This window comes from Macrobrachium nipponense, chromosome 6 (genome assembly GCF_015104395.2).
Source record: "Macrobrachium nipponense isolate FS-2020 chromosome 6, ASM1510439v2, whole genome shotgun sequence".
Lineage (NCBI taxonomy): Eukaryota > Metazoa > Arthropoda > Malacostraca > Decapoda > Palaemonidae > Macrobrachium > Macrobrachium nipponense.
In genome coordinates this window covers 59,955,384-60,008,869 of record NC_061108.1, presented here as the reverse complement: position 1 = coordinate 60,008,869, position 53,486 = coordinate 59,955,384, and the positions used below count along the sequence as shown (strand labels likewise).

At 43.9% G+C, this 53,486-nt stretch overlaps 1 protein-coding gene across 1 annotated transcript; it reads right to left on the bottom strand.

Moving 5' to 3' along the window:
• Window positions 1-13,613: 13,613 nt before the first annotated feature.
• LOC135216534 (kinesin-like protein KIF3A) lies at window positions 13,614-51,557 on the bottom strand (the record flags this gene model as incomplete). The annotated part of the gene is made up of 2 exons (XM_064251909.1): window positions 13,614-13,823; window positions 51,330-51,557. Coding segments are annotated over 2 exons (438 nt in total), but the record flags the coding sequence as incomplete, so codon positions are not given.
• Window positions 51,558-53,486: the final 1,929 nt, after the last annotated feature.

Here is a 53,486-nt window from a genome sequence, read left to right as displayed (position 1 = left end):
CATAAGCGTTCATTGACGTAGTCTAACAAGTCTATTTCTTGTACGAGTCTGCGAATGACGAAGAGAGCTCTTCCGAATCTTGTCAATAAGAGCTTATTCGCTTACGCAATATCAAGTTAATAGATGTTTGTCAATGAGAACTAACCCATTTACGGGACAAGAGATATTTTGTCAATGAGGGGATACCCACTTACTTGACAAAACGAAAGTATATTGTCAATGGGGGAAAGTCACTGAATTGACAAAACGTAATCCAGGAAGTCGAGCATTTAATTTTTCCGATTCCCGTCTCAAACGAGGAAGGGGCAAGAATCCTGTTAAGAGACTGGGCTTACGGCAGGTAGAACGACGATGTTCAAATCGGCAGCGTAGTCCCGACTAGAAACTAACAAAATCTATCATCTGAAAAACCCTTTCAGATGGGCTAAAAAGCTTGCAAAATTATCCTGGGAAGAGGAAGAAACTCTCCAACCAGCTTCCTCTCCCGTATCACAACTAATGCCTGCTAAAGCTTAAAATTTATTGGCAGTATGGCAAAGGAAGTCCTGTCTTGCGCTTTCCTGAAGAGCGTCCTTTTGATGAGTGCCTTTTGCAAGAATCCTACTGAACGTTGCCGAGAGTCCTGACATGCAAGACATCGAGCCTTACATAACCCGTAACTGCCTTATCGCAAAGTCTTGACTGCAAGGGTAGTGGCAACTTAAATTTATTGGCAGAATGGCCAAAGGTTGCGGTAGAGCAAACGAGATCTTCCCTTGAGCTTCCTTAACTCCATCCACCCTATGCGAAAAGCAATATTAATTGACAGAGACCTCTTGAATTCACGAAACCCGACGTCTTTGCTGGGGTTTCGAGAAGAAGTTGTCTGTTCACTTTCAGCTTCCTCCGAAGCACTGCCTACTTCACATTCTTTGCAGGTGAGGTAGAAGGTATCACCGAAGGTAGAGGTAAAAATTTCTTTAGGCCCAAATCTGAAACAAGAGCTTGAAGAGTTCAACAGAAACGTTCAGCCAGGCGACACACCTTGGCGTGCGCTGTTGCACGCTCGGCGTCCACTGGTGCGCACTCGGCGTCACTGGCGCGCGCACTCGGTGTCCACTGGCGCGCGCGCTCGGCGTCCACTGGCGCGCAGCGCTCGGCGTCCACTGGCGCGCGCTTTGGCGTGCACCCGCGCGCGCCTGGAGTCCATCCGAGCGTTCCTCCCGGGCGTCCGCTCTCAAAAGCTTCCTGCTACTATGACTTCTTTTACGTATTTCTCGGTGGAAAGACGGACACGAGTTCAGGCGACGTTCGCCTTCTTACTTCTCACTGAAACGCATAACGAGAGAGAGAGAGAGAGGACGTGAAGCGTCCTCTTCTATAAAGCTTCTATTTAGAGGGCGAGCACCTCTCATAGACATATTCATAGCCCGTAGGCCATACTACAGGGTTAGGCAAAATAAAGTCTACAGGAAGGTTAGCAGGTTCACTACCCTGACTTTTGTTTACTGATTAATTGCGTACATATGGAATCATACGTCTTCCTTACAGAATTAGACATGTTTACTGATTAATTGCGTACATACGAATCATACGTCTTCCTTACGGAATAGACAAAGTCTCACACTCCTTACATGACAAATCTCAACAAAGAAGCAAGACCCATACCCCTCGTACATACCAAGTGCGGATCTACCGAAGCTTTCGGTAGCCACACCCTATCTTTGCAGACAACCCCGTCTGAAACTAGCCTAACTAGATTCAGATATTTTATGCAAAAATGAATCAAATTCAAATCAATTTAAGATAGCGTATGCCTAGCCACAAATCCCACAAATCCAAGTAAATAAATCAAAAGACAATTAGGATACTTAGCGGCAATGAAGTTTCCAAAATCCTAAGACGGAGGTACTGAAAACAGGTGTTTTCAGCACCGGCGACAGAAAAATTATGAATAGAAAATGGGAATGGTTCCTGATACCGCCTCCCAGCGGCGGAATGAGGGTACTAACCACCTGGCCGACCACTGCGTGTGTCGGAAGTTTTTAAAATTCTGTCGGACTTCAGAAAATACAGCTATATATATATCTGACAGGTAAGTTTCATGAACAAACAATTTAATATCATTAAAAACCAAAATACACCCCCAAAACTATCATCCCAAACCATCCTAGAACATCTTAGATTAGTACCATATTACAACTGTTACTCTTAAGTATAGTATACACCCCCCAAAAAGGCTTATATAACAATGATTTACTCATTTTAAAATATCAATACTACCGTAAACAGCATAATACCTACAAAATGCTTAATAGAAATTAAATAAATTTCTCCTACAGAACATTTAATAACTACTAATTAAGTTACCCCTAAACTGTATACATAAACTGTTTTCTCTCATAGTACTGAAATATTAGTCTTTAAAATTCTCTCTCTCTCTCAGGGTAATGTAAGATGTATTTGAAATGATATTACTGTAAAGTTTTTTATGATAAACATGTTTTACAATATTTAAAACATTTGCTAATCATTTTCATTTTCACTTCAAATCTGCTTTTACTGCAATATCAAATGAAAAATAATTAGTGAATAGTTTAAATGTTATACAATATCCTTATCATTAAAAATCTTTACAGCAATATCATTTGAAATATATCTTACATTACCCTTACAGAGAGAGAGAGAGAGAGAGAGAGAGAGAGAGAGAGAGAGAGAGAGAGAGAGAGAGAGAGAGAGAGAGAGCTATTATGCTCAGTATGGGGCCCAACCCGTAATGAGCTTGATAGATGCATAACAACATTTTTATTACATATACTACAAATCATTTTTATCATGAAAATCAGTATTTAGCCACATACATAACATGAAAAAATACATTATTTAGTGAATAAATAATGTTGCTCTACAAAAGAAAAGGAGATTAGTAATAATTTTAGAGATATGGTCACTAGAAAAAATCCGCAAATTAGTGAAAGTTCCCGTGGAAAAGTGAATAATATGTTCCACAAACATCTGCGAGAAAGTAGACCGTTTACTTTAAGATGCTATTGTGAACTGAGAAATCCTCAATAATTATTGAGTAACGTATATATAGTAATGCATAAAAGTTCCCTGTTGGACGAGTGGGTTATGTATTTGCCTACCAATTCGGTATTCGCGGGTCGATTCTCCGCTCTGCCAATGTGGAATCAGAGGAATTTGTTCCTGGTGATTAGAAATTAATTTCTCGACATGATGTGGTTTGGATCCCACAATAAGCTGTAGGTCCCGTTGCTAGGTGACCAATTGGTTCCTAGTCATGTAAAAATGTCTGATCCTTTGGGCCAGCCCTAGGAGAGCTGTTAACCGGCTCAGTGATCTGGTTAAACTAATACAGTATACTTAACTTAGCAATGCATAATGCCATATGTGTTGCATTGATGGCTGCAAATAGCGGTAACGGGAAATTAAGAAGGAAAAAGGTGTAATTTTAAATTTTTCCCAAGAAATGGAGAATTACAAAATGTGCAGGCAAGATTATGTAAAGGTAAATAATCAAAAGATGTGGTAAGTACATCTAAGTCTTGTAGCACTCATAAACGACCGTCTCATTTCTAATACATACAAGTAAAATCCTACATTGGAACCTACTTCAAAAATAGGTATGCATATGAAAATAGTGCATCACTTTACATTAATGATAAGCTACATAGTTCAAGATGCATGAAACTCTCCTCATTCACTAAACTCAACACAGTGCAATTGAATTACATCTTTATTACTGCCGTTATATTATTAGAAATTGTAGTGTGATATGAGTATAGAAACACTGATATTATGATAGTGATAGTAGTTTCCCAAAAATTATACCCCCTTTTTTTTTTTACTTGGTGACCAATAAGGAGGAAGACAAAGCTCCGCCTACATTGGGGATTCGGGGGGAAGTGAGCAGAGCTCTTTCTCTTGGCCTTTGTTCACCCTGTATAATGTACTTACAATCACAATCTCTTGAATCCTTTCCCTCTTATATCGAGAAGTTGACTACGAGCAGGTGCGATAAGGTAACCAAAATTAAATCACAGTTTAATCTACAACCCAGTATACAATTAACGCTATTATTAACAGAAAACATTGAAAAAAAATTAATCATTATTACGGTCATTACATCAAACCTCGCTATCCTTTTCATTATTAACTCTCCAATTATTTGTTGCATTTTGTAAATGACAGAGAGGTATTGGGGGGAGAGATGAGAAAAACAGCCATAAAGAAAGAGTGAGAGAGAGGGAGAGGAAAGGGATGGGTGATATTGGGGGTTTGATTCTGTGAGCCCTGCTGACTCATGCAACTTTGCCTTTAAAAGTCAAGAGTAAATGCCTCAACTAACACCATTTGACAATGCACTATATTACCAAAGTTTAGCGGGAGGTGTCTTGTACATTGCGTCAAAGTCCCATCTTGATCAAATATGTAATTAGTTTGAAAGATACTTGAGAAAAACGATGACTCGCAGTCCCTGAAATGCATAGTAGGAATGCTTCCTCTTAGATACTGACTGACTTGTACAGAATGAAGTTCAATATGCTTTCATTGAATAATTACTCCATACCTTACATCATTGTACAATATAGACTATGTAATCATTCATTTAAAAGTATAAGGAAACTTCTTTCAATACTAGTCAGTCAGCAACTATGTGGAGTCACTCCTAGGCATGGAGATTATCACACAGTTTTACTTCTCATTCTCATTACTGTATATTCAATAATTTTGCACATTACTTAATGCAATTTATTGATTACTACTTCGCTCACATTCCTTACTATGCTACTGTACATTAGTACGTGTATTCTTAACAAATTTATTCTTATTACTGCAATTATAGGTATTGGTGCTTCGACCCAAAAACTGAGTCATACTAATATACTAAATTAGTTCTCCTAATAAGTATGACCTGAAGAAGTTATTCTCAAATGAGCAAAATTTGAAGCATGATTGAAAGGAATGAGATGGGTACAGTATGTGGAAAAACCAAAGAAAAGATGTCAAAGAAAGCAAGCTGAAGGCAATAGAATGCTGCAAAGATCTTTGAGCACTGACTTCAGTAGAACGACATACAAGCCACCTTGTAAACACTGCCCCTTATGAGATTAATTCCTCTAAGTACCATGTGCTGAGTCCTATGTTTGACAGTCTTTTCAATTTCAATACCATGTTATTTAATAAACTGTGCATACATACAATGAATGTAACAATGTTTCATTTTTATTATCAAATTTTTATATATACTTACCAAGTAATTACATAGCCATTAGTTCCTAAGTTTCTCAGCAGCTGTAGTTTAAAAATTTGAGGTAGCATTCCATTGCTTTGGTGTAGGTTACTGACCTTGCCTACTTTCAAGGATGAAGAGGTACAACATGGCTCAGGAGTTCAATTCACTCATGCTCTATGTCTATGAAAGGGGAGGAGGGAGGGCTCCCATCATGTAACTCCTTGGTAAGTATATATAAAACCTTATTATTAAAATGTAATTTCTATATAAGTAACATACCAAGTAATTACACTGCTGAATCCCACAATACAGGAGCTGGGATACATGGACACAAACTACTCAAACCATACTCAGTAACAAATGAATTTGACATAGTAAAATTAGCCAGTATTGGTACAATGCTTGTTGTAACCCTACCAGGTGAGAGAGCTACAGCAGGTGGATATTGTCTCTGGTCAGTAGTCATTTTCCATCTGTAGTGGCACAGCAGTTAAGCTGAGGGTCGCCTCTACTCAGTGCTTTACAACTGAGAAGTGCTCCGTGGATTGCCAAAATATAATAAACAGACTTGTTTGTCCAAAGCTGCAATTCACTAATTCTTTCAGCTGTGGCCATAGCAACTAAAAAGAGGATTTTCCTTGTTAAGTCCCTTAGAGATGAGGCATGAAGAGGTTCAAAAGGAGGACCTGAAAGTCATCAAAGTATGACATCTAAACTTCAAAACAAAATAAGGATTATCTTGTTTTGTAGTGTCAAAAGATTTAATCAAGTCGCTAATATCCTGACTTGTTGCAAGGTCAAGGCCTTTATGCCTAAACACTGAATTGAGCATGGCTCTATAACCCTTCATTGTTGAAGTTGCCAGTCCTTAGGAAGAATTCAGATTGTTGCCTACAGTTGGAAATAGCCTTTGCAACTGCTATTGAAAATCCTTTCGCTCTGATAACTTTCCCGACAGTCTGAAGCCTATCAGAGTGAAGAGTGAACAAACCTTGATGAAAACGGTGGAAATGAGGTTGCCCGAGATGATTCCGACACTGGTAAGAGACTTGGAAAGTCCACCAACATTCAGAGAAGATTTGGGAACCACTCCCTCTGCAGCCAAAATGGGGTTATGAGTGTCATCAAGGAGTTGTTAGACTGAAACTTGTTCATGACTTCCCCCATCATACTGAAAGATGGGAAAGCATACACGTCCAGGTTGGACCAGTCCTGGAGCATTGCATCCATTGCCCACGCTGGAGGGTCCAGAACTGGAGAGCAATACAAAGGAAGAAGGTGATTTCTCGACGTCACAAACAGGTCTATCCCCCACTGCTTCCACAGGTCAGTGCATACCTCCAAATTCAGTGTCCATTCCATCGGTTGCACCTGTCTGTGGTGACTTAACTCATCCACAAGGACGTTCAATTTCCAGAATAAAGTGGGTGACTAACTGTGTGGTTGTTCTGGGCCCAAAAAAGCAGCTTTTCAGCCTCTTGACAGAGAGGAAGAGTGCATACCTCCCTGAATTTTTATGTTTTGTCTAAATGAATTGCAAGCGTCTTCCTGCCCAACACCAAGGCAAAGTGTAAAAGGACCAGATGCACAGCTTTTAGTTCCCTCACACTGATGTGGATCTTTTCTTGTTGCAACCATGTCCCTGCAACTTCCAAGTCCTGCAGGTGAGGACCCCATCCTAATTTTGAAGCATCTGAAAATAAGGTTAGGTCTGGGTTCAATGGATGTAATGAGTTCCCAACTGAGAATCTACCTTCTTCGGGCCACCACTGCAAGTCCTTGATCTCGGGAGTGATGGGAAAGACAAAAGAGTCTGGGCAGGCCTTCCTTTGCCAGCTGGTCTTCAGGAAAATATGCAATGGTCTTGTGTGAAGTCTTCATAAAGGCACAAACTTTTCCATGGGAGAGAGTGCCCAAGAGGCCCATCCACTTGTTGGCTGAGTTTTGCCAACGGCCATACCACATTGAAAGCACCACTGTGCCAGTAATAAACTGGCTTACTCAAACAACGTTGGCTGAGCGAGAAAGACGAGTGATGAACTTCTGAACAGTCTGAATTCTTCTCTCTGACAGAAAAACACGAAAACTCCTAGCATCAATCATCATCCTTAAATAGATGATCGACTGAGTTGTGACTATTTGAGAATTGGTTAAGTTGATTAATAGGCCCAGATCCTGGGCATGGAGACGAGCCTTCTGTACATGCGTGCAACAAGTTCTTGATGATGACCATAAGACCCAATAGTCAAGAAAAAAGCATACATTGATGCCCATCAAATGGAGCCACAAAGTCAATGGGGCTGTGGAGAGATTGAAACACAGAGTCCGAAATTGGAAGACCCTGTCCTGGAACACGAACCTTAGGTACTTTCTGGATTCCTAATGAACTGGAATATGAAAGTACATAAGTGTCCTCAAAAGCAATTATCACCATCCAATCCCCTTGTTGGATGGAGGATAGAACTGATTGATTTGTTTCCATCCTGGATTTCATTGTTTTCACACACAAAAATTCAGGGTGCTTACATCCTGGACAGGTCTCAAATCCCCCGATGACTTGGGAATGATAAATAGTCAGTTGTAAAATTCCTCTGAATTTAAATCTTCTGCAACTTCTATGGCCTCTTTCTTGAGTAAAGTCACTGCCTTTGACAAGGCTGAAAACCTCTGAGAGCTTAGCGAGTATGCAGTCAAGCTGATGGACTCTGATACTAAAGGGGGTTTTATGCTTAATGGAATGGAATATCCATCTCGAAGTACTTCTTCTGCAACTCAGAAGCTCTAAAGTGGCACTAGGGAAGAGACTACCAGAATCCATTGGAGCGAAAAGAGGAGAAGACCTGACAGGGAATGGACTCCTTTGGTGGTAAAGGAGCATCATAACTTTTTCTTGGGGATCCATAATGAAAATAGAGCAGCCTATTATTGAGGGCTATCATGAACTGCTTTGTCTATGCAAGACAATACTCCTAACCAGTCTGCGGCCGAGTTATCCTGGAGAGTGGTACAGTCCTCGATTTTCTTCATCAGAGCTCCCACCGTCCATTGAGAAAGCTTAGTCCTTTACCAAATGATACAATTCCAAGGATGAAAAGATCTTAGCAGAAGTAAACGCCGATCTTTGTGTCAGTCAATCAAGCCGGAGAAGTCCTCTTGGGAGGAGGCAGAGACTTCCAAAGAAGGAACTTCCCCTGTGGCATAGGAAAGATACCTCCTCATCGTCAGATGAGAAGAAGGGGCACAAAAGGTGGCCTTCCAGAGATCCCTCATGTCAGCCAGCCAGCCTTCAATACTTGAAAGAGGCTTTTTCGAAGAATAGGAGAGAACCATTTTCAGTCGTCTAGAGCAGTGATTCTCAAACTGGGTGCCGTGGCACCCTGGGGTGCCATAGACAGCACCTAGGGGTGCCGCAAAATTGTCATGAGTTTTGTCTTGGCTAAATCGTCTTAATGAACATTTGAAAAAAAAATTTTGCTAAAGACTTTATATAATTATCAGTGTAGGTAGGAAGTTACATGCTCAAACATTTTTCTCAAATAGAGGTTGATATTTCCTTTTCTATAGGTGTACAAATACAATACAACTACTACTAATACTACTACTACTACTACTACTACTACTACTATTGCTAATAATAATAATAATAATTATAATAATAATTATTAATAATAATAATAATAATAATAATAATAATAATAATAATAATAATAATAATAATAACAATAATAATAATAAAGTGTAACAGTCGTCTATTCATTCTCACATTTTCTTTGTTTATACTTGTTGCCCGTCCGATACGTGGTCGGTTCTCGTCGGCTTTGTATAACCCCAGTTTTCCACTCCCGAGTCAGTAAGGCATAATACGTCAAGCCATAAGTTCTTTGCTGTTTCTGGGGTTATATTACAGTTGTATCGAACAGTATCGTGCTTCTAACATACCGTACAATGGATAAGTTTGTCTTAAGAAGAGAAGACACGAACTTAGTGGTGAGGGTGAAGAAAGGGACAAAAGTGGATGTGTGAGTGAAAAAGATTTGGCCATTCCTTCTAACATACCGTACAATGGATAAGTTTGTCTTAAGAAGAGAAGACACGAACTTAGTGGTGAGGGTGAAGAAAGGGACGAAAGTGGATGTGTGAGTGAGAACGATTTGGCCATTCCAACAGCATGTAAATCAACTTCAAAAAACAAAAAAGGCAAGAAAAGTCGCTCCTACTCGGATAATTATTTAAGTTTCGGATTCTTCTGGTGTGGTGATGAAGTTACTCCTATGCCATTGTGCGTTATTTGTGGTGATAAATTAGATAATGAAGCAATGGTACCCAGCAAATTAAAGAGGCATTTAACTCTGAAACATAATCATCTTTGCTAACAAGCCTCGGTCCTACTTTGAAGGACCTTTAAGTGAACAAAAATAAAGTGTGTGATGCTTTCTAAGAAAGTCAAAGTTTCTGATAAAGCACAAGAGGCCAGTTACTTAATTGCAGAGTTAGTTGTTAAAAGCATGAAACCTCATACAATAGCAGACACTCTGATTCTCCCTGCATGTAGTGCCATAGTAAAAACAAAGTTTGGAAGTGAAGCAGAAAAAGAAGAGAGGAAAATTCCCGTTTTGGATAGTACCATTAGCAGACTGATTCATGATATGTCAGCAGACATATAGGAAACTGTATGTACCTCTGTGAAGGAAAGTGAAATGTTTGCAATTCAGGTAGATGAGTCCACAGACATTGGAGGTATGGCTCAATTACTGGTATTTGTTCCGTACATTCATGATGTTAAAATAGTGAACCAGTTCTTTTCTTGTAAAGAACTTAAGGAAACTACAACAGGCAATGATATTTTCTCTACATTAAGTGAGTACCTAAAATCAGTTGGTTTGTCCTGGCAATCGTGTGTGGGGATTTGTACAGATGGGGCACCTGCCATGATTGGCTCAATTAAAGGATTTGTGTCATTAGTGAAGAAAGAAAACAGCAGTGTGATAACAACACATTGCTTTCTTCACCGTGAAGTGCTGGTTGCAAAGACAATTAGCAACGATTTAAAATCTGTACTGGAAAAAGTTGTAAAAATGGTGAACTTTATAAAAAGTCGACTGAAGTCTCGTCTGTTTGCTAAGCTATGTGAAGAGCTTGAGGCAAAACATTTGAATCTTTTCTACATACGGAAGTAAGATGGCTGTCCAGAGGGAAGGTATTGTCACGAGTATGCAAACTGAAGGAAGAGATGCTTACTTTTTTCAAACTTGAACAACAAGAGGAATTCTGTGATTTACTGGCAGATGACACTTGGTGTGCAAAATTTTCTTATTTAGCTGACATCTTTGACCTTTTAAACAAGGTAAATGTCAGCATGCAAGGAAAATCACAAAATATTTTATCTTCCACTGATAAAATTAAAATTCTGAAAGAAAAACTGCAACTGTGGGGTATCAAAGTAAAAGAAGGCAATATGGACATGTTCTCACATGTTGCAGTAGCAGCAAACAGTGGTGAGATAATGCCCATTATTTCTGAGCATCTTGCAGTACTGGAAAAACAACTTTTGCACTATTTCCCAGACATATGCACTGAAAACTATGACTGTATAAGAAACCCATTTGTTGCATCTGTATCAACCCAATCTCAGCTTACCCTCATGGAAGAAGAGCAGTTAGTGGAAATGTGTAATGATCGTGTTCTAAAGTTATTGCACATGCAGCTGCCTCTTGACGAATTCTGGGTTCAGATTAAGACTAAGTATCCTCATGTTGCCAAAAAAGCTCTGGTAATGTTAATCCAGTTCTCTACTTCTTACCTATGTGAGTTGGGGTTTTCTGCTCTATCAAACATTAAAACTAACAAAAGGGAAAGGCTGAAAACTCTTAAGGAAGAAATGAGAGTATGTTTGTCTACCATTCAACCCAACTTGAAATGGATCTGTCAGTCACATCAAGCACACACATCTCACTAAATTAGTTGAGTTTTTTTTCTTTGCTTAAAGGTGATTACCATTTTTTTTTTTTATTTAGTCTGCATTCATAAGTCTTTACTTCAAACCTTCTACTATGCTCTTTGTATATACTATCTATTTCTGCATGTACGGTGGTGCTGAATTTGGTTTGATTACGGATAATACAGTAATTATATTCATCAAATAAGTTAATTTATGCGATATGGTGGGAGGGTGAAGAAGGGGTGCCACGTTAATGCTTACATCAGTTTAGGGTGCCATAAATTAAAAAAGATTGCGAACCACTGGTCTAGAGGTACCTGCAGGTTGCCTACTCATAAAAGAAGAGCCTGGTGATGACATAGCTGAAAGAGAGAAGAAAGTCGGATAGCAGAATAAGAAATACGTACTTCACATAAGCCGACGTCGGCTGATTCTGCTCTATATCTTCCTCCAAGGATGGATCAGATCTAAGGCAGAGTCCTGCACTGCAGGGAGATTCAACCTCAACAAATCTGACTGGACACGGGTGCTCCATGGCGAGCAATATTTGACAGAAAAAATTGCAGACAGTGGTGCCAAAAAAGCAGGAGAATGAGCCGTTGCAGGAGGTATGAGAACACAGATAAAGTCATTGGGAATGAAGAACCTTCTGACCAGAAAAGAACATTCAGATAAATTGCTGATCTAACACAGATCATTTCTTAGAAAAGGAGAGCTTAGTATACCAAGCGAATGATCGGAAATAGAATGCTTTGGTGTCAATGCAAGCTCGGAGCTCTCGACTCACACTGTACACTTGGCTCCCCTTTTGCACTTGGGATCTACCATACATACAGAACTGACTGGGCACTTGACTATCACTGACAACTTGTCTCCTGTTACTGACTGCCGAGCAGTCAGTCATAGGAGACAAGTAGTCAGGTGATGTAAGGGTATTAGGAGACAAGTAGTCAGAGATGTAGGGGTGCTTTTCTGTTTGTTTGTTTGTACGGTGTTTCTATGTTGCATGGAACCAGTGGTTATTCAGCAACAGGACCAACGGCTTTAAGTGACTTCCAAACCACATCGAGAGTGAACTTCTATCACCAGAAATACATATCTCTCACACCTTATGGAATGCCCAAGAATTGAACTCGTGTCCACCAAGGTGGCAGGCCAAGACCATACCAATCACGCCACTGAGGTGCTTGGGGTACTTTTCTGATCCTAGAAACTACAAGAAGGTTAAGAACTACAGTCCAGATCTCTGGCGTTCTTACAAGAAAGAGGGGAAGTGTGAAATGGCCTGAAAAACTTGGGAAATATCAAATTCATCTTCTGCTCAAGTTGGAATCTGAGCCACTGGATGATAATGCATGCACCTCCACCTCAACACCTTTCCAGTAGCTGACCACAGAGTCCTGGGAGTGTACAGGCTTGGTTGAGGGAGCAACTACACGTGGACAAACCCCAACGACCTCCCTAGGATCTTTGTTTTGCCTCCTCCCAGGGTTGAGGTGGTCTGGCAGGGACCTAAGTCTAGTATTGTCAGAAGAATAATCACCTCCTCCACTGACACAACACTTGCACCAATATTACCTGCACTTAACTGATCCATTTTGATCTTAACAGATGCACCACGCTGGGTTACGATATCCACTAGGAAGCCAAATTTCTTGTCTACTCTGGCTTCAAGACTAGCAATGGCATTGAGCTCAGGAGTTAGGGAGCCAGGTAATGGAGCTGATGGAAGAGTAGGACTTTTGATAGCAGAAAAGGCAGTCACAAGAATTGACGGGACATGTACATCAGGAGAATGAGATATCCTAACCTTGGCTTTAGCAGCCACCTTCCTCTCTCTTTTTTCAGTTTTGCTAAATGAGAATGCAAAGTTTTCCACCTCCCCTGATCCCAGTCCTCTGCAAGAGCTACACACTGTATGCTTGTCATACTTAGCAGAATCAGAAAGGTCTTGCAGAAAAGTACAAGAACTGGAGTCTGACATATCAAGTCACAATTGGGACAAGTAAAAAAAAAAGCTAGCTAAGATAAGAAAATTAGTGCTACCAAAAAAAAAAAGAAAAAAAAAGAAAAAAAAAAGAAAAAAAAAATTAAAAGGAATACTTTACCAAAGGTCAGCAAATTCTGCAACCAACCGGTGAAACCAACATAAAAGCTACCCAACAACAGACGTTCATTCAATGAGTGGCAGGAACGAATTGAGCTCCTGAGCTGTGCTGTATTCTTCCCTGATAGTGGACAGGGTCAGTTACCTACACCAAAACAATGAAGGGCTCATGCGAATTTTTAAATTTAAGCTGCGGTTAAAGTTAGGAACTAATGGTATCGCAATTACATACTTGGTAAGTTACTTATATAAAAATAATGATTTGAATTCATAAGGAATTACTAGGATTACCATTTTACTATACTTGACACAATGCATGCAGCTTAGGCAACTTACTTTTTATCTTCTTCTGCTTTGGCAATATGTCCAAATATATGAGCAAAAGAATTAGGAATGATGCCCTTAAGTTCTGGCACTGATCTTACTCCCTCCATTGTGAACGTTTTTCCAGTACCAGTCTGTCCATAGGCAAAAATGGTGCCATTGTATCCTTCCAGTACATTCTCAACAATGGGTCGAGCAGCCAAGTTATATACATCTACCTGAAATCAGAAACAAAGGAAATAGTCATATACTAATATTAAGTGTACTTAAAATAAAAACTAAATGCGGAATATCCTTCAGTACAAGCTGAAGCTGTCACTGAACTTGGTAACAAGGTTATTTATTAACTGGTGAGTATGGAGGTGAAGGGGGAATACCCTGACTTGCCTTATATCACCACTTACTTTTCCTTTTGCTAAAGGGATAAAGTGTGGCAGCTGAAGTAGGTTTAATCTATAAAAAGCTTTGGTTTGTATACATAGAAAAAATAGATTACCTTAAAAAAATTTTAGTTGTTCCTGTAGAATGGCAAACCACTGCCATTTAAAAAGGAGACTTACTCCTTAGGTGCAAGGTCATCTCTGCAACTGACTACAGTTGAATCCACCCAGATAAGACATGTTCCCAGCTTCACATGCAAGCAGAGTATATAATTGGGAACATGCAAGCAGAGTATATAATGACTCCTGTACCCTTCTACTGTGTGGGTCTGGTAAATGGGGTTAAAAAGAGTAGCAGGGCCTCAGGCTAAAGTAACCCTGCAAAACAGGAGGGTACTAGAATACAGAAAATTTTCAAGAAACTATGACATCCCCCTACGATGACCTGAATCAAAAAGCAGCTAACTACTAGTTATTATCAAGCAATGGGTTAAGAATGACTTATGGTATCTTCCCCCTCCCCCCTTCATTATAAGAGAGAGGGCAGAGGAGCTAAACTAAGATTAGATGCTTGGCATATAGTTACTTTTATTTTGTCCAAATCCAGCAGGAAAGTTGGTCAAACCACTGCTCTTGAAAAGAAACAGAGGGAAGATTGCCAGCCCAGACACTGCATTCATACTTCCAGACTCACACTTGGGATAAGTACTCAAAGAGATACTTTTCTGTTCAGTGGTTGCTTGGGCACCTACACAACTTGAGTAGACATCACAAACCGCTTAGAGAAGAAGGTTATGTATATAAATAATTGTGGGTGAGATCCCTCCGCTAGAATAAGGTTAAGGTAGTTTTTCTAAGGAAGAAACCTGCACTAATTACATGAAACACCGAGTTCTTCCTAAAAGTCAGGGATGGCCCCATGCCCCTGACCTTTAGTGCTCTCAAGAGAGTAGGGAGGGCATCTCTCTCCTCAGAGGATTCATACACACAACTGATCACCTTACAAAGCCAGAAAGAAAGTGTGTTCCTGGACACCTCCTTCTTGCACTTTCTTTCCTGTGGTATTAAGTTAGCTACATTCCAGCCTCTAATCCAGGTAACCACCAACGACAAGCTGATCAATGCAGCTTCAGTTGCTACTAAATCGAGCCAAGGTGGCTTTGACCTTGAGCCACTAGCTCCTCCAAGGATGATGGATAATTATTGACATGCCAAAGCCAAATTGGTTGTTCCTGTAGGGTCATGAACTGCACTGTATCTCTTTTGAACTTCCTCACTTGGGGGGCCGATATCAAGGTTCTCATCACTTCTCAATCTATGAACAGGCCATGATCATACTTTGCCTGCTGCTTGGGTATGAGATATGACCTCCCCCAGTTAACTGTGATCCCTAACTTGTGGGAAAAAGTGAGAGGGTGATTATTTATCCTGAAGCAACTGCAGGATGCTGGTAAAACCCAAATATCTAGATATCAGAGCGAACAAATATCTCTCAAATGAGCACAAGCTGATACAAAGGTGAACATCTACATGAACACCAGAAGGGCCATCAACAGTCCAAAGCACAGTCGGAAATGGAACACAGCCCCTTTGCAGACAAGGCGTAGGATCCTCTGAGTCTGGGTACATGGGTACTTGAAAGAATGACCATCCTTCAGGTTTATCAAAAGCATGTGATCAACCTCCATTATAAATACCTGCACCAAACATGCTGTTTCTATCTCAAAAAAAAAAAAAAAAAAATAAAAAAAAAAAAAAAAAAAATGCAAACCATCCAGTCACAGTGGGGAGAGCTCAATCACCCTTTCTGCTTCAAAGCTTCTAATTCTGCTGACAGTGCAAGAAGAGAGGATAACAGTCCTTGAGCAAATCCTGTATCCATCCTATTAGACTGATAATTCCTAGGGTTCCCCTTCATTCCTATCACTTTGCCAAATGGTGTGACAGGCAACCCCCTACTCATTGCAGAGAAGAAAGAGGATCTCCATGTTCAGCAACCAGCTCCCTTCTTCCCCTTTCCTCAGTTCCTAGCCACAACTTGGCATGGAGGACAAAAGGACTAAGAAAGCTCCCACCTTTTGTCATGAAGAAGATGGTGCTTTGTAATCTGACAAGAAGGCTACCTTAACCTAAGAGGTGCTAGGGGGTTGCTACCAAAGGACGACGGCAATATTATGCATTAGCAACATCAGTAATAAAACCAATATTTTCTTGCTCATTTTTTAACTTATCACCTAATGTTATACATGATTGTATTCTCCTTGTTTAGCAGATTAATAAAAAAATATGAAATACAAGATATTTATAAAAGGGATTTTGACGTAAGGAAAAATCTATTTCTGGGCGATTGGCTCGTGTCGCCAGCGAAATATCCTTTAATCTATTATTTCTAGGGTAAATGTACTAACACATACCAGAGAATAAATAAATAAAGAAAAAGGTCAGTATAACTGACTCGCTCACCCTCCCAGAGAGTGTCGGTATGAACACTATGGCGAGTGAGACCACTACCACGACCAAATGCCATGAATTCTCACTACAAAAATCCCCCAAGAGGGGTAGCCGACCCACAGAGTGGGCAGCACCTCTACTACTACTCCATCCCATGCTGCCGACTGCTGCGCCTCTGGTGGCCATCCTGAAGTTAGCAGACAATCTTGGCGATGGGATGGGTGGGAGGGGGCGGGATTTCGCTGGCGACACGATTGCAATCGCCCAGAAATAGATTTTTCCTTACGTCAAAATCCCTTTTCTGGGCTCAGCTCGTGTCGCTGCGCGAAATCGTACCAGAGAAATAGCACAAGATTGTAAAGAAAATCAACAAAATATAAAGGGTCTCAAATAAAAGATAAAATAAAAATAAATCAATATAATTGCTAATAAAGATACATATACACAGTGATACAAATAGAAATATTACTTAATTATACTTAATGCTAATAATATTTCTTAACTTAAGGTAATATACATATATACAGGAGAAATAACATATATGTACAACAATGGTATCTGTGTAAAGCTTATGTATCAAAACAATCCAAAGCAATTAATATAAAAGTTGAACAAAACAAACTCAACAATAATAAAATATAAGAGAATGTATATGACTTAATATACAAAACCCGTAACCATTATAATAAGATGTATCTCCTAGCATAAAAATAAGGAGATAACATCCATGAGATCAGTAATCATCACAACTGTGAGTGTCCCTAGCAAAAAAAATAAGGGACACCCACTATAACATCATCAAAGCAGCTAAGACACAAGGTGATCGTAAATGAACAAGGCAGGAATAGACGAACTGTTGGGTGAGGCAGGTAGAAAGGAGGACTGAATCTTCTACTAAGGATTAGTCAGAGTCAGGGGAAACTATGTTACCCGCTGCAACTGCTGAAAATTTCAGGGCTTCCAAGGACTTTAAGTAATGACGTTTGAACACTGTCGGTGATTTCCATCCAGTATACTTTTTCAACTCATCGAAGTTCATATGTTGGAAATAGTTAATTGAGGTGGCTACTGCCCTGACATCATGTGCTTTTGGAAAAGAGTCAGGATTGGCTTGTTTAATGAAGTACAGGATTTGTTGCCTGATGCCTTTAATAGATAAAATACCACCTTTTTCTCTCCTAAAGAGAGGACCCGATGAGGATGAGGAGGTCCTAGATAGAAAGGCTCGTAAAGTTGAAACTGGGCAAAGAGATATATCTTGTGGAAGGGGTAGTACCTTCCATGGTTCCCACCTCATCAAAGGATCTTCATTCTTAGCTAAAAAGCTACGTTCCGGTGAAAGTAGCACTTCCCCTGTGGGAAGGAACTGAATATGATCCGGATCTCTGGATAAAGCCGACAGTTCTGAAATTCTAGCTCCTGAGGCCAAACTTAATAAAAATAGGGTTTTTCTTAAAAGCATTATAAATGAGCATGTGTCATTATTGGTTTCTGAAGCCAGTTTTAGAACATCGTTTAAGAACCAAGATACTGACGTAGGCCTTACAGAAGGTCTAAGTCTAGCACAGGCCTTGGGAATAGACGAGAAGTAGGAATCTGTCAAGTCTATGTTCAACCCAAATTGAAAAATCTTTTTCAAGGCTGACTTGTTTGTCGTAATTGTGCTAGCTGCTAAGCCTTTTTCAATAAGGATCTGAAAAAGGATATAGCTGAATTGATTGTCATGATCTTAATATCTGATTCTTTCAGGAAGGTTGCTAACTTTTTGACAGCAGCATCATACTGTCTCAAAGTTGAATCTCTCTTATCTGATTCCAAGAAGAGAATATTCTGAGGGTCAATATTCGCATCCCTTTTCGCTGCAAACTTCATGAAATCCATAAAGTTAGGGTTTTGAGAATCCCTGAGGAAGCGAACACAGTCTTCGTTTGTACTGACTGGGAGAGCTTGGGATTGGGGATCCGAAGAGGGCGGAGACCCAGTTCCAGGATGAGAGGGTACCAATTGCTCTTCGGCCAGTCTGGGGCTACTAGAGCCACTTGACCCTTGAATGTCCTGAGTTTGTTTAACACTTTCATGAGAAGATTCACCGGAGGAAAGACATAAATCTTCTCCCAGTTGTTCCAATCTAGAGCCAGGGCGTCCGTGGCATAGGCCAGAGGGTCCAGGTTGGGGGCCACATAACACGGAAGTTTGTGGTTCGCTTGGGATGCGAAGAGATCCACCTGTAGACCTGGAACCCTCTGAAGAATCCATTGGAACGAACTGTTGTCCAGTGACCATTCCGACTCTAGAGGTACTGATCGGGATAGAGCATCTGCTATGACGTTTCTCACTCCAGCTATATGGGTGGAGGAGAGATGCCAACTGAACTTGTCCGCCAGGGAGAATATGGCTACCATGACATGATTTAGATGACGTGACTTGGAGCCTCCTCTGTTTATACAATGTACTAACCACTGCGCTGTCCAGGACTAGTTTTTTATGTGGGAGTACCTTGGCGGACGTAACCTTTTTAGAGTCAAGAACAGTGCCATTGCCTCCAGTACGTTTATATGAACTGACGGAACTGAGGTGACCACGTTCCCTGAACCTTTTTGAACTGGGAATATCCTCCCCAACCGCTTAATGAAGCGTCTGTGTGGATAGTGATCCCTGGAGGAGGAAACTGAAGGGGCACTGACACCGATAGGTTCTTGACTTTCGCCCACGGCCGAAGTCGATTCTTTAGAATCAGAGGGACTGAGGACAATCTGTCCCTGGACCTGATATTTGCTCGTGAGCGCCAAATTCTGGTTAGGTCTTTCAGTTTGGCTTTCATTAGGATGTTCGTCACTGATGCAAACTGGAGAGAACCCAGGATCCTTTCCTGAGATCTTCTTGAAGCCAGTTTGTGACTCAGAAATTGTTTGACTGACTTTGCTATTTCCTTCCTCTTGGACGATGGAATCGACAGAGTATGGGAGGATAGATTCCATTGAATGCCTAGCCACTGAAAGTTTGACTCTGGAGTGAGTCTTGATTTGGTCCTGTTTATCTTGAAGCCTAGATATTCCAGGAACTGAATCACTTTCAGTGTTGCTTTGTTGCATTCCTCGACTGTTGAAGCCCAGATCAACCAATCGTCGAGATACGCTACTACCATAACCCCTTGCGATCTGAGTTGTTGAACAACTACTTCCGCCAGCTTCGTAAACTCTGGTGCTACGTTGAGCCCAAAAGGAACTACCTTGAAGGAGAATGTCTGGTCTCCTATCTTGAAGCCTAGATAAGGACGGAAGTGTCTTGCAATAGGGGGGGGGGGATATGATAGTAAGCGTCTGTAAGATCGATAGAGGTGGTGACGGCCCCACGGGGAAGTAAGGTCCGCACCTGCGAGATCGTGAGCATCTTGAACTTGTCGCAGCGAATGGCTAAGTTTAAGCGGACAAGTCTAAAGATTACTCTTCTTTTTTGTGAGCCTTTCTTTGGCACGCTGAACAAGCGACCTTGAAACTTTAACCTTTTGACTCTCGCTATAGCTCCTTTCTGAAGGAGATCCTCCGCATACTCCGTCAGTTCTTTTGGAAGGAAGTTGACGGAAAGGCCTGGATGGAGGTGGGTTCGTTAAACCAGCTCCAACCCAGGCCTTTTGAGACAATGCTCTGAGCCACTTGCTGAAGTTCCACCGGTGGCGAAAGTGAAACAGCCTCCCTCCTACCTGAAGTTCTTCATTGGATCTGGTAACCTCCTCGGGCCTCCTCTGAAGTGTTTTTTTTTCCCCTATTAAAGGGACCTCCCGATCCTCTCCCACGAAAGGAACGCTTACCTCTGCCTCCCTTACCCGAGCGGTCATACTTCTGTGAAGATTGACTCTCAAAGGCTTGATTGTAAGCTGGAGAGATGGCATAAGAGGTGGAGGGCTGAGGCTGAGGGGAGATCACGTAAATTGGCTGTGATTGAGCCTTTGAAGTGGAAGGCTGGGCTGTTTGCACTAAGGGAACCGCCGGAACTTGCTGAGAAAAGCGTGGCTGCTTTTTCTGGTAGGGCTGGAAACGCCTGGGTTTCCTTTGCCCTTTACCTCTAGCTGCAGGATCTTGTCTCCTCTTAGCCGTAAGGCCCCAACGGTCCTTAAGGCTCTGGTTCAACCTCGTAGCCTCTGACTGGACTTCCTTCACCATCGCTTCTGGGAAGAGATCTGCTCCCCAGATGCTCGACGAGAGTAACCTATTCGGCTCGTGCCGGATAGTTGCTTCTTGTAGGACATGCTTCCTGCAATTCGTCCTAGCAGTGGCAAACTCAAACATATCCGACTGTACCGTTTGAGTCAGGGATTTGGTCATCAGTTTGAAAAGCGGCTCTGAACCATAGGCTATGGTGGCCACCTCGGTCATAGCCATAGAATTAATCGATCTGGCTAATCGCGATTTAGCGTCAAATTCAGCCTGAATAAGGCTATCTGGAAGCCTGGGTAGCTTTTCACCAAACTGCTCCATAGCACAGTCCGGTTTGAGTTTGCCAGCTGAGAAGGTGTTCGGTAAGTCTTCCCATAATTCTCCGGCTGAAGGAAGTAACGGAGATGTAGGATCTGCTTCCTTCAGTTGAGGCATGGGGTCCCCCTTCTGGGCCGCTGGAATGGTCGACGTCGCGATCTTTGTCAGGAAAGGGAGCGGGGTACTCTCATCCATCGTGAAGATCGTAAAGGGACTCTTGAAAGGTTGGATTTTCGTATTAGAACAATCCATGTCCTCTAAACACCTGAGCCATTCTCTCTGAGCCTGGTCACGTGAATAGAGGACTGTCTCCTTTGGTACCCTATCATCTCGAATCATGCTGAGGCGGTGAGCCTTGCGTAGCCGATGAACGGAGGCTGAAGGTCTTCCGGGTAGAACTCGAAGTCCTCTATCCTTCGAGTTCCAAATTCCGGTATAGAAATGAGTCCGTCTTGGAAGGGGGCGTATGACGCTACTCTCCACGGGTTGTTCATCGAGAACGGAGGTAGAGAGTCATACGGGGGAAGCTGGGCTCCACCTGCATTGAAAGGTGGAGGAGAGGCTAGAGGAGCTTGGCTCAGTCCGGCTATAATGGAGTCTTGAGAAGTAATCCTATCCGACAACCGAGAGATCATTTGTTCCATGCTACTCTTTAGAGACCCAACCAGGTCGCCCACCTGTTGTAACAGGCCAGCATTGGAGTCCAAAGCCGGAGCTGCTGCGGAGGTGGAGGGGTGGCTCTGAATTGGAACGCCAAGGGTAGCGGAACTGACGACTCTGCCGGAGTGTGAGATCTCTCTCTGGAGGATTTACTCCTCGAGGACTTAGAGCCGGACCCAGAAGCTTTAGACCTGTCTGCTCCGGGATTCCTAGCCGGAGACTTACGAGAGGAGATGACGCCGAAGCCGTCTTCTTAGACGACGACGACGTCTTTGTCAAGGATTTTCACTGCTTGACCCTTGACCTTGGGCCTAACCGAAGCGTCAGGAGGAGTATACAATTCATCACCCGTAAAGCCTTGGAAGGATGGAGGGTGGTTGCAGGAGTAGAAGAAACAGTTAACACCCAAGGGTATCCCTTGGGTGTCCACCTTACCTACCTCGACCAACAGGTCGTCTACACCTACCATAGGTTCTACATTAATATCCAACGTCGCGACTTCCGAGGAGATATCCTGGCCTTGGTCAGTCAATGAGGCAGCCAGCTGCTGCTGGATGAAGGCGATAGTCGGGGCAGCCTCTGCTGGGTCGACGTATCCTGTCGCCTTGCCTCCGGGGAAGATTAGTACCGAGCCAACCTTTTCTCCAGGATGTAGGGCATACCCTTGGCGGCGTTCTTCCCCGAAACCGCCGACCCAGGCCCGCATGGCCAGTGCGGTATCCCTCACTGCCGCGCCTGGAAGAGAGGGTATCGATTAGATTTAAGAATAACTTAAAACTAAAGATAACTTAAGTATAACTTAAACTTATAGGGGCTATAAGACCCCTTGAATTCCTTAAGTTAGAATGATCGATGCAAACTTAAGCACTAAAACAGATGCGGACCAGCTACCGGAGATGGAATACTCACCCCGTCTAAAAGCTGGCTCACCAGATCGTAACATATGGTACACGTCTCATGGTACCAGACTGGATGTCCCCGTGCGGAGTCGCGCATGGAGCATGGGACGGCAAACTTCGTGTCCACACGGGTCCCTGAAGTGTGGCGGCGCATCCCGGATGCTCACAGTTGGTGGTCTGTAAGTGGAAAGACACATGAGTATCTTAAAGAATATCACTTACAGGCTAAAGGACAGAAGAACTCCGTTGCATGCCGGAGCTCGGAAAAAATTCTGGCATAGCCCCTCCCTTACTAGCCTGAATAGGCTATAACCCCGGAGGTATCCGGTGAAAAAGAAGGGAGGGGGAATGGTTTAAGGTACTTAAAATAAACTAAACATTTTAAACCTAAAAGCTCGAAACGTACCGGACTAGTCCAGTGCGTGGCGGAGTGATAACTCAGTGAAACGGAGAGGTTAGAAGGGACCGACTTTAGTATTCCGGTTCCACCACCCCCCGTGGGGTAGACTTAGCACCTTTCCGCTAGATGCCAGGCCTCCGGTGGTAAAGGAGCCCTAGTAAGGTGGAAAGGGAAAGAGCGGGGCATACAGACTCGGGCTAGTAACGGAGCGACGAAGTAGTAAACGGAGAGGGGGAAAGGCCAGTCCCCCCACCTTACCATCCGACCGGACCGAGAGCCGGAGAGGTCGAGTCCAGTCTGGGTCTGTCCCGTCCCTCTACCCCCTCCGCCTGGGGGGAGAGAGGGAGGCAGGCTCGGGTATGCGGAGCCAAGAGCATGGGCAGGCCTAGCCACCCCCCCCGACTCTATGGAAGAGCGGGAGGGGGGAAAGGTGACTGGACAGGCGTCTGGCTGCCTCGTGATCACCGAGTGACCACGGGGCGATAAGAACAACAACTAAGCCTAAAACATAACCAACCAATCAGCGAGATGCTATCGGGAAGCAACCGAGCTGACCAGCGGTAACATAAAGGCCCAATAGGCCGTGATCTAGGCTAAGCGAGCCAGACGCCTAACTAACCTAACAACATCACATAGATAATAAAATGAACAATAAAATGAAAGAAAGAAAACAAAATAGTAGGAGAAAAAATCCAGGAGTGTACGACTAACCCGAAGGCAAGGCTACCACTCAAAGCTAGCCGAGGCCGATACTAAGAGCCGTGGCTAGGGTCTGGATAGAAGAGCCTACATAAGGTAAAAGACATGCATGCATGACAAAACCGTGTAGACCTTACTAAACAAAGCGGATAATAAAATAGAGCGTACAAAGACAGGGGATGCTCTGGGTATGGGCGACCCAGAACGGACCCATCACGAGGCAGAACCATGCTGCCATGCTTCCGACCTAGAGATCGTATTTATACCTAAAAAACGGCAAATACGTGCTCAGGGCCGGAAAAAACCAAATAGCAATAAACACTGAGTACTTAACTTAGCTGCTGCGATGGCTGCACGCTCCATTGTAATAAAATCCAAAAGAAAGGGCACAAAAACACAGAGAAGAAAATGGCACGTGTGTATCGTGTGCGCTAACTGAAAAGGATGACCACCAGAGGCGCAGCAGTCGGCAGCATGGGATGGAGTAGTAGTAGTAGGTGCTGCCCACTCTGTGGGTCGGCTCCCCTCTTGGGGGATTTTGTAGTGGGAGAATTCTATTGGCATTTGGCTCGTGGTAGTGGTCTCACTCGCCATAGTGTTCATACCGACACTCTCTGGTGGGAGGGTGACCGAGTCAGTATACTGACCTTTTTCTTTATTTATTTATTCTCTGGTATGTGTTAGTACATTTACCCTAGAAATAATAGATTAAAGGATATTTCGCGCAGCGACACGAGCTGAGCCCAGAAAATTAATATTTAAAAAGAATGTATTTTGGAAAGAAAACGTTCTTTTAAAAAAATCCATTTTAGTTTTGGAATGCTTTATGCCATATTTTCTGAGATAATTTCACATTTTCTTCATGACAATATTACTCCTTAGCTATTCTATTCAAGAAACACCAATAAAATTGCAAAATATATACAGCAGTTATTAATTGGCTGAATTGGTGTACATGTGTGTGTATGTAAACGGACATATGCAAACTAACTTTTAAACCAATATTTCTATCGTCACTGTCGCTATAATTATATGTCTCTATATCAGTATTTGATGGAAAAGAATAAGCATAATCATCAAAAGCCATTATCACCAAAATTTACAATATAAACAAAGATTTATTTAAATTTTTGAATGTTGTAAATTCAAGATATGAAAGCCTCCCTGGTCCCAGCCCCCGGGGCTGACGAAAGGTTTACAATTATGCTATTTTGATACCTATGATTAAGAGAAATCTGGCATCTTTTATGTCCAAGAGTGAGCTGAATGGCTGGTGAGACGCGCCTTGAGGGATGCTGGGAGTTCAGGGATCAACATGTTATTGTCATGATACAATAAAGTTTGTTCATACTTACCTGGCAGATATATATATAGCTGTATTCTCCAACGTCCGACAGAATTTCAAAACTCCCGGCACACGCAGTGGGCGGCCAGGTGGTTAGTACCCATTCCCGCCGCTGGGAGGCGGATATCAGGAACCATTCCCATTTTCTATTCAGATTTTTCATACCACTGTCCCCTGAGGGGAGGTGGGTGGGTACTTAATTATATATATCTGCCAGGTAAGTATGAACAAACTTTATTGTATCATGACAATAACATTTCGTTCATGAAACTTACCTGTCAGATATATATATAGCTGAATCCCACCATTGGAGGTGGGAAGGGACAGAATAGAAGGATTTTAGGAAACAAATTACATGCAGATGATTGACATCTTGGTTCCTTACCTGTTAGCATAGCTGACTTCGTGATTACTGTCACTCAAGTCTGCTTCTGCTTTACTAGTCTCTCCAGCAAGGTAGTGACCTATATAGCTGGGAATTCTAGGTTATCCTGTCAACGGGAGCGTGACCACAATGTGACTAGACCATATTGACCATACTGTGAGGGCAACGAAGCTAAAAACCACCACCTGACCTAACCTATCGAAGTTAGTCCCATAACTTCTAGGCTAAAGAAAGGGAAAGCGCCTCAAGCGACCAACCCTTCAACCATAAACCAACACCATAAATCAAAAGCACACCTAACAGCGAGCCCTCGCTACTTCGCGGTTCGACCATCGCGGATTCACGACTTCGCAGACTTTTTTCATTACGTATGGATATATTATAAAAGAAATATATCGCGGATTTTCCGGAAATTTCGAAAATAGCCGCGGATATGAAGACCCCAAATATTTCGTTAATTCCATTAATAATTAGTAATATCTGCTCTTACTGATGGTTCAATGCATTACATATGACATATAATTCAGTACAGAAAGAAATAAAACACGAAAAGAGAATGTGATCTTACGATAATTCAGTATACGTAGTAAAATTAAATCGAACAATGAAACGCAAGCTAGTATTCATTCGCATCGGAACTAGTTTCCGCATATGAGGCGTCACTAAAAAAATTAGAAAAATATCGACATAAAAAGTGTCGAAAATCATCATAACCTCAACGGATTTTCATCATAGTAGGCGTTTTTTTAAAAGTCATTAACTCGGAGCGTCGGAAGAAGCCTCTCTCTCTCTCTCTCTCTGATCAAATTACTTAATACGTAATGTCCTCTCTTTGATACTTGGAATTTGCGTTGTAATCTAACCAGAAATTTAGTTTTGTTATCATTATTAGAAACAAGCAATGATCTTTTCATTATTTGCGCTTTTGGATTGTTATAAACTTTGCGCATCCAAGCTAGTATTCATTCGCTCGGAAACTAGTTCTGAATATGAGGCGTCACTAAAAAACATAGAAAAATACGACATAAAAAGTGTCGAAAATCATCATAACCTCAAAATTTTTGTTGTAATCTAACCAGAAACTTATTTTTATTAATATACTGTGCTAAACTATAAGGATTTTTTATCATCGTATGCGTTTTTTAAAGCATCGTTAACATCGGAGCGTCGGAAGCGTCAGCGTCGTAACTATCATTGGCTGCACAGTGAAGACATCATCAGCTTCATCATCATCATTTCTACTGTCAGCAAATTCATCGCCATCATCATTCAAGTTTTTCTTCAACTTCTTTCGTGGTGAGTACAGTAACAACTCTTTATTTATTTATACTTTAATATTCTAACATTTTAATATTTGTGCCTGTTTTAGTTTAGGTACTGTAGTACATGCATTAAGTGTTCTGTACATTAAAGGGTGGTTTGTTAACAGTACTACGTAAAGGTGAGGTTATAAAAGTCTGAATATACATGTTAAATAAATACGTAAATATGGTGTCCCTACTTCGCGGATTTTCAGCTATCGCGGCCGGGTTTGGAACCTATCTACCGCGATAAACGAGGGTTCACTGTTTCCCTTTTCTATAGGATAGGATTCGTGCTGCTTCCTGCCCCCAATAACATTTCTGCGGATATGTATGGTCCTAGCGAATCGCAGTTCTCATATGCCGTCTTCACATCCCGCAGGTAATGTGAAGCGAACACAGAGTTGCTTCGCCAAAAAGTAGCACTAATGATATCGCTGAGTGCCATATTCTTTGAAATGCCATTGAGGTTGCGACAGCTCTCACCTCATGGGCTTTTATTTTCAAAAGTTTCAATCACCATCTGGGCAGGACGCATGGGCCTCCCTTATGGTGCTTCGTCAAAGAATGCCGGTGCATTCTTCGACATAGGAAAGCCGGGTCTCTTAACAGAGCACCATAGATTTTCAGAAAGGACCCCGACAGTCTTTAGTCTTTTGCAAATAAAATTTGAGAGCCCTGACAGGGCACAGGACTCTCTCTGGCTCTTGACCGATGAACTCTGCTAACCCCTTGATTTCAAAAGGTTTTCGGCCAGGGTTAGATGGGTTTTCATTCTAGCTAAGAAAATTAGGATTCAGGGAGCACACTGCACTGTGTCCTCTGAAACCCACATCTTTACTCATTGCTTGAATTTCACTAACCCTTTTTGCCGTGGCAAGAGCAGTTAGGAAAATAGCCTTCCTTGTAGTGTCTTTCAAACGAGGCAGCATGTAGAGGTTCAAACGGAGCCGACATCAAGAACCTTAGAACTACGTCAAGGTTCCATGATGGGACCTTCGGTTGCGGTACTTTAATTGTTTCAAACGATCTCAAAAGATCGTGAAGGTCTTTATCATTTGTCAGGTCTAACCCTCTGTGACGGAAGACAGCTGACAGCATACTTTTATATCCTTTATTGTCGGCACTGCAAGTCTGTCCACATTTCTCAAATGCGGAGAAAAATCAGCGATTTGGTTCACAGAGGTCGTGGAGGAGGAAATACCTTTCTTCCTACACCACCTCCTGAAGACAGCCCACTTCGATTGATAAACCGCTCGATAGGAAGCTCTCCTCGCATTGGCAATAGCCTCCGCCACTGGTCTTGAAAAACCTCTCGCTCTGGCCAACTTCTTGATAGTCTGAATGCAGTCAGACTCAGAGTGGAGAGGTTTCCGTGGTACCTCTTGAAGTGGGGCTGTTTGAGAAGATCTACTCTCTCTGGGTTCTTGGGAAGTCTACCAGAAGAGACATGACCTCTGTGAACCAATCGCTTGAGGGCCAAAAGGGGGCGATCAGAGTCATTCTCGCTCCTGGCGACGCCGCAAACTTCCTTATTACCTCTCCTAAGAGTTTGAACGGGGAAAAGGCGTTAACGTCCATCCCCGTCCAGTCCCATAGGATGGCATCTATCGCTATTGCTTCCGGGACGAGAACTGGAGAGCAATAAATCGGAAGCCTCTTCGTTTTTGAGGTTGCGAAGAGGTCGACTAGCGGTCGTCCCCACAACTTCCATAGTTCTTGGCAAACCTCTAGATGTAGGGTCCATTCCGTGGGAAGCATCTGATGTTGACGGCTTAAAAGATCCGCTCGAACATTTGTATTCCTGAAATGAACCTTGTTAGGATCACTATGCTTCGAGCTTTCGCCCATAGAAGGATGTCTCTCGCTACCATGAACAGTGATTGAGAGTGTGTCCCCCCCTGCTTTTTGATGTACGCGAGAGCCGTAGTTTTGTCAGAGTTGATCTGGACAACTCGGCCCACCAGTTGTTCTTCAAAGAATTGAAGAGCCAACCGAATGGCCTCCAACTCTTTTAAGTTTATGTGCCAGGACTTCTGTTCCCCTCTCCAGAGGCCTGACACTTCCTCCTTGCCTAGTGTTGCTCCCCAGCCCACCATGGAGGCATCTGAGAACAACACTACGTCGGGGCTCAAAAGGTTGAGGGACAGTCCTTCCGAAAGTTTGATTGATCTTGCCACCACTTCAGTTGATCCTGACCGCTTGTGAGATCACCAAAGTCGAGTCTAGATTCTGTTTGTCCTTCCAGTTTTCTGCCAGAAAAAACTGGAGTGGCCTGAGGTGCAACCTCCCTAGGGAAACAAACTTCTCCAGCGAAGAAATGGTTCCCAGCAGACTCATCCATTCCTTTGCCGAGCATGTTTCTTTCCCTAAGAAAGCTGACACTTTTTCTAAGCATTTCTGCTGACGTTCCTTTGATGGAAAAGCTTGAAAAGCCGCTGAATCCATCTGAATCCAGATACACGATGGACTGCGTGGGGATCAGATGGGACTTCTCGTAATTGACTATTAGGCCCAGGGCCTTCGTCAGCTGCAATGTCGTCTGAAGGTCCTCCAGGCACCTTGACTCCGAAGACGACCTGATTAGCCAGTCGTCCAGGTAGAGCGAGACTCTTATCTTCGATAGGTGAAGCCATTTTGCTACATTCCGCATGAGGAAAGTAAAAACCATCGGTGCCGTACTCAGAACCAAAGCAAGAGCCCTGAACTGGAAGACCTGCCCTTTTAAGACGAACCTCAGGAATTTCCTTGATTGAGGATGAATCGGGACGTGGAAATAAGCGTCTTGGAGGTCCAATGACACCATCCAATCCCCTGGTCTCAAGGCCCCTAACACAGACTGAGATGTTTCCATCCTGAATTTTTCCTTCCTTACAAAAAGGTTCAGTCTGCTGACGTCTAGGACAGGTCTCCATCCCCCAGACTGCTTCGGAACCAGGAATAACCTGTTGTAGAAGCCTGGGGAATCCAACATCAGGACTTCTTCTACGGCTTTCTTTTCTAACATTTGGTCTAGAAGGTCGCGCAAAACCTGTTGCTTCTCTGACTGGTATGCGGGCGACAGGTCTATCGGCTTCGTGCTCAAAGGAGGCGCAGAGAGGAAAGGGATCTTGTATCCTCTCTCGATCACATCTAGGGACCAGGTGTCTGACCTATCATCCTCCATGCCTGAGCAAACAAGGTGAGTCTCACACCTACAGGTGCCTGAAGGGCAGAAATGTAAATTTTTTCCTCTCTTAATTGAAGAGGTCTTGCCTCTAAAGGACCCCCTTCCTCTTGAAAAACCTCTAGAGGAAGGTGCTCCACGAAAGGGCTTAAATTTCTTCTTGGGGGCTTGTGCGGTTGAAGTAGAAGCCTGGGAGTAGGGGGGCGTCTGGAAGACTGAGTCAAGAGGTCCCGCGTTGCTTTCTCCTGCAAATTAACCGACAGATCCTTAATCATGGACTGCGGAAATAGATGTGTACAGAAGGGGGCGAACAATAATTCTGCTTTCTGCGCGGGAGAAACCGCTTTCGCCGCAAAACTGCAATAGAGAGCTCTCTTTTTTAGCAGTCCGGTAGCAAAATGAGATGTTAATTCATCAGAGCCATCCCTTACTGCTCTATCCATCAAAGCCAGCACACTTGAAAGCTCTTCCAAAGAAATAGAGTCTTGACTCCTAGATTGTAAATCCAAGGCCCCCAAGCACCAATCCAAGAAGTTAAACACTTCCAGCGTTTTAAATATTCCCTTGAGATGATGATCTGTTTCTGACATCGTCCAAGAAACCTTCGCCGATGATAAATAAGACCTCCTCGGAGCGTCCACTAAATTTGCGAAATCGCCTTGAGAAGAAGACGGCGCTTCAATCCTGCCTCTTCTCGCCCGTTTCGTACCAGATCCCCGCTCTCATACGACTCAGCTCTAGATGGGGGAAGAGCAAAAGAAGTCTTCCCTTTAGCCTTCCTTGAATCCATCCAATCCTGAATTCTCTTAAACGCTCTCTTCGCAGAGAGCGAAGTGGCCATTCTAACGAAGCCAGGCGCCTTCCTGGCCTTCGATGAGGCTAATTGTGAAGGGGGAGAGCAAGGAACGGGCGCTTGAAAATTATCTGGGAACAAGTTCTTAAGAAGGTTCGTTAACGTCTTATAGTCTGAAGCCGCTGACGCTGTTGGCTTGTCATCATCCATAGGGCACACATCACTAGAAGAATCTCTGTCTCGATTATCAGTGTCCTTCAAAGATCGCGATGATGATAATCCTTGAGGTCCTGTTCGCAAGAGGGTGCCTCTTATTGAAGAAGAGTTCGAAGTAACCAATCGTTGATTCCTTGTTATCATCGACACTTTAATATCTTGTGAAATATCTTGACGCTTCAGACTCAAACATTCTTCCAAGGCGTCCTGGCGAGCGTCCTGGCGAGCGTCCCGATGTGTAAGACGCCGCGCGTCATGAGAAGCGTCCTGCCGAGCGTCCTGATGTGTAAGACGCCGCGCGTCCTGAGAAGCGTCCTGCCGAGCGTCCTGATGTGTAAGACGCCGCGCGTCCTGAGAAGCGTCAGCTCGAGCGTCCTGGCGAGCGTCCCCGATGTAAGAGCTGGCGCCTAGACGTCTGCGCGTCCTGAGCGTCTGCTCGAGCGTTCCTGGCAACGCTTCGCTGCTTAAGACGCCGAGCGTCATAAGAAGCGTCTTCTTCCCGAACGTCCTGAAGAGAACTTCGATGCACAGAACGTTTGAACACCACCTGACGCTCCTTTAAAAGCGTCTTGATTATCGTCATGCAAAGCGGAACGCACAACCGAACCGTGAACTTCTGTCATGGATCTCTGAGCGTTCTTGGCCTTTTGACAAAGACGCCGGCCGCCTGTGCGGCAACTCACGTCTCTGTCAAATTCGTCTCTCCTAGATGCCCTTTCATGAGGAACGCATTCACGTTCTCGAATGATTCGGCTACTAGGAGGAGACTCAAAGGCCGAAAAACGAGGAGAAGGAGCCGGGGACTGCCTAGTCCTCTTAACAGGCAGCCACCGATCCTTCCTCCGATGACTAGGTTCTGCCTCTTTCTTCTCAAAATAGGAAGCTAACTGCTTTTGCATTTCTAAAAGCATTTCCCTTGATGGAGAAAATTCTCGACCAGGAGAAGGACTCATCCTGTGAGAGGAAGATGGGTGAGGGGATGCCCTTTCCTTCAACTCAGGAACAAATTTTGAGCGACTTGGACGCTCGAACGAGTCCTCCCCTGATGAAGTCTTGTTCCTTTTCTGCGGTGGAAAAGCTTCAAAATATTCAGGTGAAGAATCCAAACACTGATCAGAAGGACGTGAAGCGTCCTCCTCTCTGAAACCTCTCTTAAGAGGCGACAAGGACGACGGCCGCCTGTGCGGCACCTTGCGCCCCTGCCGCTCTCCCCATGAGAGGTCCTCCGAGAGTCCCAACCTCGGCGAGGAGAGGAAGCCTCGGAGGATGAGAAGCAATCTTTAAGGATCCGTGCCCGTGCACGAACCCTGGCAGCCTGAGATTCGTCCTCAGATTCTGCCGAAGGGACGTCAGACCGGTTATTAGATCCCGTAACCCTCCTTCGGCTTTCGGCTTGCCCTCTCCCTAAGGCCTGGGAGTCCGGCAGGGGCCTAGGCCTGGAGGCATTATGGGACCGATCTGACGCCCCCTCCACAACACTAGATGCACTAACACTATCATTGCACTTAGACACATTTGATTGTAGAGCAATCACTTTCGATTCCAGGGCAAGAATCGACTCCATAATCGTAGATAATACATTTCCTTCCGTAGAACTTCCTGATTGTTCGGTGGCAATACAACAGGATTAGGTTGAATTACATCTACAGGAGGATTTAATGGAGATACAATCCTACCCTGACTTCTATTCACAGAAGCACTTCTAGAGGAAGACCTCCTGATTCTATCATGCTCAAGCTTTCTCACGTAAGAATCATATGCCTTCAACTCAACCTCAGTCAATTGCTCACACTCGATGCATCTATCATTCAACATACATACATGACTTTCGACATTTCGAGCACACCGAATGAGGGTCTACCGAAGCTTTCGGTAACCTCACCTTACATTCCTGCACCTCACACACCCTGAAGCTAGCAGAGCTAGATCCAGACATCGTAATCAAAGAAAAGTCAAAGCCAAAATCCAAATCAAATCCACTATCACGTATGCCAAGCCAACAAGCCAAATCAAAACCAAAGTCATCAGAATACTCAAGTTAGCACAAGAAGTTTCAAAATCCTAGGCGGAGGTCTGTAAACAGGTGTTTACTGACCGGCGACAGAGAAAAATCTGAATAGAAAATGGGAATGGTTCCTGATATCCGCCTCCCAGCGGCGGGAATGGGTACTAACCACCTGGCCGCCCACTGTGTGTGCCGGGAGTTTTGAAATTCTGTCAGACGTCGGAGAATACAGCTATATATATATCTGCCAGGTAAGTTTCATGAACGAACTGTTGTTTTGTTGACAAGCGTTACCCAAGCGCGCATGCGCGAATTTCTTTCTTCTTGCACTAAAAAGCATCAGCGACACATCTCAAAAATTATTTTGTCACTTTGACGTAATTTTTACACCATTTTATATTAGCCGTTACATAGAGTATATATGAAAATGTGTGCAATTTCATGTACAATACACAAAAACAACCCCATGGTTATAATCTTTTATTTATCGGTTTTTGAATATTTTCATATAAATAACGATGCCCAAATGCCAAAATTTCAACCTTCAGTCAACTTTGACTCGACCGAAATGGTCGAAAAATGACAATTTGTCGAAAATTGCATTTTTCACTAACTATACAAACCTGAGGTCCTTTAACAATAGGAAGTAGCTAGCGGCAGCTGGAACGGTCGTAAGCTTCGAACAAGGGGAGAACGGTAGTTAACTGCTTGTCCGATCGTCGCGCGCCGCGCGACTGGGAGGTAAACAAATCACTTTTGCTTTTGTTTTGGCCCATGCAAAATACGCAGAGTGAGGGTGGCATGAGGAGGGACTTTATGTTAAAGGACCTCAGGTTTGTATAGTTAGGAAAAAACAAAAATGCAATTTTCGACAAATTGTCATTTGTTCCGATACGTAATACAAACCCTCGGTCCTTTAACAATAGGAAGACTCACTCTTGGTGGGAGGAATCTGAGTCTTTTGATGCACAGACTGGTGTTCGTCCATCCCTGGAATGCCTCCCTGGTCGTAAGAGCGAGGGAGGGATCCAAGCCTCTGTCCGATTGATCGGGGTGTGCACCGCAGGATCAATGGTCAGACCTCTGGGCCGAGTACTAAGAGAGAGGCAAGCGTATCTCTTCGTACCAGCATTGTAAGAACTTTTTCCTTACATGAGCAAATGCAAGTAATGGGTTTGTCTCATGTTGGCTCCACTTCTCCACTTCTCCCCCTTGTTGGAGAAAGTGGTGGATATTTACCTCCCTATCTCTAGTTAAAGAGATAGGATGGAGCTCTGTTGAATAGCTTACTGCATCTGACTCCTTCCAGCAAGGTACGACCGTATCCCTCTGCCCACAGGTAGAGGTAGAAAAAGATGGTGAAGAGAAGCCAGTACACTCTCTCATTCACGGCATTCATTCTCCCAGTCATACCAGGAATCGATGCTGTTCTGCCTGCTCGGGTGTCTGGGTAAGCTTACACAACGTGTTGAGCAGCCACCACAGGTCCAGAAAAAGTATCCAAGGACTTGTGGGCAATATCCCGAAGGTAGAAGGACGTGAAGGTGGTCTGGTGGCCCAGACACCTGCCTTCAGGACCTGCGCCACGGAGAAGTTCTTACGGAACGCTAAGGAGGGTCCGATACCTCTGACTTCGTGGCTCTCGGGCGGAGCGTACGGATGTCGTCGCTACCATCAGCTTCGTACGCTCTCCTGATCACCTCACGTAGCCAGAAAGAAAGCGTGTTCTTGGAGACTTCTTTCTTGGTGACCCCAGTGCTAACGAAGAGCGTCGACACTCAGGCCTGAGATGTCGAGTTCTCTTCAGATAGCGCCGTAGCGCCCTCACAGGACAAAGCAGCATCTCATCCGCATCGTTATCTGTAAAGTCCAGCAGGGAGGGGATCGTTGAAAGACTCGAACCTGTCGTCAGGGATCGACGGATTCTGAGTCTTAGCTACGAAGTTCGGGACGAAATCGAGCGTCACAGATCCCCAGCCTCTGGTATGTTTACATCATAAGAAAGGCCATGTAGTTCCCCCTACTTCTCTTCGCCGATGCCAGGGCCAGCAAGAAGAGGGTCTTGAGGTCAGATCCCTGTCTGACGACTCTCGGAGTGGCTCGAACGGTGCTCGAGTCAGACTCCTAAGGACCGAGTCACGTCCCACGCAGGGGGCCTGAGTTCCCTGGGTGGGCAAGACCTTTCGAAGCTCTCATTAGCAAGGATATCTCGAACGAATTCGTGATGTCCAGTCCCCTCAGTTTTAGGACGAGAGCCAGAGCGGCTCTATATCCCTTAACTGTGGGTACTGAGAGGAGCTTCTCTCGGCGAAGAACACGAGCGAAATCCGCTACCTGCTGAAGAGTGCTCTGAGAGGAGACAAACCCTGTCTACGACACCAACCACAGAAGAGCGGCCCACTTCCCCTGGTACACAGCTGCAGAGGACTGTCTGACGTGTCCAGCCATCTCTGTTGCTGCGCTACGAGAAAAGCCTCTCGTTCGCAAGAGATGGTGGATAACAGCCAGCCGTGAAGTTGAAGGGACTGGACTGCGCGGTGGTACCGTTCTACGTGTGGCTGGGCTAGAAGGTTTGTGCCAGTTGGGGTAGCTCTCTCGGTGCGTCTGCAAGAAGAAAGCCAACAGGTCCGGTATACCACCAAACGGCTTGAGGCCGTTTGGGAGCCACCAGGATCATTCTGAGATTGGGAGTGACCATCGCTCGACTGATCACTTTTCCGAATCAGACAGAAGGAGGAAAGGCGTAAGCGAAGAGGTTGTCCCAGGGGTGTTGGAGAGCGTCCTCTGCAGCTGCCCATGGGTCCGGCACGGCCGAGAAGAACACCTGGATCTTCCTGTTGTGGCCGGGTGGTGAACAGGTCTACGACCGGTCCGCCCCCACAGGTTGAAGAGCCTTTCCGCCACATCTTGGTGTAGACCATTCGGTCCCCATATCACCTGATCCCGACGGCTGAGCTTGTCCGCTACTACACTTCCTCTTGCCTGGAATGTAGCGTGCTGACAGCTCTATCGAGTGAGGCCGTGCCCACTCGTGCACCTGCACCGTCAACTGATGGAGCGGAAGAGACACTAGCCCCCCCATGCTTGTTGACATATGCCACTACTGTTTGGTGTTGTCGCACATCAACACCACTGAGTGTCCCACCAAGCGTCCCCGAAACTCTTGGAAGAGCGTTGAACGCTGCCTTGAGTCCAGGACATTGATGTGAAGGTGCTTCTCGTGATGGTCCCACACACCTGCAGTCAGCAACTCCTCCAGGTGTGCGCCCCAGCCCTCGTCCGATGCGTCTGAGAACAGAAGCATCTCCGGGGGATGGCCGAATCACGACTTGCCATTGCTGTGCTGCCTGTTCCTGCCGCGACAGGAACCGGCGGGCTGCCTCCCTGAATTTGCTGATACGCAAGTCCTGCGGGAAACGACTTGCCCTGCTACCGTATCCTATCAGCATACCCCATGGTACTTCATCTTCTGCTTGGGTTCGAGATCGGACTTCTCGTAGTTTATTCACGATCCCCCAGATCCGCGACAAACTTGAGGAGTCGATCTCTTGTCCTGTAGCAACTGCGAGCGGGAGCTCGCCAGGACCAGCCAATCGTCGATACCTCAGAAGAGTATTCCCGTTCGAATGGGCCCAAGCCGACACCAGAAGTGAACACTCGCGTGAACACCTGTGGGGCGGTTGAGAGACCGAAACAAAGTGCCCTGAATTGGTACAACCGTCCCGTCGAAGATGAGCGGAGGTACTTTCTGGAGGACTGATGGATGGGTATTTGAAAATACGCGTCCTTCAGGTCCACTGAAAGCATGAAATCGTTCCCCCTGATCGAGTCGAGCACTGAACGTGCCGACTCCATCGTGAACCGCGTCGTGCGAAACGAGCGTTCAGTTGGGGAGAGAGGTCTATCACCGGGCGCCAGCCCCCCGATGCCTTCTCCACTAGGAAGAGGCGGCTGTAAAAGCCCGTGACTGGTCCTCCACGATTTCTACAGCTCGTTTCGCCAGCATGGTCTTGATCTTCCTGTCGAAGAGCGTTGTCCTTTGTTTGATCCCCGGACATAGGTCTGTAGATGGACCGTTTGGAGATGAGGGGGGGCCGAGCTCCGAAGGGTAGTAGATATCGCCCTCCCGAAGGACGTCTACTATCCAGTTTCTCGGCGCCGTAGCGCTGCCAAGGTCGCCCAATGGCTCGCCAGGCACCCCCCCACACTTCCGGCAGCAGGTGAGGGGGGAACGCCGTCCCTAGCGTTTTCCCTCCTCGTTTCGACTTCTTTCCAACAACCTCCTCGGGGAAAGGAGGGCTGGGAGGAGGGCTGGTTGCGGCCAATCCTCTCGCAGAAGTCGAAACAACTGGAGTCTTCACACGGGGCTTGGACGGTGCAAAACCGTCTTCACCGCCGTGGAAGCGCTAGCCAAGCTCTTTGGTTTGGCCGCAGTTACTCGAGGTTGCCCAGAAACAACGAGACTGCCTGGTGGACTAAGCGGTCACTCTCGTCAGTGCGCCGCCGTTCCACCGCAGCGTCCACCATCTCTCCCAGGAAAGAGAGCTGGGGGAACTCCTAAGAGGTCCATTTCGTAGCACCCGAGTGCCGCTCAACGCCCAGCCCCCTTGGTCACTCGGTAAGGACTGCGTCCCTACGCCGGAAGAACCAAGTTTGGCCCACAGGTTAGCAGTCTGATGGGCGAGGTAAGAGATTGCTCTTCCTCCAGACTGGCACAGTCTCCTAAAAGAAGCGTCGTCTTCGAGAGCAGAACTCCCGGAGCCGCCGCTACTTTGGATATTTGTGAGGGACCACAAATCCAACCAGGAAACTGCCTGGAATGCTGCCATAGCGGTAGATTCCAGGGCAATTGCCTCCTGCTGCGAGAACCATAGGTTCTCCGACAGGAGCTGCTGCAGGGACACACCTGGAGTCAGCACCTAGCTAACTCCGGGTTAACCTGTTTTCGGCAATATCGGGTCTTCCGATGGCACGTAGAATCGCCTCTGCCGCTGTAGAGGGGGAGGAAGCAGCTTAGAGGACCGTCCGGATTTCAGCGAGTCCTCCCGTCCTGAGACGAGATTCTCCACCTGATCCAGGACTGAGTCCGCAAGCTCTGATCGTGGCAACCCCATCGTCATTTGGGGCTCCCTCTTGGGACCCCAAAATGACTCGAGCCGGGACGTGGGCTCTGCTGGTGGTAGCGGCGATCCTTCCGCGAGGTCATTATGCAGACGCATCAGCTTAATGACCTCTGCGAAGTTCCTCTGTATCTCGGGCGTCACAGCGTCTTGTGGAGTAGGACCGTCCAGTCCCTCCAGCAAGAGCATATCCCTCGATACTCCTCCTTCAGAAGGAGGAACAGCGACAGACCCCCTGAACGGTCGCCTCCAACTACTTGCGCGTACGTCCTGGTCGGTCCTAAGACCGTACCTGAGCCGTACGCGTCATAGCCGGGTCACGAGTGGCGCACCTCTCGTGATCGCTCCTTGGTACCAATCCGCGCTCCTCCCGGTATAGCCCGAGGAGGTTTGAAGGTACGGGAGAGGCAGACCTGACTCCCACCCCACGCTCGCTGGCAGGACCAGCGTGCGTAGAGGGCTGCTGCCGATCGTCAACCCGCGGTGACGGTCTAGCAGTAGGCCTAGCGTCGCCGCTCGCCTGGGGCGATTGGCTCGGCTGAGCACGTCGAGACCGCTCTCTAGCGTCAGGCGAGCTGCCGCTGGTCACCGTCTCCGCCCGGTCCCATCGGGAGCGGCGGACGGGTGACCTGCTAGGCTCCCTTTCGCGTCGAGACCGCCAGCGCCTCAATCGGCGCGTCAAACCGCTGGTACACCGTGCTGGTACCGGCGGCCGTGGGGACTCCTTCCTCGCCTCAACCCGTGGCCGGTCAGCGACCGTCACGTCAGCCCGAGCAGCCGGTTGGTCGCTGCGAGAGCGTCCACTGGCCTGGCGAGAGTCGTGTGCACGACTCTCGCCAGTCTTCTGCTCCGTGCCGCTGTCTTGACGGCGAGCTAGCTCGGACGTCGAAACTTTGGCTGGACGGTCCTCTTTAGAAGAGCGTCCACTCGGTGCTTCTCGCGAACGAGAAGCGGCCGAGACGGAACCTGGTTTAGCGGCAGAACCACTAGCACCAGGTGAGGACACACCAGCCGAGGCTGATGCACCTCTGGTCCCCGTCGACTTCTTCTTTGCAGAAGAAGCGACGGGCCCTGCACCCGAAGGAACAGGAGGACCAGCAGAAGAGCTCCCCAGCTCGCCTGAGCGAGCCGGGCCCTTAGAAGATCCCGAAGGAGTCTTCTTAGGGGGGGAGGAGGCAACCTTCTTCTTCTTCGGCTGTTTGGCCTTAGAAGTCGAAGGGGAAGGAGAGGCAGCAGACGACGAAGAAGACGATGAAGACGACGACGACACCTTCTTCCTCTTCCTCTTCTTCTTCGCCAGGCTCCGCAGGACAGACGTCAGGTCTTCCATCCAGGAGGGAGCCGGGGCAGTTGCCGAAGCAACAGGGCCCGACTGCACCTGTCCGGAAGGACCTGAGACTGTTACAGCAACACCAGCAGCGGGAACGACAGGAACAGGTCCGGGAACAGCAGGAACAGCAGGAAACATCTGAAAATGGAATGTGTACCTGAAAAGGAAAGAGTCGCTGGACGCGGCCACAGGTACGGCAGGCACGGCAGTACCACGGGAGAGCCAGGCGTCCTGTCGACAGTCACCGTCATCCGTGGCACTGCGGCAGGTCCAGGCGGGGGGTACTCTTTGGGCAGCGGAAGTCCGGGGTCGGCAAAGGAAAAAATCCAGGTGGTGGTGGCATCGTCCTCTTTGGAACGGCGGCAATTGGTTTTTGTACTGCCACCGTGTGTCACCGACATTATATGTGGCGTATATACAACGATGTGGTGGCATCTCATACGCAGGGGTAGTTAATGTGGTAGTCGTGGTGGTCACCGCACCATGAGTGACCACGGCCGACCCCGCCAACCGCTGTAGCAACCCCTGGATGCTGGGCACTCCCTGCAGTCCCAGCGACTCCCACACCTGTCCCAAGTCGTCCTTCGCTGATGGCAACACCTGCGGAAGCAACAGTCGGGTTAATAGAGGGGCTTCCCCGCGCCTGGGGGCGAAATATCCCCCCCAGAGCGGACAGAAGACCCCGAATACAGCTGTACATCCGGGTAGCGGGCGCCCTCCTCCATACTGACGGATCGAGAGAGGAAAAGGACTCCGCACTACCCCCCCCGCAGGGGAAGGCGCAAACCGTGGGGGCTGGCCGGGAGGCAGGAAAGAGACGAAGTGTCCGTCACCAAAGGAGTCACTGGACTTTCCGATGACTTCTTGGCCGGCCTAAGTCTCTTCCTGCCCTCGTACAGCCCACACCCACTGCGCCTCGACCAGTTCATACAAACCACACATGGTTCGTTGTCGGGAGCACTCTCGCCCTCGACAACGATCACAAACCTCGTGGGGGTCCACCTCAACAAATGACCTGAACCCCCACATTTACGTCCCTCCAGCCCGGGACACACTCTCACTGGCGACTGGAGGGCGCGGTTGATATCTCAATTCCTCTCCTTCTAATTCACTCATTGCAATTCAATTGAAATAGAGAAAAAGTACTTACAATCACTCCTGATATACAGAAAGAGAAAACAAATACTCAAGTTTGAAGCAAACGACAAGCGGGCAGAGCGATGGCGAACACGTCCTTTCCACACACGGCCGAAAGCAAAAGTGGTTTGTTTACCTCCCAGTCGCGCGGCGCGCGACGACTCGGACAAGCAGTTAACTACCGTTCTCCCCGCCCCTTGTTCGAAGCTTACGACCGTTCCAGCTGCCGCTAGCTACTTCCTATTGTTAGGACCGATTTGTATTACGTATCGGAAGCAAACGCAATTGTAAGCTAAAACTCTTACATTCTAGTAATAGTCAATAATTTACCTTCATTTTGCAACAAATTGGAAGTCTCTAGCACAATATTTCGATTAATGGTGAATTAAAAAAAAAAAAAAAAAAAAAGTTTTCCTTACCTCCACGCGGTAACTGCCGAAAAAATCATAAATTCTTTCGTCTCATTGTCGTAATGTTTGCACCGCTTTATATTAGTCATTACATAAAGTTTTATATATGAAAATGTGCACAATTTCATGTACAATACAACAATAAACCACCCATGGTAGTAGCTTTTGTCAGTTTTGAAATATTTTCATATAAATAACGATAGCTGCCAAAATTTCAACCTTCGGTCAACTTTGACTCGACCGAAATGGTCGAAAAACGCAATTGTAAGCTAAAACTATTACATTCTAGTAATATTCAATCATTTACCTTCATTTTGCAATAAATTGGAAGTCTCTCGCACAATATTTCGATTTATAGTGAATTTTGAAAAAAAAAAAATTTCCTTACTTCTGCGCGGTAACCGACGAAAAAATCAGAAATTCTTTTATCAGTTTGTCATGATTCGTAATGTTTGCACCGTTTTATATTAGCCTTTACATAAAGTTTTATATATGAAAATGTGTGCAATTTCATGTAGAATACAACAAAAAAACAACCCATGGTTGTAGCTTTTATCAGTTTTGAAATATTTTCATACAAATAAAGAAAAGTGCCAAAAAATGCAAAAGTAAACTAAAACTCTTACATTCTAGTAATATTCAATCATTTACCTTCATATGCAACAAATTTGAAGTCTCTAACATAATATTTCGATTTATGGTGAATTTTTGACAAAACTTTTTCCTTACGTACTCTGCCGAAAAAAATCAGAAATTATGACAATCATCGGATTGTCATAATGTTTACACCATTTTATATTAGCCGTTACATAGTTTTATATATGAAAATGTGCACAATTTCATGTACAATACAACAATAAACAACCCATGGTTGTAGCTTTTATCAGTTTTGAAATATTTTCATATAAATAACGATAAGTGCCCAAATTTCAATCTTCGGTCAACTTTGACTCGACCGAAATGGTAAAAAAAGCAATAGTAAGCTAAAACTCTCACATTCTTGTAATATTCAATCATTTATCTTCATTGTGCAACAAATTCTAAGTCTCTAGCACAATATTTTGATTTATGGTGAATTTTTAAAAAATCTTTTTCCTTGCCTCCGCACAGTAACTCTGCCGAAAAAATCAGAAATTCTTTCGTCGGATTGTTGTAATGTTTGCACCGTTTTATATTAGCCGTTATATAAAATTTTATATATGAAAATGTGCGCAATTTCATGTAGAATACAACAAAAAACATAACTCATGGTTGTAGCTTTTATCAGTTTTCATATATTTTCATATAAATCACAATATAGAAAAAATTTGACCTTCAGTCAACTTTAACTCGACTGAAATGGTCGAAAACTGCAATTGTAAGCTACAACACTTACAGTTTAGTAATATTCAATCAATTACCTTCATTTTGCAACAAACGAGAAGTCTCTAGCACAACATTTCCATTTATGGTGAATTTTTGAAAACTACTTCTTTTTACGTCCGTCTCTTACGAATTCATGCATCATATTGTGATAATATTTTCTCTGTGTTGCTTTGATTGTATTACAATTGTTAAATACCAAAATCATTGCAATTTAGTGTACAACCCCCCCCCCTACACCCCCCCCCCCCCCCCACGGAAAATAATTAACACATTAGCTTTAAGCGTTTTGTCACAGCGCGATTTGTATACAATTTGTATACCTAGTTTTGCAGCCTTCTCTGGAAAAAAGAATACTGAAAACACTTGTGGTATATGTCATCAGGGGAAAAAGTCATAATCCGTGAATAATACGTTAAAATAAAGAATTTATCACCAAATGGAAACTAAGAACCACCATGCAGCAACCAAATTCAAATTAAAGCTGCTTAAGACAACTCAAGTTCAGTCATTGACCAGCAGAAACAAACTGAGCTCTTCCGCTGTGTTGTACCTATCCTTCCTTGAAAGAAGGCAGGGCCTTGTCACCTACACTAAAACAATAAAAGAGCTTAAGAGAACTTTAAATTTAAGCTGCCGCATGAATTAGAAACATTAGCTATGTAATCAGTACAGTCACCTTTCAATTAATGTGTGTTTAATTAATGCATGTTTAATTAACGCATTTTCGATTTAACACGAGCTAGAAAATATTTTCAAATGTTTAAAAAACATGAAAATTTTGATTTAACGTGAATTGGCACCTGAGTGGTTTCAAATCACCCGCGCATCAGCACTGCAGACGACGGCCGTTGACATAACAACATAGCACAGCATGTGTTTATTATTAAGCAAAAAATTTTGTTTATTTATTAATAAAGCAAAAGATTTTGTTTATTTATTAATACATAAAGCAAAGGATTTTGTTTATTTATTAAGCAAAAAAATGATATTGTTAGAATACAATAAAGTTTTGTACATACTTACCTGGCAGATATATACTTAGCTTATGTCTCTGACGTCCGACGAAAATTGGAATTCCGCGGCACACGCTGCAGGTAGGTCAGGTGATCTACCCCCCTGCCGCTGGGTGGCAGGAATAGGAACCGTTCCCGTTCTAGAACCAGATTTTCTCTTCCACCTGTCTCCTGAGGGGAGGCTGGGTTGGCCATTCATCGTATATATCTGCCGGGTAAGTATGTACAAAACTTTATTGTATTCTAACAATATCATTTTTGTACATGCAACTTCCCCGGCAGATATATACTTAGCTGATTTGACACCCTTGGTGGTGGGTAAGAGACAACTATTTACTGAATAGACAGGTAAACAACATACGTTGTAGGTAATAAATAAATAAAACCTTGGTTCCTACTTGTTCAGGCAGAAGATTCCATGGCTAATGCCTAGGAATCTGCTTCGCCTCAAGAGCCTCAGCGAGGATGTGACCTATGGCTAAGAGTTCTGTGGGTCTGTCGATGGGTCGTTATCCATTTACTCGACAGAGCCTCTTACATGACAATATGCCTATGCTAGTGGCATAATTAAGGAGCACAAACACCGATCCGACACCTGATCCTAACACGAGGGTTAGTGCTTAAGTTGAAAAGAGTTATCCCCAAACTCCTTTCAAACAACCAAACCAAAGAAAAAACACGACGTTAACTAAAATTTAACTCACTAGTTAAGGATCAGTATCGGCTCCCTATCCCAGCAATGTATCCGCAGACACGTATCAACCAAGAGAGAAGGATCTCTCGTAGGTTATCTTGACATCCTTCGGATATGGGAAGTCAACAGAGTTGCATCTCCCGTATGTGACAGCTAATATGTCCTTATGACATATTGTTAAGGAAAGAACAAGAATACAGAAAAGCTCGCACTTCATGCGCTTTTAATTCTCAGCTCTTTGAAGGAATCATCAATGCACTTGTCAAGTGCTTAGGAGATCACATTGTCTCAAAGAAGGCCAGGGCATTCTTTGATATAGATCTCTTCTGGGTGAAGCCTGGAGCCTGGCTAGCGCCTCGCGCCTGGCTGGAGCCTTGCGCCAAATGAATGGCGCCTAGTAGCCTGGCTGGAGCCTCGCGCCTGGCTGGCGCCTGATTGGCTCCTCCCTCCTGGCTAGCGCCTCGCGCCTGGCTGGAGCCTTGCGTCTGGCTGGCGCCTTGCGCCTGGAGCTTGGCAGAAGACTTCATGATTACTGTCTATGAGTCTGCATGCCTCAAGAGTTTCAGCGAGGTAGGGACCTATGACTGACAAACCCTTCTGGATCCATGTCAATGGGGGCTAGCCCGCTTACACGACAGAGCCTTCTCGGATCGTGCCAATGGGGGCTGACCCACTTACATGGCAGAGCCTTACCTGTATCATATCAATGGGGACTAGCCCTCTTACATGACAGAGCTTTAGGTTTCTCTTTACTGGAAGGAGCCTTGCGCCTGGATGGATCCTCAATCCTGACTGGAGCCTAGCCTTGAAGGAGGCTGGCACCTGGATGGCGCCTGGCTGGCTTCTAGAGCCTGGCTGGCTTCTAGAGCCTGGCTGGCTCCTAGAGCCTGGCTGCTCCTAGAAGCCTGGCTGGCTCCTAGAGCCTGGCTGGTGCCATCGCGCCTGGCTTGGCTCCTCCCACACTTGCTGGAGCTTCGAGCTTGGAAGAGTCTCTAGGCTGTCTGGCGATGTCCACATCGGACACTCTTATATCTGTACCGATTTGTTCGCCTCTGGCGCATTTGCGCCAGTTGGAGGCCCGCTCCTTCTCAGTATCCGGCCATGACAGAGTTCCTTGGAAGCTTGTCCGCCTCTGGCGTTTTTCGCCTGTATTGGCATTTGGCGCTTGGCTGGCGCTACATTGTCCGGAAGTCCTGAACAACCACATAGTTTATCAGGAGACTGGAGAAGGGTGGAAGAAATTCTTCCCCTTTGAGCTTTTGGCCCCTGGCAAGGGAGGTGATTTTAGTCAGCTACACCCAGTAGACACAGGATATCTAACAATACGAGAGAGAAGAGTCTTCTCCGAGGAGGATCTTCGTGAACACTTTCTTTTTTGCTAACGAGATCTTCTTACATGTTGATGAGGTTCCTCGTTGCAGAATCTTCCCTATCCTTGCCCGAAGGAAGGGAAGGAGTCTGGAAGTCGAAGGAGAGACTGAGCTGAAATTGGGCGGAACCCTGATTTCTAGCTCTTATTGTATTCTTCTGATACCTTCTGGGAAGCATTTTGAGCCCTCATCGCACCCGAAGACTCTGTAGGCAAACGTTTAAAACCATCTCTTCTCTGTAGATGAAAATGTAAGTACCCTGCCTGGCAACTAAACTTCTATCTGAAAGCGTTGCGTCAGGAATAGAGGGATTTAGTTCTTTTGCCAGACATACTATGCTGGCAAGAACCCATTGCCGAGTCTCCATTGAATCTGATGCGAGATTCCAATGCACAAAAAATTTCACTTGTCTTCTTGGTCGTTTAGGGCTAAGAGAAACAAAGAATTCCTTCATAAACTTCCTCAAAGAAGTTTGATGAGGAGCAGTTCCATTTTGTCGGAACACGGAATCTGTGGCCACAAAAAAAATTCCATTCAAAGTACATGATATCCTACTCTTGTCGTATAGATCCCGAAGATCTTAATCCTCTGTTATCTCTAATTCCCCTTGTAGAGACAGAGTATAGCCTTTTACTGCGTTCTTTGATAGCAGATATATACATAGGTGATTCTTCCCTCTGAATGTGAAGAAAAAAACCTCGCTATGTGGTTCACAGAGGTATCGGAAGAGGACAGTTTCCTCATTCCATCTAGCACGATCTGCAGCAATTCTATGTCTTAGCCATGACTATTGTCATTTACCTTGAAAAATCCTCTCATTCATGTCCACTTCTGGTCAGTCTGCACGTGGAAAGACTCAGAGTGGAGAGGTTTTTCAGGTCTACTTTATAATGAATTCTGATTAGGAATGATCCAGATACTCTTGGAAAAGCCTTACGAAACATGCTGTGAGAAGAACGTGACTTCTGTGAATCCAACCTCTCTAAGGCCAAAATGAGGCATTCATCCTCTCTTCCTTTGACGCCCATTTATCTTATATCTGTTAAGATTTATAACTAGGGGAAAAAAGACTAAAGTTTATTCCCCTTCTTTAAATTAAAGATGTCGTATATTGCTACCTCTCTTGGTTTCGAGGAAAGGAAGCAGTCTATAGGAAGCCTGTTCGTCTTCTACCTTGCGAAGAGATCTATGAAGACTTTCCGCAGGTTCTCAAAACTCTTCAATAAATGTTAGACATACGTTAATAGTTATTATCTTCGATCGAGAAGGTTCTCACGGACATGCAAATCTTGCATCGAACTTTAAGGATCGTTACGTTCCGTGTCTGTTCCCAAATAGGTTCTCTTTTGTTAACGCGAACAGGGGCGAAAAAAGAGATTCTCGATGCTCTTTGCGATATGAGAGAGTCGTGGAATTGGCCTAAGTGATTAAAAAAAAAAATCATTTCATCATTCCTTGTAAGCGACCCCTTTCCGATTAAATGGGTAACGAAATCAGGAACGAATCTTGCCGTTACCGAGCCTCCGAGAGCTACTGGTTTGTTTGTTTGTTTGTATGGTGTTTTTACGTGACTTCCGAACCACGTCGAGAGTGAACTTCTATCACCAGAAATCCACATCTCTCACTCTCAATGGAATGGCCGAGAATCGAACCCGCGACCACCGAGGTGAGAAGCAAACACCAAACCAACCACTACTGGACTCTTAGGTTAATAACTCGCTAAAACAGAAAATATCTTGATGGTACTTCTGGCCATGCCCCGCTGGTGGCGCTTCTGGCGCATTTGCGCCAGGCTGGCTGGCTTCTGACGCTTGGGCGCGCCAGCTGCGCTCCTTCTTCAGTTCTTTTAAGGTTATGTGCCAGAACATAACCTTATGGTACCCGACATCCTTCACGTGTTAATTCCGTTCTTAGTAGGAAAAAACTTTTATATCGTAGTATAGTCCATTCAGGGAAACAACTTCTGCCACTAAGAGAATGTTTCCCATCCGACTCACCCATCTTCTCTTGAGCAATATCCGATTCTAAAAAGGTTGTGTGCGTTTCTCGAAAGGATGAGAGAATTATATTATTTCGTGCTCTGCCGTATTAGACTCTTATAATACTGTCACATTGTGGTAAACAGCATTAATCTAGGAAACCTTTGTAAGGATACTAGGAATTCTGTAGTTAACCTCGGTATGTGCATAAGACTTGACCATACCGTAGTCTTAAAGTGAATTCTCTTCTACTACATTCATCTTCTCACTAAGCATGTACTCTAATAAGCCATGCTTTCGTAAGCATGAGAGCATCATATAATATAGTTCCGCTGCGTTAGAATCCTTTAATAATGTTACCTACGGTAAACAGCATTGAAAGGTTGTAATATCTTTCTTATTGAAAGCTTCTTAGCAAAAGGCAGACAATATTTTTATTTATGTTTGCTTAACTATCCCCTCAATCCGAGGCTAAAACCGCGATTGTAGGGAGAGACACGGTTAGTTATTCCATCCCGCAGGAGAGAGACATGTAACCAACCACTCATGACCGACACCTACATTTTCTGCGTTGGTCTCTAAGGCGCGATAGCAGTCTCCGTTAGCCGTCTGGCTTACTCTTCCAGAGTTGCCAGCTACTCCATTAAATAAAGGAATCTTATAAAATTATTATCGAACTTCAGGAAGTTCCTATTAATGCATATTTAAGCGAAACAAGACTTCGATAAATCTAGAAGCTAAGTAGGTGTTTGTCTTAACAATCCCTTTAAGCGTAGTCCTTCCTAGGAAATTCCTGGAAGGATACTGATATTGAGTTTGCTCTACAAAGAAGTAACTACGGTATGTGTGATTTGCCGTATCGTATTCTCATACAGCAGCAGACTCTACTACCTTCTTCCCTGCCGAGGCAGATAAAGGAAAATTTTTACTGTCTTCGTTCTTTTCGTTAATAGAATGATAGAAAGAGTATATATATCTCCTTAAGGAAGGAAGTTAATCCAGGAACTCTTTAAATCTTCGTGATTTCCTCATAAATTGCGGAAGAGACAGAATTCCTGTTCGTCTGTAGGGTTTACGGAAGGAAGTAGATATTTCCTATCCGCCATCATACCCAAACGTCGATGAGATTCTTATAAGAAAAACTCCCAAAGCGCTTGCCTCTTCATAACGAGGGAAGAGCATGAATGAAGGAGTGTGTCCGCATTACTCAAAGAGGAGCCTCGCGACTGACCTCTCTCATCTTAAGAAGATTTGGAATATTCTGGCGCCTGGCTCCTTGCGCCTAGCGCCTGGATAGTTCCGCGCGCCTGGAATGTTCCGCACGCTAGAGGAGACTCGCTCCTGGAACGTTCGCTTGTGTGGAAGGTCCCGTGCGCCCTGATAGTTCCGAGCGCCTACTAGACCCCTTTTAGAAAGAGCCTCTTGCCCGGAAATGTTCAATGGAAGGATCGTTCTGATTGCCACTGTACTATAAGGCTCCTTGCTCTAGCCGTCTGTTTTTCTGTTGCAATTTGCGCCAGGCTGGCGCTTCGTCTCTTTGAAGGCGCCTTGCGCCAAGAAAAATTTTCTAGAACGCGGCTCGCGCTCAGTTGCTAGAACGCGGCTCGCGTTTGGTTGTAGGAACGCGGCTCGCGCTAGTCTGTTTTCTGGAACGCGGCTCGCTGCTGGCTGTTGGAACGTGGCTCACGCTAGCTTGCTGGAACGCGGCTTCCTAAGTTCCTGGCTGGCTCTTGCTCAGTGTTCTCTTAGTTTTCAGAGAACGCGCTAGATCATCAAAACATATACATTCTTTGTCTTTTCGGATGTAAGATGAAGAGACGCACTTTTTTAAGGATGCCTTTTCAATGGCTATCCTTGGCAGTCTGGGACGCTCTACAGAACCTGCCGAGGGACGCCTGACCGGTGGGGATTCTCTGAAACCCCCTTACGGCTTTCGACATTCCTTCTCCCCTGGGCTTGGGAGCTTGAAAGAGGTCTAGGCCTGGGAGCGAGACAGAGCCGATCAGACGCACCCTCCACTGCAATGGGGGGAACACTAGTAATCACTTCTTACCTTTCAATAGCTCGCATTTTGAGCCACAATCCTTGTCTTCAAATTGCAATTATGAATTTGAAGTTTCTGCGAAGTAAGAAGGTGATGAGGATACAACACTACTAGTACTGTTAATACTCTAATTGCTCGTTAGTACGAGTTTCTAAAAAACTTTTAAAAGAAACGTATCTAGTTACATGCTTTACTGACTCCCTAAAGTAGGAAGTCAGTATATTTCCTCAATCAATTCTAACACTTATTACACATATTAATGAATAAATATTAATATTTCCCTTTCTTGCAACTATGTGAAGTCTCTACCGAAAATTTCGGTAGTTACACGTCATATATTCTTCGAAATTTTCGAAGCCAAATTCATTAAAAAGTTAATAAAAGCGTATGCCGAACCAAAGACCCAGTACTTCCCTGCAAAAGACAGCCCAGAAGATCGATGGCGATGAAAAACGAAAATCAAGTCAGGAGGTAGCAACAACATATGTTGACACTACCGCGACAGAGAAAATTTGGTTCTAGAACGGGAACGGTTCCTATTCCTGCCACCCAGCGGCAGGGGGTGGGGGGAGATCACCTGACCTACCTGCAGCGTGTGCCGCGAAATTCGAATTTCTGTCGGACGTCAGAGACATAAGCTAAGTATATATCTGCCGGGGAAGTTGCATGTACAAAAAAAAAAAAATTGACATGAAGCAAGAATCAGATTCATTCTGACATAAGCATAATTGAGTGATGTCAGACTGCTGACGGATATGTATAATTAAACACTTAATGAATAATATGCACCTTTTCCATGAATCTTTTAAAAAGTTATACATTACTTCATTGTATCCAATAATATTTTATGTATTCCCATATTATTGTGTTATAAAATAATAACATACCGGTCAATGTTTTGGTTTGGAAATCAGCTGGTTGCGAATAAGAGTTTATTTTGTTGTATTTAACTCAGTTCTGTGCGAATTTTCTTGCTTCTAGTTAGCATAAATGAATATCTAGATACTTTACTTATATGAGACAAGGTAATTTTTTGTTATACAACAAATTTTTAAGTTGCAATATGGCTTGAATAAATCTCGTTGTGAACTAAACGAATTTTTTTGTTAACAGATTTCATTGGGAGTGTTTATTGTGTAAAAAAAAAAAAAAAAAAAAAAAAAAAAAAAAAAAAAAAAAAAAAAAAAAAAAAAAAAAAAAAAAAAAAAAAAAAAAAAAAAAAAAAAAAAAAAAAAAAAAAAAAAAAAAAAAAAAAAAAAAAAAAAAAAAAAAAAAAAAAAAAAAAAAACAAAAAAAAAAAAAAAAAAAAAAAAAAAAAAAAAAAAAAAAAAAAAAAAAAAAAAAAAAAAAAATGTCATTCCATTAGCTACTTTCAGTTTATTTCATCGTAATACAAGCTTTATGTTAATTATCTTTTATTTGCATGAAAACAACAGTAAAATTTGTTGTTTCAAGCCCAGTACTTTTGATTAAAATGATTTTCTCTCGAATTTTACTTGCAGTTGCGTTTGACGGCATAACTTTACTGGACTTTTATCCTTGTTGCCAATGTACAATAATATTCATTAGCAGCTTGAACAGTTTTCTCAGCTTCAGCTACAAATTGGTTTAAATTTAATAGCATATTTCCTTGCTGATTTTTTATCTATAGCAAATAAAGTTATTACATAAAAATATGTCGGTACTATTCTACATAATGTCGTTGATAACATAACTACAGTAATTGTTTACTAGTGTACGATGGTTGAAATACAAGCCAAATGGATGTTGCTGTTATCCAATTCGGAACGTAACCACCCTTATTCCTGTCATTTCATATGGGAAAAATATGTTTAAATAACATGTTTTTAATTAACGCGAGCTCTCCAGGAACATAACCCTCACATTAATTGAGAAGTGACTGTACTTGGTAAGTTGCTTATATAAAAAGATAATTCATAACTTTAATCAACTTCATAATTTTTTTTTAACATTCCTTTCCTTGACATTAGGTAAGCACACCAATGATGGAGAACTAGCAAGGTGTATCAGAAAATCAGTGTGCTAAACTTAAAAATTTTTTAAGAAAATCTGTAAACCACATACTGTACCTGCTTAGAATCTGGACCAAACACTGAATCAAAGGTGAAAACCTTTGGTGGCTCTCCAGCTTGGGCAGAGCGATTTTTAACAAGCACTGAACAATTCAGGTCATCACTCTCAACTGCACATGCGAAGTTAGCCTTTCTCTCACTGTCACTAAGAGGTCTTACACGTACAACAACACGAACATTTTCTCTGTCTTTCCGGGCACCGTCTCTATCCTTGTCCGGCTGAAAAAGAAAATCATTGCAAAAATGAAACAGTAATTATATTATTCCCTACTTCTTTGTAAAAAAAATTGCTAGTGAATTCCGATCTTTTTTATTCTAGTTAATGGTTATTCGATAACTAAACTGTTATTTATCTTAGAACTCTATACATCGGTATATCACACCCGTTGGTACCGTCATGTAGCTCCGTGGAATGCTCATATACTAGAAATAAGGCGAAACACCACAGTGGAGCCATTGTCATCGCGTGGCTCAGCCTTATTCACTCGATATTTAATTGGTGAAACAATAATACAATTACATCTTTAAGCATACCATTCACAAGATTGAAGTTTCATCAACATAATGTAATATATGAAAGCGCCATACAAACTAAAATAAGCATGTGAGCTCTTCGTAAAATATGTTTTCAAGGCAGTTTTGAAATCCAATATGGCGGCAACCAAATGAGGTGTCGTTCGTAACCACAGCCAAGCCACCATCTTTCCCAGCCTTCCCAGCACTCATTTGAACAATGTTAGCGTATATATATAACATTTATTGATCTTACTCATGATTGTAGTTGCAATCAGCACAATAAAACAACATTTAGTTGTCTATATTTGTGAAAGTATGAAACCTCTTATTCCCAAGGTCATGGTTTGAACTGAAATTCATTTTTACCTTGTAATCGGTGGTTTTATCCTCACTGCCATCACAACTGAAACTCCACAGTGCTTATTTGATTGTAATTATGCACATTTTGGCCTTAATTCACTCCAAATTGCACTTGAACTACGTTGCGGTTACTGGTTCCTAAGTGCTCACTCCACAAACACATTTACGGGCCGCACACGACTACACGGCTTATGAGGTGCAAAGCTTTATTCCCTTAATTGTTTACTTTACTTATTATTTATTATTTAGCTTAACTTTATTTTGTTACTTCAAAATGTTTATTTAATTCATGTCTATTGTCCCTTTTTTGCAACCAACCCCGAAAAATTACAGAAATTTCTGAAGTACATACGAGCAGACAACGGCAAAATGACTCCTCGTTGCCAATCTAGTGGAGCTTCACACACAGGCTACGCCGATTCATTTACAAACTGTTTTCTGTGAATTCTAGTTGTCATAGTACCTAATGCAATAATGATAAAATTGCTCTAATATGTATATATGCTAAAAACAGATATGCTAATTTCACTTATTTCCCCAGTTTTGTGTGAGTCTTAAACCCCGTTTGGAGGGTAAACACATACCAATTGGCAACACTGATAAACAATTGAAGAGCGCGAAGAACGGTACCATTCACAAGCAAAACTGTTGATATATATCTGAGTTAGGAATCTGGTTACTTTTTCAACAATGAATATTTTCAAATTAATAATCATGAATATGTAAAAATATTTATGCAATTCATGACCTTATACTGCTGTTTAACTATTTATTTATATAATTATCTAGGGCATGCTTCTTCTTCTTCTACCAAAAATCATAGTTTCCGTAAAAAAATAGTGGTTGGAAGTCGTTGTTTACGATTTTGTGATAAAAGTGCCCCAACGTCTATAGGTACAAGTGGTGTGCGGATTAAGCACTGGAAATGGGAAGTTTGTTGAGACAAGCGACTGCAAACATCGAGATGGCGTCACTCTTCGAAATATTCATAGTTGTTTGTAAGTAAAAATTTTGGGTAATTCTATACAATAGCTCTGCCAGCAAATTATCAAATTTCAGTACTTTCACTAAAAAGAGGGAAGTCCAAGGTTCCGTTTGATATATAAATCTAAGCGGCGCTAGGTCTAGAAGTGGTTTAAGAATCAAAATTAAATTTGACCCATCTGAAAAAACTAAGTCCCTCGACTCATAACTCTCTCAAATTCCTATTCAGACTGAGCTCTCGTTTGTTCGTTAAAAACACAGATTATGCCATTATTACATCATCGACTGTATTAT